Source organism: Lactuca sativa, chromosome 1 (assembly GCF_002870075.4).
Source record: "Lactuca sativa cultivar Salinas chromosome 1, Lsat_Salinas_v11, whole genome shotgun sequence".
In the NCBI taxonomy this organism is placed as follows: Eukaryota; Viridiplantae; Streptophyta; class Magnoliopsida; order Asterales; family Asteraceae; genus Lactuca; species Lactuca sativa.
In genome coordinates this window covers 99,725,838-99,779,503 of record NC_056623.2, presented here as the reverse complement: position 1 = coordinate 99,779,503, position 53,666 = coordinate 99,725,838, and the positions used below count along the sequence as shown (strand labels likewise).

The 53,666-nt window shown below is 36.7% G+C and overlaps 1 protein-coding gene, 1 long non-coding RNA gene and 2 other non-coding genes across 4 annotated transcripts; 2 read left to right on the top strand and 2 right to left on the bottom strand.

Annotated features, from left to right (window-relative positions):
• Positions 1–1,554: 1,554 nt before the first annotated feature.
• Positions 1,555–1,661, bottom strand: LOC111899487 (small nucleolar RNA R71). Its single transcript, XR_002852938.1, has one exon. It is a non-coding gene; the product is annotated as a small nucleolar RNA R71 (small nucleolar RNA).
• Positions 1,662–13,398: 11,737 nt separating this feature from the next.
• On the bottom strand, positions 13,399–14,876 carry LOC111899388 (B-box zinc finger protein 24). The gene is made up of 3 exons (XM_023895230.3): positions 14,503–14,876; positions 14,092–14,415; positions 13,399–14,002 (listed from the first exon to the last, which is right to left on the bottom strand). Exons 1-3 carry the CDS (start codon positions 14,683–14,685, stop codon positions 13,781–13,783), a joined length of 729 nt encoding a protein of 242 aa, XP_023750998.1. The 5' UTR covers positions 14,686–14,876; the 3' UTR covers positions 13,399–13,780.
• Positions 14,877–32,165: 17,289 nt separating this feature from the next.
• LOC111899387 (uncharacterized) lies at positions 32,166–33,724 on the top strand. Its single transcript, XR_002852909.3, has 2 exons — positions 32,166–33,071; positions 33,198–33,724. It is a non-coding gene; the product is annotated as an uncharacterized LOC111899387 (long non-coding RNA).
• Positions 33,725–44,553: 10,829 nt separating this feature from the next.
• LOC111899489 (small nucleolar RNA R71) lies at positions 44,554–44,660 on the top strand. The gene has a single exon (XR_002852940.2). It is a non-coding gene; the product is annotated as a small nucleolar RNA R71 (small nucleolar RNA).
• Positions 44,661–53,666: the final 9,006 nt, after the last annotated feature.

Below are 53,666 nucleotides of genomic sequence, written 5' to 3'. Positions count from 1 at the left end.
TATGTGAAAACATTGTTATATGCCTAGGAATAGCGAACGTGAAACTAGGGTTAACTAGAAAATAGGAAAATTAATGTGTAATCTTGTGTGATGAACCATCAGCAAGAGGTTAATTGAAATAGTAATTTGATTAACTACGACAAGTCTTACTTAACCCGAATCAATAAACTAGAAAATCTAATAATTTAATCACTTGATCAATGCTTAGATTGATTTGTTTTCTAAGGATTACTAATAGCGAACGTGAACCTAATCACACTAATCGATAGCCAATGCTAATTAATCCATTGCAGTTGTCATAAAATCAACCATAGGAATAAACGATTCAAAACCTAAATAGAAGTCTTTCTTATTATTGAATTTAGTTGATTTTCATTTGCTTAGTTGAGTATTGATTAAGTATTTAAGTTTCTAGTCTTGCAAAACTAGAGAAAACCCTTTCTTTTATTGCTTGTTTTTTAGATAATATTAGTGATTAGATTAATTGTCATTCCATGTGTTCGATACCCTGTTTGCTAAACTATACCACCAATCGATAGGTTCACTGCCTTTTGTGTGTCTAATTTATATTAAAAAGTATGATTAAAACTAGTGCATTCAACACACATCAAAGTTTTTGGCGCCGTTGCCGGGGAACGGTTCTAAATTTATTTTGATTACTAGTGTTCTCGATCCTTTGTGTAATATTTTCTTGCACAAAGTTACTGCTTTAGGAAAAGTTTTAATTAGGTTTAAGTTTTAGTTTCTTTTCTTTTAGAAATTTCGTTTAAAATTTTTTTTTCTGTTTTAACCTTGAACTCGTCGAGTCCGTTCGCACCGACTCGACGTGTCCAAGGCAATTTTCCAGTTTCGTTTTTTAGTTTATTTTATTCTTTTTACACGTGGTCTTCTGTTTATTGAAGATTGTTTATGACCCGTGGATCAAATTCATCCTTGATTCCACCACTTGAAAACCCAGAATCATCGTTTCGCAAGAACAAGGACATGACCGAAGAAGATACTCCGAAGAAGTCACCTTTCAAGAGTCCTAAATCGGTTTTTAGCAAGAAGAAGGGAAAGAAAGTGGGGGAATCCATCAACACGAAAGAAGAAACCGAGTACGAGACCGAGAAGGAGGAAAGCATTACCGATTTTGAAGAGATTGATCACGAAGGAGAACCCGAAAACACCATTGCCAACATTGCCGACCTTTAGATGGAGGCATACAAAAAGAGGATTTGAGACAACACTAGTTCGGGGCTTGTGCAACCTGCCATACCAGCCACTACCACGTTTGAACTTAAGGGGCACATCCTTACTGCATTGAAGGAGATTCCTTTCACCAGAAAGGATTATGAAGATGCATACAAGCACCTTGATGAAGTTAACGACATCGCCTACTACTTCAACATTCCAACTGTACCTATAGAGACGATGTTATTGAGGATGCTCCCTGTTACTTTTAAAGGGGCTACAAAGGATTGGTTAAAAACACTACCACCGGGAGAGATTACTACATGGGATAAGATGCATGAGGAGTTTCTGGAACAATTTTGTCCACCATCTAAAATTGCTAAACTCAAGAAGGCCATTGCCAATTTTGAGCAACAAGTGGGAGAGTCTTTATTCGAAGCATGGGAGCGCTACAAAGGTCTACTAAGGAATTGCCCACAAAATGACCTCAATATGCAACAAGAAGTGTCAACCTTCTATGATGGAGTAAATGTCACTACTAGATAATTACTCGACTCTCAAGACCCTTTAACGAAGAAAAATTCGGCTGAAGTTAAAAGACTCATTAAAGAATTATCTAAGCACTCTAGATAATATCATAACCAAGGCACGGATTGAATCAAGGGGTGGTGAACTTTGTGAATGATAGCATGACATTTGTGATGGCGAAATTGGAGAATATGGAGCGAAGGATGACTAAGATGGACCAATCCATCCATGCCATTAGAGTGGGGTGTGAAAATTGTAGCGTACCTCACCTTATAAGGGATTGCGATCTTGATGAGAATGGGAACTGGAAGGCGCAAGTGTGTTACTCGAGTGTCAATAAATACGACGAAGATTGGCGAAAACCAAAGAGAGAATGGCTAACTTATGTTGAGTATAAAAAGGCTAAGAAGGAGAAATATAAAATGAAGACAAGGGGTTTTTTCCAAAAAGAGGAACCAGTACAAGAGAAGAAGCTAGATTTTGAAGATATGCTCACAGGACTTGCAGCTGCGTCCGAGAAAAGACACAACGAAACCAATGTTGCAATAAGAGAACAACAACTCATAATGAAAGAGCAACAAGCGTTAATGAGAAACCAACAAGCCTCCATTCTTAATATTGAGAAACAAATAGGCCAACTCGCACAACAAGTCAACCAAAGAGCAACTGGTGAACTTCCAGGTAATCCCAAAAAGAACCCGAGAATAGCACATGTGTCTGAAAATAATTTTTATCCTCTGAAGCCAATCCATGAAGTGGAAGCAAAAGTGGAGCTTGAAGATGCAGAAACAAGTCCAGAATCGCAAATTGTGACATCGACTCGACAAGTACATAAAATGGACTCGACGAGTCCGTAGCCTGCTAGCAAAAATCCTTCATATTTAAAGCCATATCAGCCACGATTACCATTCCCAGGCTGAACCATTCAGAATAAGAAGATACAAGAGTGTAAGAAGATCATAGATCATTTAAGGGCACTTCAAGCGAACAACCCATTTGTTGAAACACTCCTTCACACGCAAAAGTATGCATCCTTGCTTAAAGAGCTTCTCACAAACAGAAAGAACATGGAAGAAGTTTCGGAAATAGTGTTGAATGAACTTCCAGAAAAGATGGGTGATCCGGGAAGCATCACTATACCTTGCCAATTTGGAAATTTGTTTACTACTCAGGCGTTAGCTGATTCAGGGGCTAGTATCAATATTATGCCCTACTCTTTCTTCAAAAAGTTAAACCTTCCAGAACTTAAACCTATGCACATGACTATCCATTTAGTTGATAAAACGGTGGTCCATCCGAAAGGAGTTTGTGTAGACCTTCTAATAAAGGTAGACAAGTTGGTGTTTCCTATTGACTTTGTAGTTGTGGACATGGAAGAGGACCCCAAGATTCCAATCATCCTTGGAAGACCATTTTTGATACCGCATGTGCCATAGTTGATATGCGGGAATCAACACTTACACTTAAGGTGGGGGATGATTCGGTTGCTTTTGTCACTAATCAAGAAAAGGAGCATGAAAAATCAATTGAAGATAAAACCTCATCAATGGAATTGGGTGATGAATTGCTAGAGAGAGAGTTAGCACTTTTGGAAGAAGATAATGCAAAGCAATATTCTTTAGATAAAGAGTTTGATGCTCAAGGCGATTTAAAGGAATTGGAAAGGTTACTTGAAGGAGTTGAGGACAACTTTGAAGAAATAACCTCAAAACTTGATGAAAAGAATTTGAAAAATGAAGAAGAACTTCAAGTTGATGAGAATAAGGATGACAAGGACGCTAAGGTTTTGGAAATTGAAGAACATAGCTTTTCTACTAGATTAAACCCGATATGTCAAGAAGAAAAAAGGGATAAGCTAACCACAAGAACAAAGCCTCGCGCTTCAGTTTCTACAAATTTTTAAATATTCACATTTAAATCACCGGATTCTCAAGCATATGAAGAAAATGAGGAAGAAGTATTCACCTTGAGTGATGATGAGATGATGATTGAAAAGGCGATCGAGGTAGATAAAGGAGGAATGGATACAATGGGGCACATGGTAGAAGAAAGGAAGAAGAAATATGGTAAGGGGACAAAGCGTAAATGTGAAGGTAATGATACCAAAAGAAGAAAGGAGGAGTTGAAGAAGGCATATAAGAGAAGAATCCATGCTTACAAAATGAAGTATAAAGCACAAAGGATTAAGCAGGAATTCCCGATGGATGAAGCCGCTGAAAAGTAGAGCGGGAAGGAGTCCAGCTAACGACTACTCAAAAAGAAGCGCTTTCGGGAGGCAACCCGATCTTAGACTTTGCTTTCTTTTAGCTTCTCTTTTTCATTTTATTTTTCGTCTTTTATTAGTTTTTCTTAGGATTTATCTATCTTAATCTTCTTCTTTGTTTAAAATGATTGCTTGAGGGCAAGTAAAGCTTAAGTGTGGGGTATGGTGGCATAAATTTAAAGAACACAAAAATTTCTCATAAATTTTTACACATAGTCAAACACTCGATGAGTCTGAATTCTTACTTGGCGAGTCCATTTGAAAAATCATGACAATTTTGCAGAATCGCGCATCTACTCGACGAGTAGGTACCCCTACTCGGAGAGTCCATGTTTTAATCAGAAAAAAATATTTTTACAATCTGTGAAATTATGGTTTTTACCCTAATTGGTAAACTTTAGTCGCATTCATAGCCACCATAACACTCGACGAGCAAATCGCCTCTTAAGCATTCACCTTCAATTTCTTGTGATTTCTTCAGATTTCCATCAAAAGGTAACATCTTTTACTTCTAATCTTCTTAAAGTCCCAATCTTTGTAGAATAATGACCAGAATTTGTAGAAATCCCGATTTTGAACTTGACTTGGATTTTTAGGGATTTGATTTTGGATGAGTTAGGTTGTTATAGTTAAATTTTCTTATGAATTTATGTTTGATAGACATCCCTAAACAAACCCCTAGAAAAAATTTGGATTTTTGATGGATGATTTGATCTAAATCTAAACATAGAATCGCGATGAACTGTTCATGCTACTCGCCGAGTAGGTTCATGGACTCGACGAGTCCATGTTGCAGTGACACTTAATTTTTTCATTTTTAATTTTTCTATGTTATGTTTGTGTGTTTTGGGTTTGGTTTTGTAGAGAAAAATGTCAATGAGGGGCCAAAGCTCTCATGGAAGCGGACATAGGGATATTCCGTGGTTAAATTTTCCTCAAATCACATCCAAATCATCACTAGTCCGAGCCAAGAAGAAATTGGAGATATTGATGAGGAAAGAGATCTATGTGCCCAATGATATTGATTGGCATTGGATTGGACAGTTAGTATTGGAGGAGGAATTAACCCCGTTCTTGGTCAAGACCTTTATATGCATAATGGGGTGATGGTTACATGTGATGGGTGGAACCAACTTTTCACAATCCAGGAACCAGTATACCAAGAGTTGTGCTGGGAATTTTTCTCAACCGTCTCCTTCCAAGGTGGTAGCGATTACTACAATCCTGGGGTCCTAACTTTCTGTCTTGGCGGGGAAACTCTCCGATGTAGCATAACCGAGCTTGGTTGGAGGCTAGGAATATATGGTCAATCTGTGGTAATGTCCAAAGCTTTTGGGGTATTTTTGGAGAACTGCCATAGAGATCTACCTGAGGAAGTGGTTGCTTCTACTTAGTGGAATACTATTGCTAACCGTGTTCATATACCATCTTCCGCTCAAGAAGGGAGTATCCGTTCTCCCAACCACCGTTTGATCCACCCCCTTGTTGTAAGCACCATCAACATGCGTAAGGACGATGACAAGGTTCCAAACCTCAACATCTTCTATTTGTGGAGCATTATCACTTCCGACATATTTTGTAACCTTCCTTATTGCTTGGCTAGATACTTGGGGGAATGGGCGGTTAAGGAGAGAATCACTTCTAAGATCAATGGTGGAATGTTTGTGACTCGATTGGCAAGGATGTTTAGGATATTGGAGCAAGGGTCCGGTAACTATTTGATGATGGTACCCACACCTCCTTTTAGTATCACGTTGTATAGGAGGGTGAGGATTATGGTGGTGGCCATGTTACCATCCCTAGTAATGATGCAATATTAGCGCCCGAGGAACCGGGTCGGTGGGTCCGACCAAGGCATGAGCCTGTCCGAGAAGATCCACCGGTAATTCCGGTGGATGATGAGCTGTCGATGGACTGGTACAACGTGGAATTGAGAAGGTACCAAGATGATCTTGGTCAGAGCATGAACTATCATAATAAGTCATTTGTTTATTTGTTTCATCAAATGAATATTACACCAAGACCTGGGCCAGAGTATCCATATGTACAGAGTTGGGATAAGAGAGCGAGCCAAAGACGGAGCGAAGCCGGAGGAAGCGGTGTTGGTGATGATGAGGATGGAGATGAAGATTGATTTATCCTTTCTATTTTTAGTTGATTGTGTGGTTTCTTTGAAAGAATTTTTATTTTGTTTGGTTTGTTTATTTGTTTTAAGTTGTTTTGAATGTTTAGTAATTTTTAGGATTGATTGTTTTTCCTTTTTATTACGCGTGTTTGCCTCTGGTATTTTCAGAATTTGGATAAAAGAGTGGAGTGAAAGAGTATAGAGTGTAAGAGAATATAGCGTGAAGAATCGAGTCTAGACGAAAGAATAGAAGTTTTAAAGTCCAAGGTTGAGTCCGGCAATGAAGAAGGTTATAGAGTATTTACTGAAGAGAAATGAGGGAAAGTATTAGTTTATATTACCCCCATACATCAGAAACGAATCTGAGAAGAATACAAGTTTTTTTTTTCACACAACGGTCTACTCGCCGAGTGCATCTTATGGACTCGACGAGTCCATGTGGAATTTCGCGACTTTTCTGCCAGTCATGCTACAACTCAGCGAGTTAGCATATCTACTCGTCGAGTCACTCGATAATTTTTTTTCAAGTTCCCTATTTGACCACACTTGATACGGCCATTAGTTATGTTCTTTGAAGATCATTTTCCGAGCATTTTCAAGAGTTTTTTTTCTGCATATTTGGAGTTGTACCACTCGAGATTTTGACACCCAAGACATGGATGAGTTGTTCCCATGTCTAAAGTCAATTGAAGATGTAGCTCAAAAGAAGAAGATCAACCTCGCCACTACTATCTCAGGGGAGTTTGTTCCAATTCTCTCTTTATTTTATTGTTCTTTAATTGTTTTAACATGCAATGGGGACATTGCATAAATTAAGTGTGGGGTAGTGGGTTGGTTACATTAGTTGAAATTTTAGTTAAATTTTAAATTTTTGAAATTTTTGCATAAAAATTGCTAAGGCTAATTTAGAAATCTTTGGTAAAAGCAATTAGATACCATGCTAGTATTGTGTTTAATGATTTTATGAATGTTTAGTTGAGCCTATATACGTTCTAGTGCATTTGTGGCCTCCTTTATTCTAGTGAACTCATAGGACAAAACATAACCTCGCTTAGTTTGAGGAGTGCAATATGTTTAGCATCGTGTACTTGAAATGTATCCAGGATGACTAATACCTTTAACCAATAAAGGTTAAAGTTGAGCGCCCATGCTTAAGCATGTAGGTATTGAGAGAAAAAAAAGTGAGTTACATGTTAAAAAAAGAGAGAGAATTACAAAAAAAAAGTTGTTAGAATTTTGGAGCAGTCAAAGTATGAAGATCAAAAGTTGAAGATACCAAAAATCAAAAAGGTGGTGAATTCAAAGAAATCAAAGATCAAATTATCAAAGAAGTGAAGAATTCTAAAGAGCTCCATAGTCGTATCGAAAAAAAAGTTGTAATTTTCTAGATTATTTATGCTTGGGTTGCTGGACCAAAAATACCTTGAGGTTAGGAAGTTTTCTGCGGATGGATTCGGAGGGATGCATAAAATGAGCATTTTTCAAAAGAAGTGGGCGGGTGTTTATGAAGATTATTAGTATTTAGAATTGAGGGAGGGGGTCCTTAGGAAACATTTTAGACACAAATGCATGTGTTGCGGTCTTAGCATAATAACTGGGTTTGATTGGGATTGTTTTATGTGATGTTAGTATGTTTAAAATTCAGTTTTGTTTGGGGGCAAGCAAAAGTCAAGTGTGGGGTATTTTGATATGTGCATAATTAGTCATATATTTTGTGTTAAATCTTAATACTTTTTGGTTATTTTATTACAAATTATGAACAAAAGTTACTTAAATATGTTTAAAATGTATTTGTAGCCTAAAAGATGAGCTCAGAAGCAAAAGGAAGCAAAAAAAGCGATAGGAAGCTGGGGAATTGAAGAGATAAGAAAGAAAGAAAAAAAACCCTAAAGAACTCGGCGAGTTGGGTGCCTACTCGCCAAGTAGGCTCGATGATTCGCGAACAAACAATAGTCCTTATTGTATACAAAGATTAAGTGGTGGACTCACAAAGTCGGTCTATGGACTCGACGAGTAGCCCCTGTTTCCAGAAACTATATAAGGGACTTTAATTCACGAATTTGGGACTTCTCTCTGGAACCCTTGGGGATAAAATTACAATTCAAGTTGCTGCTGAAGCTTTGGAACTCGAAGATCAAGTTTAATCATTCGATTTTGGGAAGATCAAGGCAAATCAAGTGTACTCTTTACCTAATCTTTTGTTTGAACTATGTTTGCATCAATTAATTTCGTTTTTGAGTTGTTTTCTGCTTTAATTATGAGCTAAAAACTCATAAATTCTGTTTAGGATAGATGACTTTATGAATATGGTTTGATTTTATGATTGGATTAATATAATTTGGTGATTTTGTTTTGTTAAGCTTGTTAAAGATCCTTATGTGTTAATTACAACTATTTTCTGTTAATTAACCAACATATTAAGTTGCATGAACATCTCTTAATTGCTAATCTCATATGATTTATGTGAAAACATTGTTATATTCCTAGGAATAGCGAACATGAAACTAGGGTTAACTAGAAAATAGGAAAATTAATGTGTAAGCTTGTGTGACGAACCATCAGCAAGAGGTTAATTGAATTAGTTATTTGATTAACTACTACAAGTATTACTTAACCCGAATTAATAAACTAGAAAATCTATTAATTTAATCACCTGATCACTGCTTAGATTGATTTGTTTTCTAAGGATTAGTAATAGCGAACGTGAACCTAATCACACTAATTGATAGCCAATGCTAATTAATCCATTGCACTTGTCATAAAATCAACCATAGGAATAAACGATTCAAAACCTAAGTAGAAATCTTTCTCATTATTGAATTTAGTTGATTTTCATTTGCTTAGTTGTTAGTTGCTTAGTTGAGTATTGATTAAGTATTTAAGTTTCTAGTCTTGCAAAACTAGAGAAAAACCTTTCTTTTATTGCTTGTTTTTTAGATAATATTAGTAATTAGCTTAATTTCCGTTCCCTGTGTTCGATACCCTGCTTGCTAAACTATACCACCAATCGACGGGTTCACTGCCTTTTGTGTGTCTAATTTATATTAAAAAGTAAGATCAAAACGAGTGCATTCAACACACATCAGTGATCAGATATATATATATATATATATATATATATATATATATATATATATATATATATATATATATATATATATATATATACACGAACACTAGGTCAAATGGGGGGACTTCTAGCCGATTTTCTGAGAGGAATTGTGACTAAAACCCTCTGGAAACCTTGGATAAGACCGGGAATTGATTGGAGCTCAAGAGTTGAAGAGATTTAGAAGAATTTTACATACACTACTCGGTTTGCTAATGTATTGTCTTATTTGCATTGTTTATGTTTGTTTTTCTATTATGATGAGAGGCTAAAAACCTTATACTTCTATTTGGAGAAGATGAACGTGATCCTTATGTGTTGATTTCAATGTGTGGATGATTTATATGTTAATTTTACTTGTGTTTGATAATCAAAACCCTAACATGTTTTAGTTATATCCTTTGTATGCCTTGATATGAGTTTAGTGTAGTAGATGATCATTCTATTTGCATGAACTTGTTTTCCTAGTGGTTTATGATCATTAAATTGCTAGACCTAGGATTAATCACATCTTAGATTAGGTAATTGAAGCTACTAACTTTAACTGTGTTAGAGAGCATAAATAATCTTAATTTATGATTGGTTGCATAATTTGATCATAGGGAAGTAACTATTAGATTCATCATTCATAGTGCAAGTTGTTCTTATTATCAGTTTTGTGTTTAACCTGTGCTTGATCATTGCAAGGTAATTCATAAATTGGTATATCTAGATATTTAATCAGAAAAGCTACTTAATGAATTGATAATCAATATATTCTATCCATTAGATATCAACCATAGGAGAAGGGAAAATCAGATCTAAATAGAAGTACTCTTTAAATCTTAAAGTAATTTCATTCTATTTTCTTGCTTAGCTGTTTTTTTGTTCATAGTTAATTTAGGTTCTTTTGATCTTGCAAAATCAGTAACCCCCCCCCCCCCCCCCCCACTTTAAGTTTGTTTTCTTAGTTTAATTAGAAGTAGTTATATTAGTTAATTAAATTTTGTTCCCTGTGTTCGACATCCGACTTATCTAAACTATTCTATAATCCAAATAGGTACACTGCGTATAAGTGTATAGTTAGTTAAAGTTTTGTTAGGTTATAAATTTAAAACTAGTATATATTTTTTGTGCACAATCACCATAACTGTTATTTGTAAGAGTGTCCTTCACCTGCATCTGCTTGGGATAGTTAGAAGCATGAATATAGAATGGCGAATTAACCCCAACTATTTTACCATATTTTTAGATGATTTTGTAAGGTCACATCTTATAATCAGTTAAGTCAAACACTACACACTGACCACCAGCACCGACACTTATGACTAGAGATTTATCCCATTGTAGGGTTAGGTAATATAAATTATTTACTTTGGTTGTGTTAAGAAATTATAGTTATACATACTATGCTTTATTTTCTTGATAATTCGTAAGAAATCATTAGATCATATCATTCATAGTTGAATTTATTTAAATGATTTTGTGCTCACTAATTGCATGATCACTGAGATTAGATGTTCATTAATCATTAGTACTAGGAATTTCAACCAAGATAACTAGTCATAAAATTCAGTAACCAACTCATTAATCCATTGCATTCTAACAAGTCAAACATACAAACGTGGAGGATATGTATTCTAATATAAGTACTTCAAATTTACTGCTTTAAACTAGTTCTTTGCTTTTGTTTGCTTAATTTGAGTGTTTAAACAAGTTTAATATTTTAAACAAAACCCCCTATTTACTTTTATGTATTTAGTTTAATTGTAACCTTATTTATTTGAATCAAAATCATACATGTTTCCCTTGAATTCTGACACCCTTTCTTACCTTATACTGTATTACTTCACGACTAGGTACATTGTCCATTTGTGTTTTAAAACTAGTTGAGATTTGATTTTTTTATATAAATTTAAAACTAATAATACATAAAATAAACGTATCAGAACTCCTATAACACAGGCTACAGCTTAGGTAGCAAGGAAAGTTTAAACTAAAGATAAAGACTACATTATCTTACCAAACGAATAAGACAAAAACACTAAAATAGATATTTCCTTTATAACATTAGATATGGTTATTTGAATATCAATAAGAAAAGGGATAATGACTTAAAAGGGTAATATATTTTTTGATTTGTACACATCTAGTCATCGAGTTTTTTTTCGTCCACATTTATCCGTTCAACTTGTTTAACTGTACACATTTAGTCCTTATGGCTGGCTACTTCAGATAAACCGGAAAAATGACTTCAAATGATAATATATTATTTATTTTGTACTCATTTAATCCTTAATATATTTTTTTTTGTACATTTAGTCCTTAATATATTTTTTTTGCAAAACAAATTTTTGTTGTTTTTTTATACATTCAATATGAATAATGACTTAAAAGGGTAATATGTTTTTTGATTTGTACACATTTAGTCATCGAGTTTTTTTTCGTCCACATTTACCCCCTTCAACTTGTTTAACTGTACACATTTAGTCCTTATGACCGGCTACTTCAGGTAAGCCGGAAAAAATAACTTAAAAGGGTAATATATTTTTTATTTTGTACACATTTAGTCGTTAATATTTTTTTGTACATTTAGTCCTTAATATATGTTTTTTGCAAAATAAGTCTTTGTTGTTTTTATACACATTCAATACTTATGAACGTTTTTTAGGTTTCTCTCATGACATATTATGTGGAACAATCATTAATAAGGTGTTTGGGGTTGTTAATGCATATGGTCACCGCGACATCGACTGTTTGGTTGTTTAGTTCTTGTGTTTTGTACGTCGTAACTTCTTCATACGATCACAGATTTTAACGGTCTTTATATCCACACGTTAGTATTTGATTCTACTACAACTTTCATTTAAATTATTCCTGTTAAAAAAACAATATATTTGTAACTACGATTTTATAAAATAAAAAATTCATACATACATTTATAAAAAACACATGGATATAAAGATCATAAGTAAGCATATATTACTTTTAACGAAAGTAATCTAAATAAAATTTGTAGTAGACTCAAATACAAACGTGTGGATATAAAGATCGTTAAAATCTATGATCGTTTGAATAAGTTTTGACGTTCAGAACACAAGTCTTAAGCCAAACCATAAGAACTAAGCAACCAAACAGCCGAGGCAGCGGTGACCATATACATAAACATCCCCGAATACCTTATTAATGATTGTCCCAAGTAGAATCTTATGAAAAAAAACTAAAAAATTCGATCATAACTATGGAATGTATACAAAAACAAGAAAAATTTATTTTGCAACAAAAAATATTAAGGACTAAATATGCAAAAAAATATATATTAAGTACTAAATGTGTACAAAATAAAAAATATATTACCCTTTTATGTCAATTTTTTCCGATTTATCTGAAGTAGCCGGTCATAAAGACTAAATATGTACAATTAAACAAGTTGAAAGGATAAATATTAATGAAAAATAAACTTAATGATTAAATATATATAAATCAAAAAATATATTTAATTCATTAACCCACAAGAGAATTGATAATCAACGTTCATGGAAATCATTGTAGATCGTGTAAAGTTTCACTTTCCTTAATATATATTTCAGTAGGTTTTCCCAAACTTCATGCAAAATAATCAAATATTATAACACTCAAAGTTTTTTTTTTCAGGCACAAAAGCATGAATCAACATACTAAAACTCATGTATGTAATGTTCACATTCGTAGTAAGTAGGAACCCTAAAAACATTGTATATATTTGGTATATATATATACCCATAGTAACCCTAAAAACATTGTATATATTTGGTATGTATATATACCCATAGTAACCCTAAAAACATTGTATATATTTGGTATGTATATATACCCATAGTAACCTTACATGGTTAACGATAACAAAAAAAAACCATGTTTTCCGAGAGTTGCAAACAATTAGCAGACAACTAAGATCGAACCCGTCGGATTTAACAAGTTTAGAACGTGTCTCACCTCCCAAAGTGTTCACAATGTACATGTTAAAGCAACATATGTCGGTAAATTTCTGCTATGTCTTTACCCAATATAATTTATATATTCATATGTTTGTTCTCTAAAAGTAGATGGACAAAACTATAATGTGAAAACTTTTGTCTTGCTTCACCTATACGTATCAAGATGCATTTAATATCATCATAAGTTCCACATGTGAAGGCTGTGTAGCCTATTAAATCATGACTTTAATCAATGAACAAAACATCAACAAACACTTCCATTTTTTCCTCTGAATTAAATTTCTCACTTTTTTCTCCAAAAGATATAATACATAACATACAAATAGGACATATGATTCTAATTTTCCAAGAGCAACACTATAAAGCGATAATATAAAGATTATAGAATCTCATTCTCAGTTACACATAATATGGAAAACAATTATTCATTTGGTCCTCATATTATTTATAAACAATTACATTTTAGTCATTCATCTATAAAACTTCATGACTTGATAGATAATTTCACGAGTGCAATGATCAAAACGCATTTGTTTAACAATACGACGACCAAAAGAATACTTTTTCCTTGCAGAATATCGAGATTGATATTGATATCGTATGATAAGCTCAGCTTACTTTCGAGTCTAACCAAGATCAGGAACAGTGAAGTGTTCATCATCATCTTCCTCGTTGTTCAAAATCTCGTATCTTGGTTTCTTGTTATTTGGCACGTAGAACTTGGTTTGTCTGTACGAGGTGGCGTTGATCGACTGTGATGCCGGAAGCTGAGGAACTTCGGCAGCTTCATCACCAAAAACGCCATAGTCACTCAACCACTCGAGCGATCCGAATTCCATTGGTTCTTTCTGCACACCAACGAAATACGTTTTCAATATCTCTAACAAGTATTAAACAACTTTGATATGTGAATACTGAATATATAGTATTGTTATACCTTATCGGAGGATTCAAAATCGGAAAACTGTAGCAGGTCATCGACGGCCCACGACGGGGAACTGTATCCAGAAACTGGATGTGTCGGTACTTTCATGGGAACGACCTGTGGGACGGCGATGTTCTTACAGGACGGTGGTGGTGGTGGTTCGTGGTGGCTCTTCTCCGGCTCATGGGAGGAACTAGAACTAAGAGCTACCCGGATTCCGGTAGCTAAGAAACGCTGGTGGTTGGCAGCAAGGCTACCGGCTGAATGAATCGGTTCATCACAGTCGCGACAGAACAGAGCTCTATCCTCTACACAGAAAATAAATGCCGTTTTCTCCTACAACAATCAATCGCAGATCGATTAACTCAAATACGAATAAAAACGAAGTTCCAAAAAACACGAGAATGGAGTTAAAGAAGTTACTTGGCAAATATCACAGCGAGGAAGCTTATTTGAAAGCGTTTGGAGGAGGAGCCTCTGGTGTTTGCTTGCAAGTTTATTAGCTGCGTGAACTTCAGTATCGCATGTTGCACACAACGCCGCTTCATCAGCACAACAGATCAAAGTCGCCGGAGCTTTCTCACATACGTCACACTGAATCTTCATCTTCTGCAACACAATAAAAACAATTTCAATATCTAGCGCAGATCTGCATGAAATTTGATGATCTAATGCAAGAAAACAACTAGAATTTTGGTTCTAGTGTTAGTAAAGCAGACTAGATTTTGGAGGAAACCCTAAAATTTTGGAGAGAGATGGGATTGGGTGAGAGATGAAGAAGATAAGGAGGAGGATCAAATGCAAGATAGAGATGAAGACAACTCACAACTGGGAGTAGATATGGGCCCCTTTGGTAGGAATTTGCATGGCTAGGAATGAATATTCGATTGTCGTGGCCATGAATTATTTTAGGTTGTGAATTTATATGTGGACCAAACTTTCAATCCATTTGCTTTGTATTAATTTCCAAAATATTAATAATTTAGCACTAGAAAATGACTTCAAGAACCATGAAATTTGATATTTTTTTTTTTCGAATTTTAGGGGAGGAGTATTTTTCATACACGGGACATGCATGTTTTTGGAAAAAAAATGTTTTTGGCGTATATGAAATGGTGTTACGTACATATATCTAGTGGATGATGAGGATTCAAGGTGTCGGTAACACGGTTCCAACAAAACAAAATGAAACTTTTAATTTTTTTTTTATTGAAAATGCAACTTTTTTTAATTATAAACAATTAAAGAAGTATTTGTTATAGTATTTTTTAAGGGCTAATGTGATCTTTTAGAGAAAAAAAAATTAATAAGGTCCCTCACTTTAATTATTTGTACTCTAGATCCCTGAAGTCATAAAATCTTGTTCATTTAAACCATTTTGTAAGAGATGAAGGGGGTGTGCCGGTAATTTTATTTAGGTGGTCATTGACTTTCAAAAGCCGAGTGTTTACCTTTCATGTATGAAATGCCACGTCTGTCAGCACCTCTAAGAAGACAAACTCAATTAGGGTTTTCTTACTCTAACGAAGGAAGGTATTGTGTTAACCACTTAATATTTGCTTTTAAAACATGGTTAATGTTATAATAACCTTTAGGTTTTCAAGATTTTGTCGATTTGATTCAAAGTTGAAATTTATGTGTGTTTATGCTTCAAACTTGCATTAATTTGTTCGTTTTTAGCCCCTAACCGGTTTTTACCTTCAAAGCCGGTCACCCTTAGCTGATTGGACGAAACTTTTGTTGAGTTGGATGCCACGTCACGACAAAAATGCTGACATGTGTGTACAAGTGAAAAATAAACATAATAAATGGAGCTTGAGGGACTCGAACCCGAGTCCACTTCCAAAGGGAGAGAATGAACTAACTTTATGTATTTAATATCTATTTTACTGGAACTTTGAAACAGTAATAATAATAATAATAATGATAATAATAATTATTATTATTATTAAATAATAACAATAATGATAATCATAATAATAATTATTATTATTATTATTATCATTATTATTATTATTATTATTATTTGAAAGTGTATGTACCATTAAATACATATTAAACGTATAAAACTTTTTTATGTTAGAAATAGAGGATGAACATATTGTTTGGATTCTCTGAAAGTCGTGATTCACTATCAAATTGAAGTATTTTGATGGTACATATCGAACACTCAATTGGATGAAATTCAGAGAACGAAATCAGAGAATGTATGTGAAAATGTTCTTCAAGAAGATGTACCAGAAAAAGACCAAAAACAGTTATATGATTCATGTCTGAAAACTGTCACAAGACAGTTACAAACTGTCATCAAAACTACCAATACCTGTCATAGAACGGATCTTAGGGAAAAAAGGGTCAACTTTCTAAAATTGGATTTTTGATGCATTTTTTAATATAACAACGTAACCCAAATAAAGACCCCAGCCAGGGGATTTGCCCCTTGGACCCCGCTCCCAGGGGCGCAACCCTCAGACCCCCGTTCATTTAGGGGCTTCACACCTAAATAATAGTGTACTTTGAATCTTGAAAAACTTGAACAAGTGTGCATTCCTACACCATCCTAACTTGTTTAATATTCAACAATATCACTTTTGGTCAACAAATTTAATCCTATTACACTAAAATAATATTGATGATATTAAATTACCAACAAACCTCCCCCATTTAAGTGTAACCTGATTAAACTCAAAGCAAAACATAAACAACAACAAACTGATGCATAAATGAAATGTCATGACGATTGAATTTCACATTAGTATATTACTCAATCCAAATATTCGAATATTTGGGTGTCACTAAGGATTGAACCCTTTCTATTCAAAGTGAATACATGAAGATAATACACACACCAGTTTACATTCTCATAATTTCTAACTTGATACTATATTTTACTAGCTTGTGACCCATCCTTCAATAAGCATATCAAAGTCAAGTCCCAACTTCTTGAAGCAGCTAAACTTCATGCTTATATATGTAGTTCTTTTGTTCTTGCACCTACAAATGTAAATTTTCAAAGAACTATTAAGAAATAAAATTCCAACCTCCTTAACTTGCAATACTAAACACGTACCTTGGGATGACGACTATATGTGTTCCATTCTTCAGATACCAAGCTATCCACATTGAACTCAACATCTAATATTACATTAGATGGGAATTGGGTATCTCATTATAAAAGATTTTAAGTGGACTTTAAACCCATCCCTACATCCGCCTTGTGCACAAGATCTCCTGCTAACCCTTTGGTTAGATGATCGACCAAATTCAACTGAGTTCTTACAAACTCCACAAATATCATACCAGTCATGATGAGCTCACGAATCATGCTATATGTAACACCTAAATGTATAGACTTTTCATTGTTTACTTGACTATAAGCCTTAGCCAAAGTTGCAGTACTATCACACCTGATAGAAATGGTAGATATCGGTTTGGGCCATAATGGAATTTCATAAATCAAATTCCTTAGCCACTCAACTTCTTTACCAGCAGCAGACAACGCAACAAACTCAAATTCCATGATTGAGTTAGTAATACAAGTCTATTTCTTGGATGCCCAAGAAATGGCACCTCCTCCAAGAAGAAACACCCAACCACTTGTACAGGAGTGATCCTCTAAGTTGTTAATCCAGCTGACATTAGAATAACCTTCCAAAACAAAAGGATATTCACTAAAAGGTAACCAGAATTTATGGTCCCTTTCAAGTACTTGAATATTCTACTGACAACTTGCCAATGATGTGTACTAGGATTACTAGTATATCTACTAAGCCTTCCCACAACATATGCTATATCAGGCCTAGTACTGATCATGCCATACATTAGACAACCAATAGCTCTTGAATATTCCAGTTGAGACACTGGAGATCATTTATTAGGTAGAAGCTTTAGACTAGAATCTATAGGAGTGCTAACAGGAGAACAATTCTCAATGTTAAACTTTTTCAATATCTTCTCAATGTAATGAGATTGAGAAATTGAAATCTTATTGTTTCCTTGTTTAATTCTTTTACCAAGAATTACCTTAGCCTTCCTCAGGCCTTTCATTTCAAAACTAGATGATAAGAATTTCTTGGTTTTATCAACTTCTTCTAAATCCGTATCAAAAATCAACATATCATCCACATATAGACAAATCATAACTACTGTACCAGAAGTATCAAATTTGCTATAAACACACTTGTCAGCTTGGTTTAATGCAAAACCATTAGACAAGACAACATCATCAAATTTTTGATGCCATTGTTTTGGTGCTTGTTTCAAACCATATAATGATTTCTTCAACTTGCACACTTTGTGTTCATTTCTAGGCATCACAAACCCTTCAAGTTGTTTCATGTATATTTCCTCATCTAAGTCATCATTCAAGAATGCAGTTTCCACATCCATTTGGTGAATCACGAGATTATGCATAGCTGCAAGAGCTAAAAATAATCTAATAGTGGAAATTCTAGCAACGGGAGCATAAGTAACAAAGAAATCAATGCATTCCTTTTGTTTAAAGCCTTGGATAACCAATCTGGCTTTATACTTATCAATTGTGCCATCCACCTTCATTTTTCTTTTGAGGATCCATTTACATCCTAATGCCTTGCAACCAAGAGGTAAATCAGACAATACCCAAGTATTGTTATGCATGATAGAATTAATTTCATCGTGAATTGCCTCTTTCCACAAATAAACATCCTTAGAAGCCATAGCTTCATCGAAAGTCTTTGGATCCTCCTCAATATTATAACAATATTGATGTTGAGACATGGTCTCATCCCTTGTTCCTTCAACTAAATATAGTTGAAATTCAGATCCAAAAGATTTAGCTTTTCTAGCTCTAGCACTTTTTCTAAGTTCAGGCGCATAATTTGTACCACCAGAAGCATCTTCAGCTTGAGTTGTGTTCTTGCTGAAAGATTGTTGAATCATGTCCCTTGGTATAGGTATAGAAGTAAATTTTTCATCATCAAAGATAGCATCTCTTGACTTTATAACAGTGTTCACAAACACGGAGTCATTAGATTCTAAAACATAGAATCTATAAGCTTTGGAATGCTCAGCATATCCAGTAAACATACAATCTATACCTCTTTCACTCAATGTTTTCTTTTTGGGTTCAATGAGCCTCATAATTGGTCAACAACCCCAAACTTTGAGATAACACAAATTTGGTAACTTTTACACCAAATTTCATAAGGAATATTCTTACTCCTTTTGTTTGGAGTTCTAATCAAAATATAACATGCAATTAACAATGCCTCACCCTAAAAACCTTCACTTAATCCAGAATAGGACAACATGGAATTAACCATTTCTTTCAAAGTCATATTCTTCCTTTCAACTACACCATTTTGTTGCGGTGTATAAGGAGCTATGGTTTGATGTATTATTCTAGTTGATTCAAAGTAAATTAGATCATAATACTCAACACCTCTATTAGTACGCAAGACTTTTATTAATTCATTATTATGAAGCTCAACTTGTTGTTTATAAATTTTAAATTTATCAAGTGATTCATCATTAGAATGTATCAAATAGACATAACAATATCCAGATGCATCATCAATTAAAGTAACAACATACTTTTTGTTTCCAAGGGAAGGTGTTGCATGGAAATCACATAAATCACTATGTATAAGTTCCAACACCTTGCTTTCCCTAACAACATCTTTGAAAGGTTGTCTTGTGATTTTAGTTAACATGCATGTTTTACATTTTTCATTGTTTATATCAAAAGCAGGAATTAAAATCATTTTTGACATGTCTTTTAATCTTGTGTAATGAATGTGTCCTAGTCTTGCATGCCACAAATAAGATTTATTAAAGTTATTGCTAGTACTAGAAGAAGCCATGCAAACAGAGTTATCATAACTAGGATAATTAATATTAAGCCTAATCACTCCATTACATACATATCCGAAACCCATAAAAGAACCATGTCTTGACAAGATATACTTGACACTTTCTAATGCTTGTTTGTAACCACAATTATTTAAAACAATTTCAGACACAAGATTCTTTCGAATCCCTGGTACATATAAAACATTGTTCAGACATAAACACTTTCCAGAAGTAAAGTAAAGTAAAACATATCCTAAACCCTTGATTGGTTCAGCTGCAACATTTCCCATTTTCACCACAGATCCATCTTCAATTGGTTGACATTCCTTGAACCAACGAAGATCTTTACACATATGGCTTGTTGCTCCTGAATCAACCTACCATGAAACATCATCATCATGTACATAAAATGCTTCAGAAATCACAGAAATATAATTCTGAACATATTTAGAATTCTGCATGGAAACAGAAATCTGACCTTGTTGCTTTTCTGGATCCTTGGATCCAGTTGGTCCAACACCATCCTTGTTCACTTTGCGAAGACGACAATCTTTCTTGAAGTGACCCGGTTTGTTACAATTCCAACAAACCAACTTAGCCTTATTGTTTGAAGACTTGTCATCCTTTTCTTTAAACTTCCTTTTTCCATTAGACTTCTTGGCATTCTTTGAACTTTCTCTTTCCACCATGTTCATGTTGGAATAGTGTCTAAGGCTGCAACTATATTAGGCAAGTATTTGACCCGGTTGTGCATGGTCCTTTTGGGTTGCCTTCACTATAGCAACTTGATAGGATGATTTATTAAGAGAGAGTAAATATTATTTATATATTATGGGAATAATATAAAGAATAATATATTGTTATTTGATTAATATAAGTCATAGAATTAATTGGAATTAATTTGGTGACTTAAAGAGATTAATTAAATAAGAGGGTATAAACTGTCAATTGTTTGATAGTTAAACTTTAGACTGTAAATCCATATAGATATATAATGGACAGATTCTAGAAGCTAGGATAGCTTCAAAATCGTCCAAGGGGTTATCTATGGAATGGATTTGGATAGCCTTAAGAGAAGATTATCCAATTAGGGTTTAGGTTGTAACCCTTAAGGAGTCTACAAGTATAAATAGACCCTATGGCTAAGGGAAATCTGCACTTCACCTAAAGTAAGAGAACCCTGGCCGATTTCCTCCCCTCTCCTCTCTCCCAACTCATCATCCTTGCTATTGGTGTTTGTAGGCCAAGACAACAAGATCAACAAGGAACTCAAAGGTATGATTCTAGATCTGTTTCAATATTGTTATTACACCTAAATAGTCATTAGAAGTCTTGGATTCAAAGCATGTTTAATTAGAAAGCCTAGATCCAAACATTAGGGTTTTGCATGCGCACATAGGAAAGTTCTTATGGCTAAAACCCATCAGTGGTATCAGAGCCTAGCTTGGTTTTCATTAAATTGTTGCTTGTTTGTATTGAACATAACTGCAAATTTTGATTTTTGTGTTTCTGAGTCATGGACTCGGCGAGTTCCAAAGTGGACTCGGCGAGTTGGCCTGACTCGGCGAGTCCCTTTGTGCACTCGGCGAGTCCAAGCGTCAGGAATGACCAGATTCGGGATTTCTTCATAATTATCTTATGGTAACTTACCTTAATCATATTAGATCAACCAAAATCCGATTTTTTGATATATATGACTATAATCTTGATCTAATTAAAGATATTTATCAACTAATAAAATATTTAATATCCTTATATGATAATTAATTAATTATTTTGATTATTTTGGTAATTATCTTAAAAAGAAATCTTGAATAAAATCAAATATAGATAATTAGGATATTAATTGTTAATTGGAATTATTTGTTATTTGATCCTCCATGTTTTAAATGTTTAAAACTTGCCCTCAAGTTTTGAAATTTATATTTTGTGATTAAAAGTTTTAATTTAGACAATTTAAATTTCAAACCCTAGATTTTAAAAGGTTTAAAATACAACCCTATACTAATATGATATTACTAGAATAATATATATATATATATATATATATATATATATATATATATATATATATATATATATATATATAACTAAATGCTAGTCTTACCGCTAGTAGGCCTCATTCACGAAGCCGATCTATAAGGTGGGTATAAGGTTGCGGCCTATAAAATGGCGCTTAATGGGTGTACACTCACACCCACCACTTGCTTGATTGGTGGAGGGTCGTTAGCCGAACGGGTAGGATAGGGAAACCTCATCCTCTCATTAAGAGTATAATAAGTAATACAAAGTAACTACACATATTTTAAAATTTCCCAATCTTAGTTACTTTAGGAAAAGTGAATTGATGCAATCCCATGAAATTACACTTTGCACCCTTGCTATGAAGTTAGTGGAGCGTGTGTGGTTTACCGGCACCCTAATTGGTTCTAAGCAAAGGTGGCAAAGGGTGATTCATTGTTTATCATAGTTCGATGGAGCGTGTGTGGTTTACCGACACATCGAATAGGTGATCGTTACAATAAAGGCACCATGTGAATTTGCATGGTAATTCACACCCGCTTTGTGATCCTCGGTATCCCAGTCACAAACAAGAGGGGCATATCGAGATTTAAACATGCCATTGAATAGTTTCAATGAATCTCATCCGAACCTAGGAGTTCTCAAAAACATTTAGGACTAATAGTTAGGCTTTGTGGTGGAGAATTAGTGAATCGTCATTCACTTACCTTCAATTTATTTGCATGTTAGATTACGGCATCCCTTTTCTAGTATGTAAATGTTATTGTTGGATCCTAGACCTAATTTTTCTTATTGGGTGATAATTAGGGATTCTTATTCTAATCTATCTTTGTCCTTTCTATTTGTAGATGTCGAACGCTAACAACGCTGCTGCTAGTTCTTTCACGTTGATGAGCCTTTGCCAAAAGGTCACCTTCGATGGAACGAACTTTAGCGAATGGATAAGATACGTTCGCACCATTGCTCGCTATGAGGATAAGGAGTATGTCCTCGATGAGAAGCTCGAGAAGATCAACCCTGAAATTGCTACTCCGGCTGAAATCACCGCTTTTGAAACTCATGAGCGAGATGCAACAAAGGTACATTGCATCATGATTGCCACCATGAACTCCGAATTCCAAAAGTCCTACGAGGACATGTACCCGTACGAGATGCATCAAGACTTATTGGAGAGATACCACCAGAACGCGAGACAAAAGCGTTATGAGATTTTCACCAACATGATTTCCGCTAAGATGGGTCATGGAGAATCTCTTACCGTGCACCTGCAAAAGATGCAAAGTTATGTCGACCGCCTTACCAAGTTAAATGTTGACTTTGGAGAAGACTTGGTGATCGACATGGTGCTTCACTCTTTGCCTCCGATGTACAATCAATTTAGGATGACCTACCACATGAACAAAGAGGAGGTCACCCTAAGCAAACTCCAAGGTTTCTTGAGGGTCGCTGAAAGCAACTTCAAATACAAGTCTGTTGCACCAACTCCCAATCCACCTGCTGCTCCTGTCTTGGCTATTGGTCAAGGAAAGGGAAAGAAGAGGAAGACTTCGTCTAAGAACTATCGCAAGGTTAAAGCCCGAGATGGTGCCTCTTCTAGTGGGACCAAAGTTGATCCCGCTAAGCCCTGTCCTAACCCGAAGGAGGCAGAGTGCCACCACTGCCACAAGATAGCACATTGGAAGAGAAGCTGCCCAGAGTACCTGCAAGCCATCAAGGAAGGAAAGATCAAGCCATCTTTCGTAGGTATATACACAATTAAATCTAACGATTCTAATCATGCTATTTCTTGAGTTCTTGATACCGGTTGTGGTTACCACATTTGTTCTAATGTGCAAGGACTAAGAAGAAGTAGGGATGTGGAGCAAGGAAGAATCAATCTAATCATGGGGAACAGAAGATCGTCGCCTGTGACCAAGATTGGAGTGTATTCTTTAGTGCTTAGGAATAATTTGTGTTTAGATTTGAACAATTGTTGCTATTCGCCAGAAATGGCTAGAAACATCATTTCATTTCATGGTTTATATAGACAAGGTTTTAGATTTTCTTTTAATAATGAGAATGGTTCTATTTTGGCTTATCTAAATGGTGTCTTTTACTTTGAAGCTATACCATGTAATGGAATTTATGAAACTGTTATGATTGTTGATAACTTAGGAAATGATGTTTTGAATATAGATTCTTCCACTAGTATGGATAAGGCATCCTTGTGGCATTATCGTCTTGGACATGTCAACAAGAAACGCATAGCCCAACTCCAAAAGGATGGAGTGTTGGAGTCATTCGACCTTAGGGAAGATGACACATGCGAGTCTTGTTTACTTGGAAAGATGACTAAGTCACCCTTCACGAGTACATGTGAAAGGGGTGATGGTCTATTGGACTTAATACATACTGATGTATGTAGACCGTTTAGATCAACCACGAAGGATGGGAACCACTTCTACGTGACCTTTACCGATGATTATAGTAGATATGGGTATATCTATTTAATCAAGCAAAAGTCAGAAACCTTTGAAAAACTCAAAGAGTTCAAGAATGAAGTGGAGAATCAATTGGGCAGGAAAATCAAGATGCTTCGATCCGATCGAGGAGGAGAGTACCTAAGTCTTGAATTCCACGATTATCTCAAGGAGTGTGGAATAGTTTCACAATTGACGCCTCTTAAGACACCGCAGTTGAATGGTGTGGCAGAAAAGCGTAATCGAACCTTATTGGATATGGTTCGCTCTATGATGAGTCGTGCTTCATTACCTATCTCTTTTTGGGGGTATGCCTTAGAGACTGCCGCCCATATCCTTAACTGAGTCCTTACTAAGAAGGTTGCCAAAACACCTCACGAGATGTGGACAGGGAAAAGCTCCCTCGTTGGCACATATCAAGGTTTGGGGCTGCGAGGCTTTCGTAAGACGAGATACTCACGACAAGCTCGAACCTCGTAGTGAGCGATGTATTTTCATCGGCTACCCGCAGACATCCTTTGGATATCTCTTCTATAGACTGAAGGACAATGTTGTCTTTGTTGCGAGGAGAGGAGTTTTCCAAGAGCGAGAACTCATAGGCCAAGGAGACAGTGGGAGGCAAATCGAGCTTGAAGAGATTCAAGAGTCGATAGATGAAGGAACCTCTACCGCTGGCGCTCAACCCGAGGAGGAAACTCCGGTTGAACCTATTGACGAGTCCTTACCTCTTAGACGTTCCGATAGAGTTAGAGTTCATCCCCAGTTTTATGGTTTTCATATTACTACCGAAGGGGACACGTATATTAGTGATGGTACACTACTAAATCTTGATGAACCTAATAGCTATAAGGAAGCCATGGCAGGCCCGAAGTCTGCGAAGTGGAAAGAGGCAATGGACAGCGAGATCAAATCCATGTATGACAACCAAGTTTCGAATTTGGTTGATTATGTGCCCGGACGTAAGACCGTTGGGTGCAAATGGATCTTCAAGAAGAAGACCGACGTGGATGGAAATGTACACACATATAAAGCGCGATTGGTCGCGAAGGGCTTTACTCAAACTCCCGGAGTTGACTATGATGAGACCTTCTCACCAGTTGCGAAGATAAAATCTATTAGAGTGATGTTAGCAATTGCCGCATTTCATGATTATGAGATTTGGCAAATGGATGTCAAGACCGCTTTCCTTAACGGAAAGTTGGCTGAGGATGTTTACATGGCTCAGCCAGAGGGGTTTGTGGATCCAAAGCATCCGAATAGAGTGTGTAAGCTTGAGAAGTCCATCTATGGACTTAAGCAAACGTCTCGCAAATGGAATCTTTGCTTCGATGAGAAAGTCAAAGAGTTTGGATTTGTACGAAGCGAAGACGAATCATGTGTATATTTCAAAGCCAGTGGGAGTATAGTAAGCTTCCTCATTCTATATGTCGATGACATATTACTCATAGGAAACGACATCCCGACTCTGCAGGAGGTTAAGTCCTGGCTCGGGAAGTGCTTCGCTATGAAGGACCTCGGAGAGGCTTCTTACATTTTGGGAATAAGGATAGTAAGAGAAAGAAGTAGGAGACTAATTGGACTTAGTCAGAATACTTACTTGGATAAAGTACTAAAACGATTTAGTATGGAAAACTCGAAGAAGGGAGAACTACCGATACAAAGTAATGCCAAGTTGAGTAAGACTCAAAGTCTGAGTACCGAAGCTGAGATAGCAGAAATGAGCTGAGTACCATACGCTTCCGCAGTTGGCTCAATCATGTACGCTATGACTTGTACTCGCCCTGATGTAGCCTTCGCTTTGAGCATGGTTAGCAGATATCAAGGGAATCCTGGCAGAGCACATTGGATTGCGGTGAAGAATATCCTTAAGTACCTTCGGAGGACGAAAGAATGGTTCTTAGTCCTCGGAGGGAGTGATGACTTGAAGGTGCGAGGGTATAGTGACGCCAGTTTTCAGACCGACAGGGACAACCACCGTTCGCAGTCGGGTTGGGTCTTTACCCTAAATGGAGGAGCAGTGACATGGAAGAGTTCCAAGCAGGAAACCGTAGCTGATTCAACGTGCGAATCAGAGTACATTGCAGCGAGCGAAGCGTCGAAGGAGGCAATATGGCTAAAGAACTTCATCGGTGATCTTGGAGTTGTACTTTCCATAAAGGAGCCCATGGAGATTTTCTGTGATAACGATGGAGCGGTTGCCTTGACCAAGGAACCGATGGATCATGGTAGATCAAGACATATCGACAGAAAATATCACTTCATTAGACATCGTGTAGAAGAAGGAAAACTCGTAGTGAAGAGGATATCATCAGAAGATAACCCAGCAGATCCGCTTACGAAGGGACTGAGTAGGGTTAAGCACTTGCAGCATGCTAGGAGTATTGGGCTGAAGGATGATATTAGCATAGATTAAATAGTATTAGAAACGTGTAATAGATAAGTTTAATTAACATTTGATGATTAAATAAAGGAGTTTTATTTATGAGTAATGTTACTGTCTTATGTTAATTGTTTAACTATTGTTTCACTTTGCATGTTTTGACTTCCAGAATAATTGAGTTTATTAGGAATAATCGAATTGTTCAAATTGTCCACAATCGTTCATATGTTGGAAGTAGCTATGAATGAAGATTGTCGTGTAGATTGTCTGAATGGTGTTAGACATAGCAAAGGGTTGCTGCAATGTTCATGAGTGCTTATGAACTAGTTTTGAGCATTGGAACAAACTCGCGCTTGCTGGAATCCCCTTATGGAATATGATATAAAAGGGTGATCGCAAGACGATAATATCATATAGTCTTAAAACCTAGATATATGGTTTGTTATTTGTTAATTGATTGTACATTGATAATGCGAAAACGCATCAGTAACTCGGTGTTATAAAACACATTGTTGTGTATAGTTAGTTAATGAATAAGTAAATGCATATAAGTCGAAGTTCATCTATAACTTTTATCTAAGAAGGTAAAAGCGATATCTCGGCCGCTCGATGATTTGATTTGACTTATGTGCTGGGTCCAGTCAGAACTAAATTGATGTGTTCGATTAAGTTCTATGTCGAATAAATCAGAGATCGAGAAACCTAAATGCTTGACTAAACATTCCATAGAATTGTCAGCATGATATCTAATAGAGGACTGTACGATCCCTTATCTTAAGGACAAGATTGATTAGATCAGAGTTTGACAGCGTCTTTGAGAGCTACGATTGCAAACCGAATTGTACTTGTGCATATAGTTACTAGACTTATCCAAGTGGGAGACTGTTGGAATAGTGTCTAAGGCTGCAACTATATTAGGCAAGTATTTGACCCGGTTGTGCATGGTCCTTTTGGGTTGCCTTCACTATAGCAACTTGATAGGATGATTTATTAAGAGAGAGTAAATATTATTTATATATTATGGGAATAATATAAAGAATAATATATTGTTATTTGATTAATATAAGTCATAGAATTAATTGGAATTAATTTGGTGACTTAAAGAGATTAATTAAATAAGAGGGTATAAACTGTCAATTGTTTGATAGTTAAACTTTAGACTGTAAATCCATATAGATATATAATGGACGGATTCTAGAAGCTAGGATAGCTTCAAAATCGTCCAAGGGGTTATCTATGGAATGGATTTGGATAGCCTTAAGAGAAGATTATCCAATTAGGGTTTAGGTTGTAACCCTTAAGGAGTCTACAAGTATAAATAGACCCTATGGCTAAGGGAAATCTGCACTTCACCTAAAGTAAGAGAACCCTGGCCGATTTCCTCCCCTCTCCTCTCTCCCAAATCATCTTCCTTGCTATTGGTGTTTGTAGGCCATTAGAGGAGTGACAATTGTGACTCTAGAAGCTCCAAGACAACAAGATCAACAAGGAACTCAAAGGTATGATTCTAGATCTGTTTCAATATTGTTATTACACCTAAATAGTCATTAGAAGTCTTAGATTCAAAGCATGTTTAATTAGAAAGCCTAGATCCTAGCATTAGGGTTTTGCATGCGCACATAGGAAAGTTCTTATGGCTAAAACCCATCAGTTCACAGAAGAGGAACCAACTTGGTTCTTGCCTTTAGGATTGTTATCAAGTTCTTGAGTCCTTAATGACTCTTCAATCCGTAAATGGATTCCAAGTTGAGTCAAAGTTAATTCCTCTTTGTTATGTTTCAAATTATGTTTAAAATATTTCCAGGAAGGGGGAAGTTCGTCAATGATCATAGCCACAGAAATGGCTTCATCCATTTTCAGATTGTGTTGAGAAAACTGTCCCGGGATCCTTAACAAATCATGAAATTGTTCCATAACAGGCTTGGAGTCAATCATCTTGTAACCCATAAAGTTACTAACAAGAAACTTCTTGCTAGAAGCATCTTCAGCCATGTATTTGGATTCAAGAGAATCCCACAGTTCTTTTGCAGATTTGAAATTTTGATAGATATCAACAAGAGAGTCAAACATACCATTGAGAATATGACTACAACATATGTAATCATCATTTTCCCACTTTAACCTCCTTCTTGTTTCCTCCAAAGGTTCATCTTCAACAGATTCTGGTAAGACTGGCATGGGTATACTCAGAACATAAACCACTTTCAGAGTGGTAAGGAGAAAGTGCATCTTCTTCTGCCATCTAAGAAATTCTCACCCTTCAAACTTGTTCAATTTGTCAAACTTGCTTGTCATATCCTTCACAGAATCACCACTTGCCATGATCATAGAATACTTCAATTTTTGTTAGAAATAAGGGATGAACAGATTGCTTGGATTCTCTTAAAGTCGCGATTCACTATCAAATTGAAGTATTTCAATGGTACAGATCGAACACTCAATTGGATGAAATTCAGAGAACGAAATCAAAGAATGTATGTGAAAATGTTCTTCAAGAAGATGTACCTGAAAATGACCAAAAGCGACTATATGATTCCTGTCTGAAAACTGTCACAAGACAATTACAAACTATCATCAAAACTACCAATGTCTGTCATAAAACGGATCCAGGGGCGCTGCCCCTGGACCCCCGTTCATTTAGGGCTTCACCCTTAAATAACAATGTACTTTGAATCTTGAAACACTTGAACAAGTGTGCACTCCTACACCATCCTAACTTGTTTAATATTCAAGAATATCAATTTTGGTCAACAAATTTAATCCTATTAAACTTAAATAATATTGATGATATTAACTTACTAACATTTTATACATATAAACATGTAACAAAATGTTTTTATACGTATTTAAGCGTATAAAAAAGCTTTTTACATATATAAAAATATATCAAGACGTTTTATACATATTCATATGTATAAAGACATTTTTTTTCCAATTCATATGTATATATTATGTATAAAGACGTTTTTGGCAAATTCATATGTATACAAACTGTAACATCTTGTCTTGAATTGTTCTGTTTTTAAGATGGAGATCAAGGATCGGGTGTTATCAGGCTTCGGATCCTCAAGGAATTGGGGTTTGGACCCAATTGGAGTTGTTTAATGTATTTTGGTTGCTCGGGTATTCAGTTTGAGTTTTTGGGTCAAAGGGGTATTTCGTTAATTTGTCAGCTTGGGCTTTTATGGAAAGTAGATTTTGGTTCGGTATATCTTATGGCGAGTATGAATTGATAATAGTGTTGAGCATCTCGATAAATTCCTATGGATATATGAATGGTCAAAATCGGGGTTATATCGAGTGAGTTATAGCCTTCGGAAGAATTAGGGTTTTGGGGGAAAACCCTAGTACGCGGGGCGTACCAAGGTGGTATGCAGTGCGTACCGAGGAAAAAATAGTTACGCGAGGTGTAGCTGGGATGAACACGAGACGTAGAGGGTTGCATGGTCGGGAAGTTGTCAGGGCAGCAGCTAGGGATTTCTTTCAGGAAGCTTCTGCATTCGAGGTGAGTCTTCTCACGATATCCATGGGTCGAAGGCACCAATGTTGGCCCATTATGTGTTATGTGGTATGTTAGTTGTTTCTGTGATATGTGGTATGCTAGTTGTCTCTGTGATACTTGCATGGAAGACCCCAGGGGGAGCCCGTGGCATTTGGATGTCAGACCATGTGGGGGAGCCCATGACATTCCAGGTAAAGACCATGGGAGAGCCCATGACATATCAGATAAAGACCATGGAGGAGCCCATGGGAACTATATGTATGTCGTTTGAGAATCTATGGTTATATGTTGTGTGGTATTTTGGGAAACTCACTAAGCTTTGTGTTTACGGTTCCAGTTTATGTTTCATGTACTTTGGTTTTCAATTGGAAAGACTTGGGATGATTACAGAGCACACACCGCATGTTTCCATTTTCTATTAAATACTCTGATTTGTCAATGCTATGTTACAAATTAAATTACCTTGGTTTTTATGGGAATGATGTGTTCTAACGATATTAATCTAAAAACAAAAACTTTTTATGTCTTGATTTTTGGGGTGCTACAAAAACGTATAAAAAAACAAATATTTATATGGTACATATGTATAAATACATTGTTAAATGTACCACAAAAATATTTGTACATATGTACCATATAAATATTTGTTTTTATAAAATTGTATACATATGAATAAAAAAAATATTTTTATATGTTTAAATACATATATAACGTCTTCGTATATTATTATATGTATAAAAATATTTTTATATGTTTAAATACATATAAAAACGTCTTGATACATATTTAGATGTATAAAAAAGTTTTATATGTTTAAATATGTATTTATAGGTATACATACGCTTTCAAATATATAAATGCATTTTTAAATGTTTACATACTTTTTAAATATATAAATACCTTTAAAATATATTTATATCTTTAAATCGTATTTTTTATCTTTAAAAATATAATTACACATTTAAAATCGTATTTTAAAATGTATGTATGTTCATAAATAATAATAATAATAATAATAATAATAATAATAACATTATTATTATTATTATTATTATTATTATTATTATTGTTTAAAAGTTCCAGTAAAATAGATATTAAATACATAAAGTTAGATGATAAACCACAAGAACCGTTCCAACTTAGTGGTTAATTCTCTCCCTTTAGAAGTGGGAGACCGACGTTCGAGTCCCTCACACTTTATTAATTCTATTTTTTTCACTTGTAGACACATGTCAGCGTTTCTGTCATGTGACATCCAACTTAGCAAAAGTTTCGTCCAATCAGCTAAGGGTGACTGACTTTGAAGGTAAAAACCAGCTAGGGGCTAAAAACGAACAAATTAATGCAAGTTTGAGGCATAAACAAATTTCAACTTTGGGTGAAACCGATAAAATCTTGAAAGCTTAAGGGTTATTATGACATTAACCATTTTGAATAAAGGGTTTACCAGTGGGGGCATTTTTGTCATTATATAAAATGAATTCATTTATGCATAGTTTTCGAGTTTAACAAAAGAAAAAAAGTCAGAAGAGAAAAGAAGATAAAGGAAAAAAAACAAAATTTTCTTTTGTGTTCCCGAGTTAAAAAGAAATGGAATGAAAATTAATTATTTTATTCTTTCTTTCTAAATCCTTCTAAATCGGAAGGAAAGATAGGAGGAAAAGTGATATTTTCACTTCTCTCTACTTCCTTCCTTTAATGAAACTCAAGATTATCGATTTTCTTTATTTTCTTTTCATTTCAACATGAGAAATCTTTTAAAATGACTTTAGAACTTTTAGCTTTTTCAAAAGTTAAAAAAAAAAATGTTTGAGTATTTCAAAAAGATCTTTTAAAACAATTTTTTAATAAGAACGAAAATAAGCTTTTGAAAAGTCATGAATTTGTGATTTTTTACAACATTTGGGTTTTTAGCTTTTGAAAAATCAAAATATAAACCAAATACATTTTAAAACTATCTTTTATCAAAAAAAAAAAAAAAAAAACAAAACAAAAAAAAAACAAAAAAAAAAACAAAAAAAAAAAAACAAAAAATCTAAAATGACTGTGAAAAGAACTTTTTAGACGCACATAAAATTTCCCCGTATTTTGTTTTGATCGGGTAAAGAAAAGAACGGGGTATACGAATGGAAGCAGAGGCGAAGACAGGAGATGGAGGCTCGTCTGATCGGGCAAAATCACGAATGAAACACGAAGGCACAAAGGAATCGGTCTCATAACTCGATTTCGATCATCGCTTGATCGAGGAAAGGATCGCGAAGGAAATCTTGTGAGAAGCAATACTTGTGATCGAGAAAAGCAGAAGAACGCATGAACGTGACCAGCGATAGGAAGACCTTGGTGGTTTTCGATCCACCACGAAAAGGAACAAGAACGGAAGCGGAAATCGAAGGGGTCCAATGGTGGTTGAGAAAATCACAAGGAGGGGCTGAGGGAGGGACTTCGGTCCTCGTCTTCGGCATCATCAGATCACAAGAAAAGCAACAGTCGAAGGAGGTCACGTGGTGGTCGGAACTCACCGCAGCAGCGGCTGTGGAGGTGAGTGGATGGGGCTGCTCCGGCAGCTCCCCTGTTTTTTTTTTTTTTGATTGTTTTGATAGAAATAGTTGGAAATCGGATGTTTTGGGTGTTGATGTTTGATAGGGAATCGATGTGTGTTTGGATTGAGGTTGTGAAGTTGATAACACACAACGTAAATCAGAAAGGGTTGCTACCCTCTTGTTCATCGGAAATAGCTTACACCTGATGGTGTTCTTGGCAGAAAACGAAGGAGCAGACCGAAAATCAAGAAAGAAAGGTAAGAACAATTTTTTTTCCAGCTTTGATTTTATTTTGGTAGAATCGAATGTGTGTTTGGTTGGATCATTTGACTGGAAATGAAGAAGAATGATGGTGATTAGACTGTGGTTCTTCTTGGTTGCAGGTAGACACGAGTTTAAGAACCAAGTGTTCTTACTGGAAACAAGATGCAGAAAGAAAAGAATATGGATTGGGTTTGTTTCATTTGATTAAATTTATTAGCTAAATAGATAAAAAAAAATTAATCTCTATATGGAGTACATTGTGATCTATTTTGAGTGTATTTCTTTCTCTTGTTTGAGTGATCAGTGGAGTGTTGCAAGTGTGGTTTTGTTGTTCGAGTTTGACAGGAAGCAGATGAAGGAAAATTGTGTTTTTGGGTTTGACTGCAGTATCAATTTAGAAGAGGGAAACACGTTTCTTTTACTTTGAGTGTGCCTGGCTGTCTTTATTATTTATTTATTTATTTGTATTAGATGTATTTGTATATTGTCCTAATTCATGTATGGATGGTATGGTATAGTGTAGGAGTTGATCACTCTTGTATTTAGATACATATTTATACATTTCAAACATGTATATATGTAGTGTTGTTACAATATTATTATTGTACACATATATACATTGTGGTTATTTGATGTTTCTTTGCTATACATGATGTATATTTTATAAAAACTATAACCATAACCATTTTTAATTGTTATAAAAGTATGTTTCTATATATGTGAGTATATGCACTAATTTTAGAAATATTATGTCATTTCCACCTTTAAAATTTTCATCAACCGGATTGGATATATATATATATATATATATATATATATATATATATATATATATATATATATATATATATATATATATATATATATATATATATAATTCCGGGATACATTACCAACAATTGAAATTATATTGACGTCAAAAGTTCAAGGTTCCGCGATTAATAAATCTGAGAACGTCTGATTTTTCAACTTTTATAAATATTCTTACTAAAAATATTTCAAATATAAAATTAAATATTTTGCTATAGCCTAAGTCCAAAAATGTTTTCGGAATTTTCATTCAAGGTGTGCAAGTCCCTCAACGGATAAAAACAGTTTTATCGGTTTTAAGAAAAAAACAGTATTATATTGGTTTTGAATTATTAAAATGGTCGTATTTTCGAACTCCGTTTTGGACGATATTTATATATTTGAAATCAGGGGAACATGTACTATCATATTTTAATGTTTGTTTTGCTCAAAACTGCTTAATGTAAAATTTCAATTTTTCAAACACATTAATTAGTGTTGTCGTTTAAGCGGTTTGATTCGGTTGGCATTTTATACATTTGGAAGTAAGGTATCGTTTGACATCATATAATAATTGAAATAAAATTATTTATTTACCTTAGATGCACTAAACTCAATAAGTCAGATTATCACGAGATTCACGGTGAATTTGTCGGTTATAATTTTTTTCCCTAAATTTCGGGATGTCACAGAATTTGTAATGTCGACAAGATCGACGTGATAGAGGGAGCATTCTAGTCATGGGATGAGGGCCAGGTAAGGCATTCCAGACTCATGCTGAGGGCTCGGTGGCAATCCAGACCTATGCTGAGGACCTTGTAAGGGTATTCCGGATATAGGCTTTGGGCCTAGTGATCCTGATTGTTGATTTCATCTGAGTATGATACTTTTGGTATTGATGCATTAATGGAAGTTGGGAGACACAATCAACTGGTTTAGATAAAGGGAAAAATTAAAGGTGGTTGGGAGTATCAGCCGTATATCAGAAAGTCTCCCAGAATGTTTGCATTATAATCACGTTTGCTCACAAGCTGTTATGAGGGGTTTATTATCAAGGTTGGGAACCAGTTATGAAGTCTCAACTCAAAGTTCTTCGTTAATGTATCAGGTGTTTTGCTTAATGGGGGTACATATGAATTGTTAAGGATTGGAGGAAAATGTGAGATTCCTGGAATTCTCATCTTTGCTCGTAAGAGCAGTGGTTGGAGTGGCGCGTCAGGGAGTCATGGGTTAATTAAAGGATTTTGGTGCATCTTATGGACTCTGGAGTAGTGGAAGATTCGTGGTCTATACGATTGGGTTCTTTCTAGATAATGTATTGAATTCCTAATTTTGAGTTAAGTAGTGATGGTTGTCTTTTATTAGGGACCTGGTAGGTGATCGGGGATTTATGTTCTCGGGTATCCGTAAATTCGTTCAGGCTATATAGGTTGTTCGATTCGGGTTGTGAAGTTGAGTCCTTGTGGGGACAGTTTTGTTTGGTGCTATCTGTCATGGAGTCCGACATTGCTTAGGGTTTTCAGTTTCATGTATAGCAGTTGGGTATCTTCTTTTCTAGATTCGACATCAATAAGGGTGGGTGGTCATCAAAGCGGGGTGACTTCCCTAGTTATTTTTGGGGTTCAGGGAGTTTAGTCAGGATCGTCAGTTCGGTAAGGGAGATTATAAGGAATAATTTTGAGGACGAAATCTAATTTAAGTGGGGGAGAGTTGTAACACCCGGAATCTTGAGGAATATTATGGAAATAAATCCTCTTCCTAGGGTTAGACACGGCCTGTTGGAGGAACCAACACGACGTGTCTAGATTGAAGAAGCACGACTTTCTTTAAGGTCAACATGGCTTGTTTATGGAGCAACACCGCGTGTTGGCGGCTGGTGGAGAAAAACCTAATTTTAGGGTGTTGTACCCTATATAAAGGCCTTAAGTCCTTATTGATGGCATCTTTGCTAGCCTTCATTGTCACTAAAACCTTAAAATCGATCTTTAAGTCTCTTGGTGGTGTTCTTGAGCTAGTAAGAAGTTCTTGGTGCTCATTTTTGGTCTTTATGAAGGAAGATGAGATCTTGAATTTGCTTTGCTTAGGGAAAAGGATTTGGATCCAGAATCATCATCATGTGGGGAAGCTTTATGAGGTATCAAGTTTGCATCTTGTCTTGTATATGTTTAGATCTCTTCATAGTTAGTTTGTTGTGCTTTTTGTCCCTTTTGGGTTAATGGATGAGTTAGGTCGTTTAAGGGCTTGTTCTTTTAGACGATCTGAGTTTTTTTTGGTATCCTTGAGCATAAAGGTGCAAGCTTTATGAGAGTTTTGGTGTTATGCATGCATTAAGTCAATTATTAAGTCCTTTTAAGCTTAAGAGCTTCATGTAGACATGCATAAACGTAAAGTTGGCAACTTTATGTGGTTTTCCAGCTCAAGGAAGTCAGATCTATGTTTTTTGGTTATGTCTTTATGGATTAAGTGCTTATTGGTCAAGCTCTTGCACTATTAAGCTTATGGATTGAGTCTTGAACCTTTTTGGATAGTCCCAATGGAGAAAGTTGGAAACTTTATCCTTATGGACCACATGAGAGGCTAGATTTGAGCTTTGGAGCTTTTAGTATCGGAGAACACAACTTATTGTATTAAGCTGTTGAATCTCGGGAAAACACGGCGTGTTGGCAAGCCAACATGGCGTGTTGAATGGGGTTTTCCCAATTATCTGGATGATTGAAGAACACAACGTGTCCAAGGGGCAACACGACGTGTTTGGTCAACATGGGTTGTTGACTTTGACTTTGACCAGAAGTTAAACAGGGTTAACCTTGGGATATTTTGGCCCATGTTTGGGCCTTTTGGATTGTGGATTTGGGCCTTGGCTTTGGGGCCAAGTTATGAAGAGAGTAAAAAGGTCTTTTACCATAGTTTTGACACTTAGTGTGGGTCAGATCCGATTATTGATGGATGTTTATCTTGTGATTGATAGCACGGGGATTCTTGCAAGCCAGCCGCCAGTGATTCTTTCCGTGAGATTCGAAAGTGCGAGGTGAGTTTTCCTCACTATACTTACGGGACGAAGGCACCAAGGTCGGCCTATTGGTTTGAGAACCTGATATTTACTGATATGCTGAATATGGAATAGATATGCATGATTATGCTAGTTATTGATATGCTAGTCTGGTAGATCGGTAGGACTACCTATGATTATGTATGTGTGGTTATCTGTATACTGATGTGTGTAAACTCACTTAGTTTTAAACCTACTTTTAATTATCAAATAACACACAAAAGGCAATGAACCTATCAATTGTGGTATAGCTAAATAAGCAGGGTATCGAACACAGAGAACGGCAAATTAAACTAAAAACTAATTTAATCTAAGTTAATTAAGAAGTAGGGGTTTTCTCTAGTTTTACAAGACTAGAAACTTACTAACTATTACTAATTTAAGACTAGAAAATAACGACTTAACTCGATTCAATAATTGGAAGGGAACTTCTGTTTAGTTCAACTTGGTTAACTCTATGGTTGATTTCAAGGTAATGGTGCAATGGATTAATTCTTTCGTTGGTTACCGATTCAAGTGATTAGATTCGTGTTCACTACCCTAATCCTTAGCAAATAAACTAACTTAAACAGTGACCAATTGTCTAATTTAATTATATTCACTAGATTAATTATTTGGGTTAAGTTAGACTTGCAATAGTTAACTAATTTATTCTTTTAATTAACTCCTTGTTTGATGGTCATCTTACAAGCTTGCACATGAATTTACTCAATTTTCTTATTAATTCTAGTTTCATATTCATTAATCCTAGACATATAGCATAGTGATCACATAGCATATGAGGTCAATAATCAATAGATGTTCATGCTAATCAATTATCTTCCTATTAACAGAAAATTAATTATTATTCACACACAAGGTTCTTTATCAAGCTAAAATAACAAAAATTCACCAACTTGGAATTAATCCTACCAATCAATCAAACCATATTGTCAACTTTGTATCCCCAAACAGAAGTCTAAAGGTTTTAGCTCATAATTAAAGTAAATAACAGCAAACAAACAAAGTCAAGTTGCTTAATCATGATGAATAAACAAAAGAATAAGTGGAATGATGAAATTTTGCCTCAATTACTCTACGGAATTGAATTCTAGCTCCTTTCGTCGTCTCCTAGGGTTTCTCTGGCTTCTCAATCGTAGCAAAGTACTTCTGAATCGTCCCAGAACTCCCCCCCCAATCGATCTGTGGAATTATCTTTAAATATACGAATCGACTCGTCGAGTCAAGTGGCGACTCGTCGAGTCCCTCTCACATTCCCCGTATTGTGATAACTCTCTGGGATCCCGAGTCATTATCTTCTCGATTCTTCGATTGGACTCACCGAGTAGTCGATCTGACTCGCCGAGTAGATGCCATTTTTAGTGTTTTTCTTCTTGATTTCATTCTCGATCTTCTAACTGTTTCTCCCGCTTCCTTTCGCTTCCGAGCTTCATCTTAGGACTGAAAAACATAATTTAACACTTTTAAGTACCTTTTGTCCATAATATGCGATAATTTAGCTAATAAATGAGTAAAAATGTATACTTAATATGAACTAATTATGCACATATCAAAATACCCCACACTTGTCTTTTGCTTGCCCCTAAGCAAAACTGAATTTAAACATATTAGAATCATATATAACAACTCCAATCTAACCCAGCCAGTATGCCAAGACCGCAACGCATGCATTTGTGTCTAAAATTTTTCCTAAAGACCTCCCATACTATAAATACTCACAATCCTCATAAACATTTGCCCACTCATCCCGAACTATGCTCATTTTATGCAACCCTCCGAATCCATCCGCAGAAAACCTCTTACCCTCAAGGTGTTTTTAATTGAGCAACCCGAGCATACATAATCTAAAATTACAAGTTTTTGATACCACTATGGAGCTCTTTTGAATTCATCTCTTCTTTGATATTTGCTTTGATCTCTTTGAATTCACCACCTTTATTGTTTGATTTTCGGGTATCTTCGATTTTTTGGAATTCTTGGAATTTTGATCTTTTGATCTTCACTTTAATTGCTCCAAAATTCATACAATTTCTCTTGTAATTCTCTTTTTTTTTTTACATGTACCTCACTTTTTTTTCACTCAAATCCCTACATGCTTAAGCAGGGGCGCTCAACCTCAACCTTTATTGGCTAATGATAATAATTTTCCTGGATACATTTCAGGTTTAGGCTGCTAAACATATTGCATCCCTCGAACTAAGCGAGGTCGTGTTTTTGTCCCATGATTTCACTAGAATAAGGAAGCCACAAATGCACTAGAACGTATATAGGCTCAACTAAACATTTGGGTTTTCATGCAATCATCAACACAACTCTAACATGGAGTCCTAATTTTACTTTTACCAAAATTTTCTAATTTAGATCCTAAGTAATACTTTTGGTATGCAAAATTTTAAAATTAGCCTAAATTAAGACTCTAAATTTTCTAATATGTAACCAACTCCCTACCCCACACTTATTTTATGCAATGCCCTCATTGCATATTATGTATGACAAAAACATAAAAACTAAAGAGGGAGTTGGAACAAACTCCCCTGGGATAGCAGTGGATAGGTTGATCACTTCCTTTTCAGCTCCAACTTCAATTGACTTTAGACATGGTATCCATGCCTTGGGTGTCTCGTCTCGTGTGGGTCACTCCAAATACACGGATAACAGTGTAAGATCTTCAAGAATAAATATGGAAAGAATATATAGTCAAGTGGTACTCTAATCAGCATCAAATCAGCAGCCCCTTCGACATGAAACCAAACGACTCGTCGAGTATATACCAGACTCGTCGAGTTACTTCGGGAAATCTTCAGATTGTTGAGAATTAAGGGCGACTCGTCGAGTCAGTTTAGTGCACTCGACGAGTTGGTCACTGAATGAAAATAATATAATTCTGCATCTGATCCAGCTTCAAATAAACTCTCTATACTTTCTATTCACTTCTAGACTCCCTTGCCAACATCTCTAAGGACCGGACTCAATACTTTAACTCTAACGCTCCTCCTTTCTTGACTCTCTTTCTCACTTTGATTCTATAACTCTAAACCCTTTTTGATGCTAGCACTCCTAACTCAATTCTGAAAAATTGTCAAAGCATCAAACATTAATTAAACATCAAAAGCAAGTTTTAAAAACACCAAACAAACCAAATAAAAGAAACAAACACAAAATTAAAGAAATTGTTCAATAAAAATGCATAAAAAAATCAATCCTCCTTCTCATCATCATCAAGCCCTACTCCACTTCCTCCAACACCACTTCTTCTTGCACTTATCACTTCTTCCCATGATGGAATGTATGGAAAGTTACCACCATCTATGTGTGGAATGTTAAAGTGTTCAAAAAGTCGGATATGAGATTGGTTACTAAAATTCAAGCCCCTCGCCATTTGATCCTGTAGTCGCCTCATCTCCACACTGTACCAATCCATTGGTACATCTTCATTCTCAACCGGAATCACCGGCGGCTCCTCCTCGATATCCCGCTCTCTCCTTGAACGAACCCTCCTCCTCGGTGCTTCGGGACCAACAACCGGATCATCATTCGGGATGGCATAATGACCACCACCATAATCTTCAATAATCCTCGCTCTCCGGAAAAGAATTGGGTTGAAAGGAGGTGTAGGGATCATCGTCATGAAGTTCCACGCACCGCGGTTCATCAACCCGAATGAGTTGGCCAACCGGGTGACAAACATCCCACCATTTATTCTTGAAGTCTTGCGATCCTTGACCGCACCCTCCGAAAGATATGAAGCAAGACACCAAGTAATGTTGCAAAAAACGTCGGGTGTAATGATGCTCCATAGGAAAGAGACATCAAGGTTGGAAACCTTGTCATCATCCTTTCGTTGGTTGATGGTGGATGAAATTAGACGATGAATGAGGCGATGTGTTGGGGGTCGAATGCTCCCTTCTTGCGCCGAATTTGGAATATAAACTTTATTACCAATGGTATTCCACCAGCCCGCACTTGTAACTCCTTCGGGAAATACCATATGTGCTTGTGCCAAAAAGGCCCAAAAGATGGGTGTTGAGACCAAGGGATGGTCATAAACCCCTAATCGGCATGCAAGATCCACCACTGAGCATTGATGAAATTCTCCCCCAAGACAGAAACTGAAGCTTGTTGGGTGATAAGCATCCACTCCCCCGGTGAAAGATACTGTGGAGAAAAACTCCAAACAAAGCTCCAAATAAACCGGCTCTTGAATACGGAAGACCCGGCTCCACCCGTCACAAACCATTGTTTCGCCTTCATGATGAAACTCCTTCACAAGATAAGGAGCTAACTCCTCCTCATAACGAACATTCTGTAGCCAATCCCAATCTATCCGGTTGGGCACATAGACCTCTTTCTTCTTGATATCAGCCAGCTTCTTCTTCCATTTCCGTAATGTCGAGGCGGACTCGATTTGTGGGAAGTTTAGCCACGGAAAATCCCCTTGGTTGCCACTGGAACTTTGCCCCCTTCTGAACATGATTTCTGCAAAACAAATACACAAAACCCAGAAAACACAGAATATCATTAAAAACGTCTTGCATATGTTCCCCGACTCGACTCGTCGAGTCCAGGTACGACTCGGCGAGTCGCGCAAACTGCACGAGTCAGTCGACGGGTCGATGCAAATTAGGCCATGAAACCTGGAAATTTTGTCAAGGGTTTTGTCTATGCACTTACTATTAAGGTATTAAGGCCAACATAAACGTTCAAAACAACAAAAATCATGAAAAATCAAAACCCTAGAAATTCATTACTTTTCAAAAACGGGTTTTTCATGCAATTGCTACCATAGATGGCCTTATAATCACGTTCTTAACTGAAAACAAGAAGAAATTTGTTACCTTTTGAGTTTGAACTTGAGAAATTTGAAGAAAACTTGAAGAACAAAATATGAATGCTTGAGAGGAAGTTAGAGAGGGGCACCCGGCGAGTATGTGTGAGAATAAACTGATTCTTAGGGTTAAAACCCTAGTTACCGGATGTAAAAGTAATTTTGAATTTTTTTTTCTGTAAATAATACCGACTCGTCGAGTCGGAGTCCGACTCGGCGAGTCTGGTCGCGAAGTCAAACTTTTTCTAAAATCCATATATACTCGTCGAGTCGTGGGCAGACTCGGCGAGTCTCTTGCAAAAATTCATAATTTTCAAAATTTTGTTATTTATTTAAAATCATTTCACCCCACACTTAGTCCATGCACACTCTCAAGCAGACATGTCCGGTGAATTGGAGAATTAACATTTTTAAAAACGAAGGAAAAATTAAAAAAAGTAAAAAGTAAAAGAAAGAAAACTCTATATAACGGGTTGCCTCCCGCCAAGCGCTTCTTTTTAAGGAGTCATTAGCTAGACTCTTTCCCGTCTACGTTTCATCATCTTCGAGCATCGGGAATGCATGCCTAACTTTTTGTGGTTTATACTTGGTCTTGTAAGCGTGAATCTTTTTCTTGTAAGCCCTTTTCAATTCATCTCTTTTCTTTTTCACAGCATCCTCCTCAGCTGCTTGGGCTTCTCTTTTTCTCTTTTTCTTTTTTAGCCCATTCTTCTTTACCTTCTCTTGTACCTCCTTCTCTTTAAATTTAATCACTTCATATTTTGTAATGGTTCGTGCTTTAGGTTTAGTAGTGAATGGTCGATCAGCTTCCACCCTTCTTCCCTTTATGTCTTCATCCTTTTCTGTGTTCAACCCTTCTCCGAATGGAATTGTATCAAGGCATGCCACCTCGGCGTCTTGGACTTCCATTCCTTTTCCTTCTTCTGCTGTTTGTTCTTCCAAAGAATCATAAATAGTAACTAAATCCAGGGTATGTGAAGAACTATCAACAAACAGATCAACATTGGCCAAGTTTTTATCAAATTCGACTGGACTCGTCGAGTCCATCAAGGTGACTCAGCGAGTCTGATCGGGTTCCATCAATTCTGGAGTGTTTTCTGAGTTAGCTCCTTCCAGTAGCTTTTCTAACTCCTCCAAGTCTTTGCTAGCATCTCCACCTTCTTCAGAGTGTAGCAAAAACTTGCTTGGATCTTCTTTTAGCAAAATTTCAAGCTCTTTTTGTAATATCTCATCATCCAATTGGATAAATGAGATTTCTTCTCTCTTTTCTTCTTCTTGCTTGGCTTCTGGAATAGCTTTAAACATCACTGACTCATCACCCACTCTCAATGTCAATGTAGACTCACATATATCAATTAGAGCACACGCGGTGTTTAAGAATGATCTTCCCAAAATAATTGGTATTTCGGGGTCTTCTTCCATATCCACCACCACGAAGTCTACTGGAAAAATAAACTTGTCCACTTTGATAAGGAGATCCTCACAAACTCCTTGTGGATGAATTATTGTTTTGTCCGCCAAATGGATCCTCATATTTACCGGCCTTGGTGCTGGTAAATTCAGCTTCTTAAAGAATGAATAGGGCATCAAATTAATGCTTGCACCCGAATCAGCTAATGCTCGGGTAAAAACTTCATTACCAAATTGGCACGGAATCACCATATTTCCCGGATCACTCTTCTTTTCAGGCAGCTCATTCATCAATATTTCCGCGACTTCAGCCAAATCCTTCCTAGCAGCAAAAAGGCTTTTAAGCAAGTTGAAGTATTTAGGTGTTTGGAGCATTGTTTCCACAAATGGCATATTGACTTGTAACGCTTTAACATGCTCCATGAAGATTCTGTATGCTATTACTTTTTCTGCAGGCATGGCTTTGATTGGATATGGCAGAGGAGGATTATATGGATTTAGAGAATTGGCAGTTTTATCATTCCCGCATGGACTCGTCGAGTCCATGAGAGTGACTCGGCGAGTCTGATCGGGTTTTGTTGGGTCTGATTCTTCTTCCTTTTCTGCCTTCTTCTTGGAGATTTTCAGTGCTTCTGTGAATGTTTCTTCACTGCTGGAGGTTATTACACTTACATTCTCCATTCTTGGATTGGGTTCGGTGTTACTCGGAAGTTGACCCAGTCTTCTATCATTCACTTGATGCGCAAGCTGCCCCAGCTGTTTCTCAATGTTGAGAATTGATGCTTGCTGATTCCTAAGCATGTTTCTGGTCTCGTGTATGGCAGCATCGTGATCACTGTGTCTTTTTTCGGACACGGCTATGAATCTAGTGAATAGCTCTTCTAAATCGGCTTTCTTTTCTACCGGTTCTTCTTTTTGGTATAGTCCCCTCTCCTTCTGCTTGTATTTCTCCTCCTTTTCCTTCTTATACTCCTCGTATGGTAGCCAATCCTTCTTAGGTTTCCGCCAATTATCATCATATCGATCACCACTCGAATAGAAAACTTGAGCTTTCTTATTTCCATTTTCATCCAAATCACAATCCTTTGTGAGATGGGGCCCTCTATAATTTTCGCATCCTACTCTAATAGCATGGATTGTTTGATCCATTTTAGTCATTCTTCGATCTAGACTATCAAGCTTAGCTATCACCGCCACCATGCTATCATTTGCTGCGTTTACTACTCCCCGACTTACTTCGTTTCTCGGATTGTGGTATTCTCTAGAGTGCTTAGAGAATTCTTCAATTAATTCTTTAATTACCGGGGGTGCCTTCTTTGTGAGCGGGCCTTGAGAATCAAGCAATTGCCTTGTGGTGACATTAACTCCATCATAAAAGATAGAGACTTCTTGTTGGCTATTAAGGTCATGATGTGGGCAATTTCTAAGTAAGCTCTTGTATCTTTCCCAAGCTTCATAAAGAGATTCGCCGGGTTGTTGCTCGAAGTTGGCAATGGCTTTCTTAAGCTTGGCTATCTTGGAGGGCGGGCAGAAATGGTCTATGAATTCTTCTTTCATCTTGGCCCATGTGGTGACCGATCCGGGAGGAAGTGACTTTAACCAATCTTTTGCAGCTCCTTTAAATGTGACAGGAAGCATGCGAAGAAGCTGGGTCTCGCGTGGAACATTCGGGACGTTGAAGTAATCGGCCACATCATTCACTTCGTCTAAGTGCTTGTAAGCGTCTTCGTGATCCTTCCCGTAGAAAGGAATCTCCTTGAGTTGGGCAAGAATATGGCCTTTTACTTCGAAAGTAGCGGTTGCGGGAATTGCGGGTTGCACAAGTCTTGGCCCGGTGTCATCACGCATCCTTTTCTTCCATTCCCCCATGGGGACTTCATCAATGTTAGCCATTGTGATAGCTAACTCTTCTTCGGAATCGGTTTCGTGCTCGTAAGTATGCTCTTCTTCTTCCTCGGTCCCGTACTCGGTATCTTCTTGAATTGGTTTTTCCACTGTCAACGAGGCACTGGATGCTCCTGATTTGCTGCTCTTCTTTTTGCTGAAAATGGATTTTAAGTTTTTGAGTGGTGAGTTCTTTGAAGTTGCGGTTTCTCCAACGGCTTTTCCTTTGCTTTTTCTTAGTGCGGATTCCGGGTCTTCCAAAGGAGGGACCAGAGGTGTATCAGATCCTCGGGTCATGAAACAACTGTAAACAAACAAAAAAAAAAGAAACAGAACGCGTAAAAAGAACAAAAACGGAATAAAAAAATAAAGACTGAAACAACGATGTACTCGCCGAGTCGGCACGAGTGCACTCGGCGAGTTCAAGGCAAAAACAGAAAAGAAAATTTCTAGTTATTCTGAAAAAAACGAATTTTTTATAAACTAATTCTACTTACTGAATTACTTTGTAAATAACTTTGTGTAAGATAAATCCCACACAAAGGATCGATTAAACTAGAATTTAATATTAATTTTAGAACCGTTCCCCGGCAACGGCGCCAAAAACTTGATGTGTGTAATCTCACTTAGTTTTAAACCTACTTTTAATTATCAAATAACACACAAAAGGCAGTGAACCTATCAATTGTGGTATAGCTAAATAAGCAGGGTATCGAACACAGGGAACGGCAAATTAAACTAAAAACTAATTTAACCTAAGTTAATTAAGAAGTAGGGGTTTTCTCTAGTTTTACAAGACTAGAAACTTACTAACTATTACTAATTTAAGACTAGAAAATAACGACTTAACTAGTTTCAATAATTGGAAGGGAACTTCTGTTTAGTTCAACTTGGTTAACTCTATGGTTGATTTCAAGGTAATGGTGCAATGGATTAATTCTTTCGTTGGTTACCGATTCAAGTGATTAGATTCGTGTTCACTACCCTAATCCTTAGCAAATAAACTAACTTAAACAGTGGCCAATTGTCTAATTTAATTATATTCACTAGATTAATTATTTGGGTTAAGTTAGACTTGCAATAGTTAACTAATTTATTCTTTTAATTAACTCCTTGTTTGATGGTCCTCTTACAAGCTTGCACATGAATTTACTTAATTTTCTTATTAATTCTAGTTTCATATTCATTAATCCTAGACATATAGCATAGTGATCACATAGCATATGAGGTCAATAATCAATAGATGTTCATGCTAATCAATTATCTTCCTATTAACAGAAAATTAATTATTATTCACACACAAGGTTCTTTAGCAAGCTAAAATAACAAAAATTCACCAACTTGGAATTAATCCTACCAATCAATCAAACTATATTGTCAACTTTGTATCCCCAAACAGAAGTCTAAAGGTTTTAGCTCATAATTAAAGTAAATAACAACAAACAAACAAAGTCAAGTTGCTTAATCATGATGAATAAACAAAAGAATAAGTGGAATGATGAAATTTTGCCTCAATTACTCTCTGGAATTGAATTCTAGCTCCTTTCGTCGTCTCCTAGGGTTCTCTGGCTTCTCAATCGTAGCAAAGTACTTCTGAATCGTCCCAGAACTCCCCCCAATCGATCTGTGGAATTATCTTTAAATATACGAATCGACTCGTCGAGTCAAGTGGCGACTCGTCGAGTCCCTCTCACATTCCCCGTATTGTGATAACTCTCTGGGATCCCGAGTCATTATCTTCTCGATTCTTCGATTGGACTCACCGAGTAGTCGATCTGACTCGCCGAGTAGATGCCATTTTTAGTGTTTTTCTTCTTGATTTCATTCTTGATCTTCTAACTGTTTCTCCCGCTTCCTTTCGCTTCCGAGCTTCATCTTAGGACTGAAAAACATAATTTAACACTTTTAAGTACCTTTTGTCCATAATATGCGATAATTTAGCTAATAAATGAGTAAAAATGTATACTTAATATGAACTAATTATGCACATATCAATACGTTGTTATTTGTAGACATATTTTGTTGGGTTGAGGTTCTACTACTTCGTGTTGTAGCCAACAAACCCATGAGCATTCCAGATATGATCTAAGGGTCAGGCGGGGCATGCTAGACTCATACGGAGGGCTCAGATGCATTCCAGATACGAGTTGAGGACCGGATGGTATGCCTGACTCGTACTGCAGGTTTAAGGGCATTGGAGCATTCCATATATGAGTTGAGGGTCGGTTGAGGCATTTCAGACTCATACTAAGGGCTCCGAGGCATTTGTATTCTAATCTGATGACTGATTGGACTAGGGAGCAAGCTATACATGAGTTGTGGGACCAAGGGCAAGCTAGACTTATGATGTGGTCTCAGGAGCAAGCCAGATATGAGTTGTGGGCCCGATAGGCAAGCCAGACTCATACTGTGGGCTCAGGGGTAATCCAGTCTTTTAGCTGCGGACCTAATATATGTTTTTATTTTGAATATGTTATTTATTTTTTGTATTGGTATTTTGGGGGAACTCACTAAGCTTCATGCTTACAGTTTTGGTTTATGGTTTCAGGTACTTTAGTGGATCGTGGCAAGGCGAAGGCGTGATTGTACACATCCTTGGTTTATAACTGATTGGATCCTAGAAGACTCTAATTTTAATTAACGTTTTGGATAATAGTTTGTAAACACTTTTATTAATAAACGAGTCGTTTTTTAAAGGTTTATATTTGTTGAAAAGGTTGGAATGTTATAATAAGATGTCTCAAACTCGTGTGATCCGTGTAGACCGTATAACATACCCCATATAGATAATGTCTCCAAATCTTGAGGGCGAAACCACCGCCCCCAACTCCAGATCATGCGTGGGATATCGCATCTCGTACGACCTCAGCTGCCGTGGAGCATTAGTAACCATTCGTCCTTTATGCATGAGAACCGCCCCCAAACCGGTGATGGATGCATCACAGGATACCACAAAATCCTTGACCCCCTCCGGGAGGGTCAATACCGGGGCCTCACATAACCTCTGCCGAAGAGTCTCAAATGCTGACTGCAGCTCAAGGCCCCATCAGAAAATCCACCCCTTCCTTGTCAGACGAGTGAGGGTTACTGCAATCTTGGAGAAGTCCTGAATAAATCTCCGATAGTACCCTACCAATCCCAAGAAACTCCCGATCTATAAGGGAGATTTCAGAACCTCCCACAACATCACAACCTCGATCTTGGCCGAGTCGACCAAGATCCCATCCTAGTTAACGAGGTGCCCAAGGAATTGAACCTCTCGTAACCAAAACTCGCACTTCGAGAACTTGGCATAAAGCCGTTCTCACCTCAAAACCCCCAAAAGCTCTCAAAGGTGCTCCTCATGCTGCTCTCTGGTCTTGGAAACACCAAGATATCATCAATAAACATAATGATAGATCGGTCGAGCATCAGCCTGTATACCCGATTCAACAAATCCATAAACACATCAGGCGCATTGATGAGCCCAAAATCCAAATGGCATCACCATGAACTCGTAATGCCCATAACGAGTCCGAAATGTGGTCTTCTCTACATCTGCCTCTCTCACTCTCACCTAATGATACACAGACCTCAGATCGATCTTGGAGAACCAAGACGCACCCTGTAACTGATCAAAGAGATCATCAATCTGTGGAAGAGGATAATGGTTCTTCACCGTTAACTTGTTCAACCCCCGATAATAAATGCACATTCGGTGTGAACCATCCTTCTTCTTGACGAACAAAATCGGGGCTCCCACAGAAAACTGCTCGGTTAGATGAACTATTGCCTATCAGCTCCTGCTGCTGAGATGAAAACTCCTGCATCTCAGGTTGTGCCAAGTGGTACCACGCCTTGGCAATTGGGGCCACACCTAGAAGAAGGTCAATCCTGAACTTGACCTGCCTCTCAGGAGGCACGCCGGGTGGCTCCTCCAGAAATACATCATTAAAGTCCTTGACAAATGGAACCTCTGAAACTGAAGTCTGATCTCTAACCCGGGTATCAACCACATAAGCCAAATAACCGACACACCCATGTTGAGTATACTGTCGATCCTTGGTTTCCAAACAAAACCCTGAACCCACCTTGGTGCCCTATCCATAGATAACTAGTTCTTCCCTACTTGGGGTTCGAACTACCACTCTTTGGACCTCACAATCAATCATGGCATAAAACTTAGGCTGTGTTTGATAGTGAGCTGACTGGGTCCGGTCAGCAATTTTGTCTGACTCAAACCGGATCCACTCGTTTGCTAAATCTCAAAAATGTAAGACTCGGTCAGCAATCACTAACCTACATCCTTACTCGATCCATAATTGAAATAGAGTTGATGGAGTCCGTCCTGTGTCTTTCTCATTTATGCCCTTCCCTTTGCTTCCTTTGTACTATGTCAAGCCTTCAAGGACGTAGGTTCCCTTCAATTGATCGCATAGTTTCTCCAATAGTCACTAGGATCGACAAACTGCATACCCGACCTGGAACGTGAAATGTGTCGATCCTGATTTTGTATCATATTTAATTAGGATCGAGAATTTATTGACTCTGGAACACGATTTGCTTAAATTGGGATCGTAAACTGGTATGATTGGAACTCAAATAGGTAGTCGGCTGATTTATTTGAAATCCCATTTTCTTCTCTGTGATGTGATTATCATAATTTGACAAATTGATTGCTTACATATGTGTCGATCGTTGTCCACTTTTTTGAGTTAATAGCTTCAGTTTTTGAAATTCTCAATTTGTTGCTGGGATTTTTTTGTTGTTGTTTGTTGTACTCATTGCTGTTGATTTGTTGAGAGAAAAGCTTGAACAAACGTTAGTCACGAGATAATAATTTGCAAAATTAAAGTTATTCTCAGTGGATCTTGATAGCTCAACAATAATAATAGTTAGATTGAGGAAATGTAAGAAAATAAATAGCAACAAGTTTATATCAATAAGCAGTAAAAAAGTAGACACAAAGTTGAATCGTAAGAAGGTTTGCATGCAAACACAAGTTAGTATAAGATGAACAACACAAGTGAAGAGGGACTCGGTTAAGTATTATGTGACATCCTCATTTTCATGGCTAGAAAACACCGATTTTGTTTATGCTTTATAAAAATCAGAGTACTTCTTTTCATAAAAATGTTGCGGAATTTGTTCCCAGAAAAATACGATAAATACGTTATCAAAACATTTTTGAAGAAACGTATTTTATTCATTTTAAAACGTTTGGGATGTCATTGTCAATACATGAACATAAGCATAAACGGAACCTACATTTATTTACACTAGTGATCTATATCTCTTTAATCTCTTAGTGTAATGTCACTTCATATCGACACATGTGATATAAATAAACTGAGTGGGTCAGGTTGGAAAACTTGGTGAGTACATAGGGTTTTCAACCCACAATAATATAATTATTATGTTTAAACAATTAAACAATCAACCCAACTACCCATCCCCATTATCTTCTTTATTCATAAGGATCTACCCTAAGAATCAGCTATTCCTCGTTCATTTATTCCTAAGGAGTATTCTAAGGAATAGGTACGAATTCCGTTGTTGTAAATGACACATCTGTCAAGCACAATCTGCTAATTCTGTCACTAGGGCGCAACTACCAAAATTTGTGACATTCTCTATGTGGCGCATCTGCCGAAATAGTCCTTTAGGCGCATCTGTCGGGGTTATGAGGTTCTCTATTAGGCGCTTCTATCGGTAGAGTCCTTTAGGCGCATCTGCTAGGGTTTTATTGACAGTATCGTTTTCGAGAGTCCACTCGCAATACATATCAATGGGTTTTTAGAGTACACCGGTGAATACATCGTTCACAACACCTACAGGTTGCGAGCCTGCTAGTGTTCCACTGGACTGTCTAGAATAGTCCGTGGTTGTCATCCATACTCTGCTGAATGACGGGGCCATCATTTGGGAAAAAGGCTTCTCACATCGTCCACCTCTCACCCTCACCTCACGGTCTATTTCACCTCTCAACTCATCATCCAACTCATATTTCATCTATTACATCTACCCATGTCTTACCCCAACATTTTTGTAGATATAAAATACATATACAGTTTAAATCATTTAAAACGTGTATAAAATCGTTCACCCAACATAGACAACAAGTATTCAGATAATATGCACACATAGCACGTAATTTATATAAAATACTTCATATCTATGTGTAAGCTGAAAATAATTATGCACTCACCTGAAAGTAACTATGCACTCACCTGAAAGGTGGTGACTCAGCACTCGGACAGCGCTTCGATACTCTCAAAACAATTTCCTTCGATAAAACCTAGTATCAATACCACTAGGGTTTAGTCTAACGATAACCGTGACAAATTAATAGTCTGACTATTATTATTATTATATAAGCGTTAAATAACACTCAATATAACTCATAATAATAGCCCAAATAATTATTTTAAGGACCTAATAACATTACTATAATTATTTGGAAGCTATATTAAAATTGCGTAAGTGTAGCTGACTTACAGCGGATTTTAAAGAAAATTGGGCTTTGCTCGGAGCAGCGTTTCTGAAACCGAAAGACCCTTTTTCTCTGGACTTCGGGGGCCTCGGGGCTTCCTTAGAGTGCTAGGGGATCACCTAGGCTTAGGGGAGGGTTAAAACCCTTAGAGAGAGAAAGAAACTAGAGAGAGAATGAGAAATGGTGTGAAAATGCGGAGACCCTCGCCCCTTTTTATACCCTGCGAGGCCTCAGACTACGCTGGGCGTAATCCTTGGCTACACGAGGCGTAACTTCGGATAAGCATGCCACCTCGGTTCCAGTTGTCTCGCACACCGGTTGAATAGGAAGCGAAGGTACGTTGGGCGTACTAATCTCGGACGTGGGGCGTAATGCGAGGCTACGTGTCATCATCCGAAGCGAGACCGTGCTCAGCAAGCGACGGCTGAGATTTGGCCACGTCAGCAACTTCGCAATCAGCTTCGCAAATTCAAGTGCAAACTTTAAAAATTCGTAACTTTCGCGTACGAGCTCCGTTTTCGATGTTCTTTATATCCACGCGAAGGTGGGAACATACTCTACAGCTTTCATTTAGACTCCGTCAGCTAATTTTGATTCGATTTTAAATTTTATATTATTAACAGGCTGGGACAAGATTGGTCTGTTAAATCCTCATAACTTCTTCATCCGACATCCGTTATGCTACTCTTAGTGAGATCTTCGATTCTCGTTTAGGTCGTGTTGGCTAAAACCGCTCGGTCTGTTATTCGAATTTCGGGTTGTACACTGCTAATCCGAAACTTCGAAAAATCATAACTTCCTCATACGAAGTCAGATTTGGGCGTTCTTTTTATCGACGTTCTTAGTTTGACATATTCTAAGACTTCAGTTTATATTTCTAAGGCTAAATCTCGCTCTATCGTAAATTCACAATTTACGCTTCCCGGTGTCGTGCCGGTTCCATCGCGAAACTTCGACGGGCCATAACTTCTTCGTTATAACTCGGATTTCGGCATTCTTTATATGTACGGAAATCTTGTGACATATTCTAAAACTTGGTTAAGACTATTTATTGTAAATAATCTTTTGCCGAAAAGTCGTTTTCGACACTTATTGCCTCTAAATTGACTATCCCGGATCTGCGGGCGTTACATATTAGTTAAGATAACTTAAGATATAGAGATGAATAATCAGATATTGATAAACATTCAATGATCGATTGATTGTTGATAATTGATAAATTGGTAAGGATTACATGAAGTGGGAAGCTCTATTTATAGAGTCCCAAAAGTTACATCAAAGAGTAAAATAATCTAAAAGTGACTGACTACGGTGACCATGAATGGTTCACCGGATATTACACGGAATACAAGCGGTGTCAGTAAAGTAACTTAAACTATCTTCATGCATAAATCCACTTTGCGGTACATCTTCAACTCTGCGGGTCATAAAGAACAAAAATAGTCTCTGGTAGTATCTCGCTACGGTATCATCAATGCAAAAGTCTGCGGTTCCTTTTAGCTGAAGAGGGTCACTTTTTTTTTCAACAATTTCCCCCAAAGTGACATCTCATCTATTTTCTTCACTTATTTATTTTAAGGAACTTGATGATGATCCATGAAAATTTTCTAACTTTGAAAAGCCACTGGATCCTTCTTGTAATCTCGAACTTGATTTCATCAGTTATGTGCTTTGATCTTTGCACTGAAGCCAGAGTGACATCCAATTGCTTATTTGTTAGGCGGTGGATTACGGTTACCGAAATGAAGTATTTTCGACCATCTTGATTATTTTTGTACACGATCCCTAGATCAGGGTAGCTTGTAGCACCAAGGGTCATTTCTTGAAAACATTTAGTGATGGATGACACATGCTCGAAGGGAGGAAAATCAAATTTGTTAGCAAGGGGAGGATGTATTTCAGCATCGATTTTTCTAAAATCACATACCAAAGCCTTAAAGAATTCACAGGCCCTTTCGAAAGCCAATTTTCATCTTCGGGTACTTTTCTGCCTTCAGCTGAAAAAATTGAGCTATCAAGAAGATTTCTTCGGGATTCATGCACACAAAGTCAGCTTGACTTCTGATGTACTCACTTCCTTTTCTGGTCAGGGTGTGTTGGAAAAATTCACATTTCATGATTTTTCTAAGTTTGTAGTTCTTCACCCCGTCTGTTATATC

What these genes read in the sequence shown, in the direction of transcription:
- LOC111899388 (XM_023895230.3), bottom strand. Translation starts at nt 14,685, where the DNA reads ATGAAGATTCAGTGTGACGTATGTGAGAAAGCTCCGGCGACTTTGATC. An exon ending in CTCGCTGTGATATTTGCCAA is followed by an intron (nt 14,416 to 14,502) that starts GTAACTTCTTTA and finishes TGATTGTTGTAG; the next exon opens with GAGAAAACGGCATTTATTTT. An exon ending in ATTTTGAATCCTCCGATAAG is followed by an intron (nt 14,003 to 14,091) that starts GTATAACAATAC and finishes GTTGGTGTGCAG; the next exon opens with AAAGAACCAATGGAATTCGG.